The sequence below is a fragment of the Zea mays genome, chromosome 3, assembly GCF_902167145.1.
Source record: "Zea mays cultivar B73 chromosome 3, Zm-B73-REFERENCE-NAM-5.0, whole genome shotgun sequence".
Lineage (NCBI taxonomy): Eukaryota > Viridiplantae > Streptophyta > Magnoliopsida > Poales > Poaceae > Zea > Zea mays.
Genome location: NC_050098.1, coordinates 190,459,958 through 190,531,430, shown reverse-complemented (window position 1 = coordinate 190,531,430; position 71,473 = coordinate 190,459,958). Strand labels below are relative to the sequence as shown.

The 71,473-nt window shown below is 49.3% G+C and overlaps 3 protein-coding genes across 8 annotated transcripts in view; all 3 read left to right on the top strand.

The window, feature by feature from the left end:
• LOC103632687 (A-agglutinin anchorage subunit) overlaps positions 1–1,503 on the top strand; it is a 5,018-nt gene extending 3,515 nt beyond the window's left edge. Inside the window, exons 4-5 of the mRNA XM_020550431.1 lie at positions 1–134; positions 834–1,503. The exon at positions 1–134 is cut by the window's left edge and continues 943 nt beyond it. Of these exons, the coding sequence (XP_020406020.1) occupies positions 1–134; positions 834–1,250 (551 nt within the window). The 3' untranslated portion in view covers positions 1,251–1,503. The remainder of the gene's footprint in view (positions 135–833) is intronic.
• Positions 1,504–57,428: 55,925 nt separating this feature from the next.
• LOC100381972 (probable inactive receptor kinase At5g58300) lies at positions 57,429–64,693 on the top strand. Of its 6 annotated transcripts, XM_020549843.2 has the most exons (5): positions 57,429–57,823; positions 59,122–59,249; positions 59,368–60,099; positions 60,677–62,025; positions 63,769–64,693. In XM_020549843.2, exons 4-5 carry the CDS (start codon positions 60,747–60,749, stop codon positions 64,401–64,403), a joined length of 1,914 nt encoding a protein of 637 aa, XP_020405432.1. In that variant the 5' UTR covers positions 57,429–57,823; positions 59,122–59,249; positions 59,368–60,099; positions 60,677–60,746; the 3' UTR covers positions 64,404–64,693. The 6 variants fall into 6 exon arrangements, with proteins under 6 accessions (XP_020405432.1, XP_020405434.1, XP_020405435.1 ...); XM_020549845.2 differs by lacking the exon at positions 59,122–59,249 and having other exon boundaries at positions 59,919–60,099; XM_020549846.2 differs by lacking the exon at positions 59,368–60,099.
• A 1,296-nt stretch (positions 64,694–65,989) lies between these two features.
• On the top strand, positions 65,990–69,624 carry LOC103651070 (ubiquitin-conjugating enzyme E2-17 kDa-like). The gene is made up of 5 exons (NM_001322016.1): positions 65,990–66,109; positions 66,825–66,903; positions 67,640–67,767; positions 68,497–68,601; positions 69,272–69,624. Exons 2-5 carry the CDS (start codon positions 66,834–66,836, stop codon positions 69,413–69,415), a joined length of 447 nt encoding a protein of 148 aa, NP_001308945.1. The 5' UTR covers positions 65,990–66,109; positions 66,825–66,833; the 3' UTR covers positions 69,416–69,624.
• Positions 69,625–71,473: the final 1,849 nt, after the last annotated feature.

The following is a 71,473-nucleotide window of genomic DNA, read 5'->3' as shown; positions in this document are numbered from 1 at the left end:
ACCAAAGTAGGCTGAGCGAAAGATCTCTCTTGGAAGGTCAAACAACTAGAACCTCACGGTCTGTCACAGCTGCAGACAATGGATTCGGTAGGACGATATCGAGGAAGTCACTTGACATGGCTATCAGGCACATGGTATGTTCACCCCTCACATTTACATTGAATTGAACAAGGTCTTATGTTTTTCTTAGGGTTCTACCTATGTGATAGGGCCATCACATACTGATAGTTTTCTTTCAAGAAAGAGTTTCTACTATTTTTGTCTGAAAAAAGAGAGTTGGTTTCACCTGTATGCATGAAAGATTACAACAACTGTCATGTTTTTGTATGAAAGTAATTTTATAGCCGCAAATTTAAAATACTCCCTCCCTCCTTTTGTATTTGATGTTGGTTAGATGGGGGAGGGAGTAGTAAACTTGAATATTTTAAATAATCAGGTACTCCCTCTGTCCCATTATATAGTTCGTTTTGCCTTATTTTTTTTGTCCATATTCAAATGGATAACAATGAATCTGGAGTTCTAGATACATATATAATACACATACATTAAAGATTAAATATTGTATGAATCCATTAACACTCTAAAATGAATACTATTTTTGGGACGGGGGGAGTATGTTTTAGAAGAACCTAGAGTCACACCTAGTTTTTTTTTTGGGAGAACACAAACAGGTGAATTTGACCTCTTGGATCTTCAGTTGGCAGCATTCTCTCTTGTTATTTTAATTTTCGTAAGTTGGTGCTCCTTTTTGGTGGGTTACTTGTGATTTTATCATTTTATAAGTAGCATAGATTTTCGTTCTGAGAAGAAACTAAATGACTTCTTTATCATAGGACATTCGACAAAATTTGGGTGGCATTCGTGGTACATCTCTATTTCCCCATAGCATCCGATCTACTACTACCAAGGGACGAGCAGCTCGAGCCTCAGATCCAGGCCATTCCGTCTCAAATGGTGACCGATACTTCACAGATAATGGCAGCAGCAATGGGCACATCTCTGGAGATTCTAGTGGTGCTCTTTCACATAACGGTGGGAGCTCAATTGGTTCCCCTGATAGGGAAACCTTTGCGACAAAAGATGTTCTGTGTGAACTGGATATATATGCCAATTCAAGATATGAGGCGATGGTGCTGAAGGAGGACACCAAGAACATGAGTTGGTTGCACAGCGTGGATGACAAGTCGGACCAGAGCCCGGTGTTTGATCATAGGTTCGAGCCGCTCCCTGAGCCATTTGGTCCGCTATGAACTGTTTATATTATCCGTGAAGATTCCACTCGCTTTGTTCGTCACTTGCTATCTCTTTCTGTTTGATCGCCCACCTCCCCCATCTATTTATAAATCTGCTATAACAGATAAAGATCGTGGGGTTTGTTCTTTCTCCTTTAATAGCTGGAGTCTCGATTTCGAGTGACCAATGCTGGAATCCAATGTACGGACCAACATATATACTAAATTCTCATCCTCGGCTATCATTTTTTTATTATGTTTTAAGCTTCAACTCTCTACTGTTGGATGGATGATCTGGATCATAAAGCCACTTTGTTCTCAGCCCCCATACGTTGATTTTTAATTTGGACTGAGCCCGGTCGTGTTGCACAAACATGTTCGAGTTTAAAGACGAGCTGACATGCCTTTGCTGGAAACCGAGTGAACTAGACAAATGGTCAGCCAGTTGACCTATTAACTCCACTTTGTCGCTGCGAATTGTGATAGTGGCTCAACCACTCTAAGCAATCATTCTAATATCCTGAGCTAGAGCAGGTCCCTGCATTTGTAGTTCTTTTATTTGCCCCAGGTAAAGTTTTGCCACGAGCCCCTTCTCATTGAAGTTGACCTATCTGTCGTCAACCTTGGGCTAAAATTCAGACGTTCTTGTTATATTATCATCTGCTTAATTTATTCTCGTACGGGTATGTTTCATTTTTGCTTTGGCTCGCGAGTGTATCCATCTGCATCCAGGCTGCTGAAAATACAGGAGTGACAAAGTTGATAGGGACATAAATTGCTGCTGCCATGAGCCCATACATGATACTGCGGATCTGATATATGGACCACGAGTACACATTCATTCTGTTATGTGTAATGTGTTAGAGAGCCTTAGACCATGAGATGGGACCGCTTGACCCACCACCTTCAACCCTTCAAATATTCAAAAGTTGACAGTAACCTTCCTTCCACCCCTGAATCCTTTGCCACACTCTATCCTTCAATTATGCAAAGGTTGCTCCGCAATTGCCGATATGGATTGGTAAGCCCAAGTACTTGTCACGGAACGTTTCCTAGTTCAACTGCAGCTCCCCCACTACCTCCTGCTTGCACTGGTTACTAAGTAGTATCCGGGCTGAGCAAAATTTTCGAGTTGTCCCTGTTAATCATTTTACTCGAGCAGGCCTCGTTTTTATTTAGCCTTTAGGACTTCCTCTAATTTCACTGTATGTTTTCTGGTTGCCCGGACCATGATGAGTGAATCATCCGCAAAGAGGTGGGAGATGCTTGGGGCTCTATTTCATGTCTTCACTCCTCCAGCCAGTCCATTATTTTTCAGCCTGTTGTAGCAATATCGACTGAAAGTCCTATGTTTATTTTTGATAATTTAGACAACTAATGCATTAACCTCTACTTCAGTGTTGTAATTAAGATGGAATAAAGTTTATACCGAGGTTGAGCAAGGGTGGCACAGGCGGAGATGGTGGAGGTGGGCGCAAGATGATCAAGTGTCCAATTCTTAGAAAATAAGAAACAGAAAAACAAAATGCATGTGCTACTTATAAAATTATAAGCTGGGCTATTTTGTGTTACTGATCAAGACGCAATAGAGTATATGATCGAGTTCAGGATCAATAGTCATACTATTACGAATTACGAATACTATTACGAGAGGAACTCTAGTTAGTGAATATGGTCTAGTGGTGTGCTATTGTGTTGGAACCATATGCATTTTATTTAGGCCTTATTTAGGCCTAAATGGAGTGACGAATCTAGCCGAGAATATCGTTAGGGTCAGTAAGATTAACTTTGCTATATGATAAACTTTAACAGTATTTTGCTAAAAAATTTATAAATTTTATCGGGGTCGGTTGACCCCGACAAAAGCCCCTAAATTCGCAGAGCAAGCGGAAATGATTGTGGAAACATTTAAAAATTATTAACTCTGGTCTAACATATTTAGCAGGCAAAATAATTGAGAGTTAGCATGCTTACAAGGAGACGGAGAAGTGATCCAGGTGTTGCTATGGAGCATGCACCAGATTTGTCGCGTCGAACTAGTGCACAGGACACGACAAGAGGTTTTCATTGCATATTTTTGTCTAAGCGTAGTGGTTTCTCTTGAGCACTTAAGACTGTCTTCAACGGTGTCCGCAGCCCTCCTCCTCCCTAATACTGTACACGATATAGGGGCTACAGTGTGCCCCCTTCCCCTTCACCGGCGTCCTCTTCCTCCTCCCCTCCCTCCCCGATTCTTTCTCTCTCACGCTAAATGGAGGGACACGCTACGCCGCATTCCTCCCCGCAGCCGCTTCCTTCGCCCACACGCGCGCGGGTTCGGAATACTCCGAGGACGGTCTTCGAGGCGAAGCAAGTGTTCGGGGCGAAGAAGCCCGAGCCGAAGCCCGATGCGGCGGATGCCGCGGCCGAGTTCGCCATAGCCGGGTCGCCCTCGCCCGGTAAGACGGCGCCCGGTGGCAGCGAGGAGCCCATGTACCCGCCGGCGAAGCTGGAGCAGTTCTACGATTTCTTCACCTTCTCGCACCTCACGCCGCCGCTGCACTGTGAGTGCTCGCACCAGCTGCCACTCTCTTGGATTTTGATTTTGTTGATGCAGTTTTTTTGTTGATTCAGAATTGGGTAGGTTTGGCAAGTTGCATACGGGAATCTTTTCCTCCCAGTTTCTCTGAATAGAATGTGACTGGTTGCAGATATTAGGAGGTCGTCCCGCCCATTCGTTGATGACAAGAGAGAAGACGACTTCTTCCAGATCGATGTGCGTCTGATACAAAGTCTAAAAACTAGTGTCTGTTAACTAAATTCATTGTGTTGGACGTATTTGGCTGTGAGGCCTGATGCACATTGGCCATACTTAGACAAGTTGCTAATTCTAGGAGCGTTTGTTTGTCTAGACCACTTAGAATCTGGGTTGGTATGCAGGTGCAAGTTTTTAACGCGAAATCGGTGACGATTGTGGCATCCCAAGAAGGATTCTACCCTGCAGGGAAGCGAGCACTCATCAGCCGCTCCCTCGTTGGACTGTTGCAGCAGACAAGCCGTGCATTTGATGGAGTAAGCACTAGATCTTGTATGTATGACCATGTCGCATGAATAGGAACGACTGATTATTAACAAGAAATGCATTTGCAATCTGCAGGCCTACAAGGCTCTGATGAAGGCATTTGTCGAGCACAACAAGGTCAGGTTTATTTTTCACATGCTGAATTTATGTTATCAAATGTTTGCACGTATGGGTGAAAGAATTTGCCATTCTTGCTGCAATGCCTTGCAAAACAGCTGAGGAGAGGCAAATCAGAGACAGAAAGGCTTTCCTACTCCACAGTTTGTTTGTGTGATGTTGCAGTCCTCAAAGCGGTTGCATCTATCCAGCAACTGATTTCGAACCATACAAGTTTACATGAAACAGCGAATGGCACCATCGGTTCAGTTTTGCACACCGAGCAAGTAGGTGATATGAAAATAATGATCACAAAGGACAAAATAGGTGCAAGCTCCAAGCTAGATATTAAATTGGATGGAAGCCAGGCTCCAGGGATGTCTTCTGATGAGCTTGCTCAGAGAAACTTGTTGAAAGGCATCACTGCTGATGAGAGTGCAACAGTACATGTTAGACTCCCTCCATGCAACTTTTATACTAATACTTCCATTAGCATTTTATGAAGTATTGAAGTTATGCTATCCAATTACAGGATACAGCCACTCTTAATGTCAACAGGTTAGTAGTTGGGACTTTGATATTGTACAAATATACTCTTATGTGTATTTCACAATTCTTAACCACGACGTATATGTACATTTGATTGATCTCAAGTATTTTTGTACATAATTTAGAGAACGTACTCATTACGAACACGGTGGTGGAGGCGACTAAGTTACGCCCGCGCACTGTTCATAGATCAAATAAAAATAAAACAAATATTGGATGGTAATTGAGTTAGTTGATGATGAAAGTATAAAATATTGGTGTGGTGGGGTATAGAGGTTTGATATAGGGGGAACCGCTGTAGAGCGTGGAGATATAGGGGGAGAGAGAACACACGTGAGTGGGATATAGGGGGAACCGCTGAACACAGTCTAAAGTGCACACACCTACCCGGGACAATGACTTTTTTTCCAAGTGCATGAGATTCAAATCTGCTCACCACATGTGTCCAGTGTTATGGTTGGATGTAGGGATGATAATGGGTCGGGTTCAGATTGGGTGGCGTAAAACCCGTCTACGATCGCATCCATGAAGTGTACTAAACTCGCCCGCGATTGTACCCATGGGTGCCATTCTAAACCTGCACCCCTAACCCATTAGGTTTCGGGTCACCCGAAGGTTTTACTCGTTATACACTTTTAAATAATAATTCAACTATAAGCAATTAAGCAATAAAGAATAAACCAAATTCCGGGTCGGGTGCCGGTCCCCCGCGGGTAAAATAGAAACTCGCACCCGTATCTGCGAAATTTCGGGTCGGATGCAGGTTGCACTCACGGGTCAAAATCTTCACCCACACCCGCACCGGTCGGGTCGGGTAGCCGTTGGGTTTCAGGTTTGCGGGTTAAATCGTCATCCCTAACTGGATGGTACATCGGACTGGGTTCCTGTCGGAGAGGAAATCTCCCCGGCCGGGTGGCGGATTGCACCCGTCCTAAATCCTAAAAAGAGGAGGGGTCTAAGTGTTTTGCTTGCTACGAGGCTGGTGGATCAACACACGAGAGCACGCGAGAGTTTAGAGTGGTTCGGGCCGCCGGAGCGGAATACCCTACTCCACTGTGTGATGTATTGCTTGGGAGCTTGTATGAACTTATGAGTGTCCGCCTAAAGCTAGGTCTGAGAGCCTCTCCTTGTAACGTCGTATGCCTCCCCTTTTATAGCTGAAGGGGGCATGCACAAAAGGACTGGGCCCCGACATGTGGGCCCAGGGACATAAAGAATATAGTGCTTGGATCCTCTAATGTCTGTTGCCGAGGCAATCTTCTTGTGCCCTGGCGCTCGAGGTCTGTGTATCCTTGGCGTGCAGGGGAAGCTTCTTGCGGAAGAGAAGATGAGTATAGTACACCGCTCGGCACGGGCGCACTGTTTGCCAGCAGACCCAGCAGGCGCGCTGCCTGCTGGATGACCTTGACGCCGTCTGCCAGCGGATGGGACGAGACACATTAAATCCTGAGAGGGCACGTCGCCCGTCAGCGCAGTGGCAGACGACGCGTCTTTTCCTCAATAAATGCAGGGGTTGCACGACTCCTCGTCAGGTTCGGCCCAGTAGCTTATGTCATGGGCCACAAGCAGCGGGTCTCCGCCTGAGCGGGAAGTGGAGGGCAAGGCCCGCACACGTGTCAGCATCGGACCCCTGCACACACCAGGGTCCTTCTCGTTCCGGGACCCTGCTGGAGTTCGGACCTACCCGGAGGCTCCAGACTTGTATGTATATAGGGGTCCGATGTCCTTCTGTGGTGGTCCGGACTTACTGGGGTGTTGTGTCTTTCCTTGCCACGTGGTGCCCTTTGGCCTGCCCATCCGGTGGGGTCAGGCGCGGTCCTCCGCGTGGCTAGGAGACGTCGCATGGGTGCAGTGTCTTCATGCTGTAGGAGAGGGTACCCTGATTTAGGGTACCGACAGTGGCCCCCGGTCCCGCCTTAGGGGAGGATGCGAGCCTGCAGGTGGGACCAGAGTCTAATTGGCGGTTGGACCGCTGCTTCCGTGCGCCTGTTGCTACAATTACTGTCGGCCCGCCTATGACCACGCCAACTGCCGTGCCTATTCCCACGTCTGACTGACCCATGACCGTCGTACTTAACGGCACTGTTGGGCCATGCGTGGGGCTGCCTCGAGTCGCTGCACTGGTTCTAAAAAATTTACCTTTTCAGAATCCCGTGACAATCCCTGAGAAGACGTGGCATTGGCGCAGGCGGCGGTGCAGTTTTTTGCACACAGTAACCGGCGCGCCGGTTACATGGCGTGTGGGCCTGGGCCCCTGAGTTGGACCGCCAGTTGCGGCGGAGCTAAGGGAGCGCACAGCCGTGGGACGGTTGTACGCTTCTTGCGCGACGATTCGCCTCTTTGACCGTTGGGTGCGGTGAAGACGAAGGGGCGCCTAACCGTGGGGCAGTTGCATGCCCTATGTGCGGCGGTTCGCCTTCCTGACCGCTGGTTGCCCCGAAAATGGAGGAGTACGTAACCGCAGGGCAGTTGCACGCTCCTTCTTAGGGTTGGTCTGTATGACATGTGGGGCCTGGCCCCCGTGTCATAAGGTGGGATCTTTGGTGTACGCTGGGGGTGACTTCACCCGTGACGCTTCAGGGGCGTGAGTGGGGGGATCTGCCTTTAAAAAGGGGTCGATCCCCCGGGCAGTAGACATGCCTCGCTCTTCTTGTGACCACCATGCCCTTTCGCCTTCCGGGCCTTCAGATGGGGTGTGCCGGTGTTCTCTGGAGGGATCCGCGTCAAGGTCGTCTCTTCCGGCGACTTCACCGTTGGAGAGCATGCACTCATGGTGGTGTCGCCGATCTTGTCTTCTTCCTGCTGCCGTTGGAGGGGTGCAACCCCATGGGGGTTGGCATCCTTTCACCACTATTTGGCTTCAAGGATTTTCATCATGTAGCCCGGCCGCAACCCCTGACCAGTGGTCATCTACAAGGATGACTACCAGCCTTATGGTGGAGAGAAGCGATCCGGGCTGCGGCCTCCCCCCTGCCCTCAGCTTCAAGGATGTTCATCATCCGCGCTGGGGAGGAGGGCGAGCCGAGTGGGAGCTTCGCCTTCCGCGTGGGCTTGGCGGTCCGCTTCTTCCTCCAGCATTCGGGGGAGAAGGGCGTTCGCCGGCCTCGTGGAGGAGGCAAACTCTGGGTACATGGGCCGGCCGTCTGTGGCGCCGTCAGCTGCCGCGTGTCTGGCTCCCCGGCCTGGGCTGCTCTGGTGCCGCCTCCGGCGCTGCCTCCTGCCGCTGGGGCGGAGCGTGGCTGCACGTCCACCGCATGGGCGACGGTCGCGTCGTCCGTGGGTTGGCCACATCCACGACTTCTCCCGCGCCACCAGTCGCACCGGGAGGTCGTACAACACGTCGTACGTCGTGCAGGTGGTGGCGGCGTTCTTGGATGGTCTTGTCCTCACTCCCGTAGTGAGGACGGGAGCGAAGACCTCTTCGTGCGCACTGGTGCAGCCGCTGGCCATCGGTGCAGAGGTGGTCGCTGCCACTGGTGGGGCTGATGTGGCCGCTTCCGCTGGTGAGGCTGCCCATTGCAGAGGTGGTTGCCTCCGCTGGCGAGACCGTCAGTTCCACCTACCGCCGGACCCCCAGTTCTTTGGCTTTAATGGCCTCGCTGTTACCCCCCGTAGGAGGACGGGGGCGAGGACATATTCGCAGTAGCGCTCACCCGGAGGTGATCGCTGCTGCTGGCGAGCCGCTCGGAGCAGAGGTCGTTGTCGCTGCTGGTGCAAAGGTGGTCGCCGTCGTTGGTGGGGCTGTTGAAAGGGAAATGTACCCTTGGGACATTTCTATAAGATTTTGGTGATTAAGTGCTCCACACAAAAATGCTTTGAGTAATATTTGTGCCAAAGACTTAAGAAGTGCAAATCAAGAGTAAAGGTATGTTTCTAAGACTTAGTACATTGTTTTGGAGACTAATGTATTGTGTCTAAGTGCTAGAAACAGGAAAAGACCAATTTGGAAAAGACTTGGCTGAGCAGCCAAGACTCTGCGCAGTCTGGGAGCATCGGACTGTCCGGTGGTGCACCGGACAGTGTCCGGTGCGCCAGGCTGGCGTCTGTCAACTGGCTGCTCTCGGGACTTCGATGGCGGTGTACGACTATAAATCACCGGACTGTCCGGTGGTGCACCGAACTGTCCGGTGAGCCATTCACAGGCGAAGTCATCGCTCTCGGGAAGCGATCAACGGCGTACGACTATAAATCACCGGACTGTCCGGTGGTGCACCGGACTGTCCGGTGAGCCAACGGTCGGCCGTGCAATCTGCGCGAGACACGTGGCCGAGCCAACGGTCAGAAGGGTGTACCGGACTGTCCGGTGTGCATCGGACAGTGTCCGGTGCGCCAACGGCTCCAAGACTTCAACGGTCGGCTGCGCCAGAATAGGAAGGAAATCCGCACCGGACAGTGTCCGGTGGTGCACCGGACTGTCCGGTGCGCCAGTCGACAGATGGCAAGATTTGCCTTCCTGGAATGCTCTCAACGGCTCCTAGCTGCCTTGGGGCTATAAAAGGGACCCCTAGGCGCATGGAGGAGTACACCAAGCATTCTCTAAGCATTCCTAAGCACCAAGACTCCAATTCCGCGCATTTGATTATTTGTGATAGCAACTAGAGCTCCATTTGAGTAGAGAACTCTTCGGGTTGTGTTGTGAGCTCGAGTTGTGACTTGTGTGCGTGTTGTGCTCTGATTTTGTGTCTTGAGTGCGTTGCTCATCCCATCCTTACTTCTGTGCTTCTTTGTGAACATCAAATTGTAAGGGCGAGAGGCTCCAAGTTGTGGAGATTCCTCGCAAGCGAGATATAGTAAACAAAGCAAAACACCGTGGTATTCAAGTGGGTCTTTGGACCGCTTGAGAGGGGTTGAGTGCAACCCTCGTCCGTTGGGACGCCACAACGTGGAGTAGGCAAGTGTTGGACTTGGCCGAACCACGGGATAAACCACTGTGCCTATCTGTGTTAATCTTCTTGTGGTTATTGTGTTTTGCAAGAACTCCTCTCTAGCCACTTGGCTTTACTGTGCTAACTCCTAATCAAGTTTTGTGGATTAAGTTTCAAGTTTTTACAGGATCACCTATTCACCCCCTCTAGGTGTTCTCAATTGGTATCAGAGCCGTTCTCTTCAAGAAAGGGACTAATCGCCCGAAGGGATGGATCCTAAGGGAAAGGTGGTCAATGATAAGGAGAAGGAGACCATCTTCAACGAGCCGAGGGACGACAAAGCTACTGACTCCGGCTCGAGTCAAAAGAAGAAGGAAGGGAAGAAGAAGAGGCGCATCAAGAAGATCGTCTACTACGACGACAGCGACGAGTCCTCTTCTTCCCAAAAGGACAACGACGACAACGACTACGAGAAAAAGAAGACGGTTAACTCTAATTTTTCTTTCGATTACTCTCGTATTCCTCAAAGTACCAATGCTCATTTACTCTCCATTCCACTTGGTAAACCTCCTCACTTTGATGGAGAGGACTACGGATTTTGGAGTCACAAAATGCGTAGTCACTTGTTCTCTCTCCATCCAAGCATATGGGAGATAGTAGAAAGTGGAATGCAATTTGATAGTACTGATAGTCCCATATTTATCAATGAGCAAATTCACAAAAATGCACAAGCTACTACTGTTCTTCTAGCATCATTGTGCAGGGATGAATACCATAAGGTGAGCGGCTTGGATAACGCCAAGCAGATCTGGGACACCCTCAAGATCTCGCATGAGGGGAACGACGTCACCATGCTCACCAAGATGGAGTTGGTGGAAGGCGAACTAGGAAGGTTCGCAATGATCAGGGGAGAGGAGCCAACCCAAACGTACAACCGGCTCAAGACCCTCGTCAACAAAATAAGGAGCTATGGAAGCACGCGATGGACGGACCACGACGTCGTCCGCCTAATGCTAAGGTCCGTCACTGTCCTTGATCCACATCTTGTAAACAATATTCGTGAGAATCCTAGGTACATCGAGATGACGCCCGAGGAAATACTTGGGAAGTTTGTAAGCGGGCGGATGATGATCAAGGAGGCAAGATACGTTGATGATGCGTTGAATGGCCTAATCCACGAGCCTCAAATCGTTGCTCTCAAAGCAACGAGGAGCAAGGAAGTGCTACCTAGCAAGGTGGCACAAGTTGAGGCGGCGGGGCTCAATGAGGAAGAGATGACCCTCATCATCAAGCGTTTCAAGACGGCGCTAAGGGGTCACAAGGAGCATCCCAACAATAACAAGACGAAGGGGAAGCGCTCATGCTTCAAATGTGGTAAGATTGGTCATTTTATCGCTAATTGTCCCGATAATGATAGTGACCAGGAACAAGAGAAGAAGAGGGAAAAGAAGAAGGCCTACAAGAAGGCTAAGGGCGAGGCACACCTTGGCAAGGAGTGGGACTCGGGTTGTTCGTCATCCGACTCCGACAACGAAGGACTCACCGCCTCGGCCTTCAACAAATCGTCCCTCTTCCCCAACGAGCATCACACTTGCCTCATGGCAAAGGAGAAGAAGGTAAACACTCGAAAGACTACTTATGCTTCTTCTAGTGATGATGAATCTAGCGATGATGAAATAGATTATGCTAGTTTGTTCAAGGGCTTAGAAAGAAATAAGATTGATAAGATTAATGAATTAATCGATGCCTTGAATGACAAGAATAGATTGTTAGAAAAGCAAGAGGATCTTTTGTATGAAGAACATGATAAAGTTGTAGAGGCACAAAAATCTCTTGCTTTAGAAGTCAAAAGGAATGAAATGCTTTCTTGTGAACTATCTACTTGCCATGAGACCATTTCTAGTTTAAAAAGTGTTAATGATGATTTAAATGCTAAACTAGAAGTAGCAAATAGATCTAACTCTTGTGTAGAACATGTTGTAATTTGCAATAGGTGTAAAGATTTTGATGTTGATGCTTGTAGTGAACACCTAGTTTCTATTGCAAAGTTAAATGATGAAGTGGCTAGTCTTAATGCCCAACTTAAGACTAGCAAGAATGAATTTGACAAACTAAAATTTGCAAGGGATGCCTACACTATTGGTAGACACCCCTCAATTAAGGATGGGCTTGGCTTTAAGAGAGAAGCCAAGAACTTAACAAGTCATAAGGCTCCCATTCCCGCCAAGGAGAAAGGGAAGGCTCCTATGTCTAATAGTAGTCAAAAGAATCATGCTTTCATTTATGGTAATAAGAAATATTCTAGAAATGCTCATTATGATAGGAGTTGTAATGCTTATGATTCAAATGCAATGTTTGCTTCAAGTTCTTCCTATGTGCATGGTAGAGATATGCCTAGGAGAAATGTCATTCATCATATGCCTAGGAGAAATGTTGCTAATGTTCCTAGGAAAATTAATGAACCTTCTACAATTTATCATGCTTGCAATGCTTCCTTTGCTATTTGTAGAAAGGATAAGAAGGTGATTGCTAGGAAATTAGGGGCAAAATGCAAGGGAGATAAAACTTGCATTTGGGTCCCTAAGGCTATTGTTACTAACCTTGTAGGACCCAACAAGAGTTGGGTACCTAAGACCCAAGCCTAATTTACCTTGCAGGTTTATGCATCCGGGGGATCAAGCTGGATTATCGATAGCGGATGCACAAACCACATGACGGGGGAGAAGAAGATGTTCACCTCCTACGTCAAGAACAAAGATTCCCAAGACTCAATCATATTCGGTGACGGGAATCAAGGCAAGGTCAAAGGACTAGGAAAGATTGCTATTTCATCCGAGCACTCTATTTCTAATGTGTTCTTAGTTGAGTCACTTGGATATAACTTGTTGTCTGTGAGTCAACTTTGTAATATGGGATACAATTGCTTATTCACAAACGTAGATGTGTCTGTCTTTAGAAGGAGTGATGGTTCATTAGCTTTTAAGGGTGTATTAGATGGCAAACTCTATTTAGTTGATTTTGCAAAAGAGGAGGCCGGTCTAGATGCATGCTTAATTGCTAAGACTAGCATGGGCTGGCTGTGGCATCGCCGCTTAGCACATGTGGGGATGAAGAACCTTCACAAACTTCTAAAGGGAGAACATGTGATAGGTCTAACAAATGTTACTTTCGAAAAAGATAGACCTTGTGCAACTTGTCAAGCAGGTAAGCAAGTGGGAAATGCTCATCACAGCAAGAACGTGATGACCACATCAAGACCCCTGGAGCTGCTTCATATGGACCTCTTCGGACCCGTCGCCTATCTAAGCATAGGAGGAAGTAAGTATGGTCTTGTTATAGTTGATGATTTTTCCCGCTTCACTTGGGTATTCTTTTTGCAGGATAAATCTAAAACCCAAGGGACCCTCAAGCGCTTCCTAAGGAGAGCTCAAAATGAATTTGAGCTCAAGGTGAAGAAGATAAGGAGCGACAACGGGTCCAAGTTCAAGAACCTTCAAGTGGAGGAGTACCTTGAGGAGGAAGGAATCAAGCACGAGTTCTCCGCTCCCTACACACCACAGCAAAACGGTGTGGTAGAGAGGAAGAACAGGACGCTCATAGACATGGCGAGGACAATGCTTGGAGAATTCAAGACGCCCGAGCGGTTTTGGTCGAAAGCCGTGAACACGGCTTGCCACGCCATAAACCGGGTGTACCTTCATCGCCTCCTCAAGAAGACTTCGTATGAGCTTCTAACCGGTAACAAACCCAATGTTTCATACTTTCGTGTATTTGGGAGTAAATGCTACATTCTAGTGAAGAAAGGTAGAAATTCTAAGTTTGCTCCCAAAGCTGTAGAATGGTTTTTGTTAGGTTATGACTCAAATACAAAGGCGTATAGGGTCTTCAACAAATCATCGGGTTTGGTTGAAGTCTCTAGCGACGTTGTATTTGATGAGACTAATGGCTCTCCAAGAGAGCAAGTTGTTGATCTTGATGATGTAGATGAAGAAGACGTTCCAACGGCCGCAATACGCACCATGGCGATTGGAGATGTGCGGCCACAGGAACAAAAAGAGCAAGATCAACCATCTTCCTCAACAATGGTGCATCCCCCAACTCAAGATGATGAACAGGTTCATCAAGAGGAGGCATGTGATCAAGGGGGAGCACAAGATGATCATGTAATGGAGGAAGAAGCACAACCGGCACCTCCAACTCAAGTTCGAGCGACGATTCAAAGGAATCATCCCGTCGACCAAATTTTGGGTGATATTAGCAAGGGAGTAACTACTCGCTCTAGATTAGTTAATTTTTGTGAGCATTACTCTTTTGTCTCTTCTATTGAGCCTTTCAGGGTAGAAGAGGCCTTGCTAGATCCGGACTGGGTGTTGGCCATGCAGGAAGAGCTCAACAACTTCAAGAGAAATGAAGTTTGGACACTGGTGCCTCGTCCCAAGCAAAACATTGTGGGAACCAAGTGGGTGTTCCACAACAAACAAGACGAGCACGGAGTGGTGACAAGGAACAAGGCTAGACTTGTGGCAAAAGGTTATGCCCAAGTCGCAGGTTTGGACTTTGAGGAGACTTTTGCTCCTGTGGCTAGGCTAGAGTCAATTCGCATATTGTTAGCCTATGCTGCTCACCATTCTTTCAGGTTATTCCAAATGGATGTGAAGAGCGCTTTCCTCAACGGGCCAATCAAGGAGGAGGTGTACGTGGAGCAACCCCCTGGCTTTGAGGATGAACGGTACCCCGACCACGTGTGTAAGCTCTCTAAGGCGCTCTATGGACTTAAGCAAGCCCCAAGAGCATGGTATGAATGCCTTAGAGACTTTTAAATTGCTAATGCTTTCAAGGTTGGGAAAGCCGATCCAACTTTATTCACTAAGACTTGTGACGGTGACTTATTTGTGTGCCAAATTTATGTCGATGACATAATATTTGGTTCTACTAATTAAAAGTCTTGTGAAGAGTTTAGCAGGGTGATGACTCAGAAATTCGAGATGTCGATGATGGGCGAGTTGAACTACTTCCTTGGGTTCTAAGTGAAGCAACTCAAGGATGGCACCTTCATCTCACAAATGAAGTACACGCAAGACTTGCTAAAGCGGTTTGGGATGAAGGACACCAAGCCCGCAAAGACTCCAATGGGAACCGACGGACATGTCGACCTCAACAAAGGAGGTAAGTCCGTTGATCAAAAGGCATACCGGTCTATGATAGGGTCTTTACTTTATTTATGTGCTAGTAGACCGGATATTATGCTTAGTGTATGCATGTGTGCTAGATTTCAATCCGATCCAAAGGAGTGTCACTTAGTGGCTGTGAAGCGAATTCTTAGATATTTAGTCGCTACGCCTTGCTTCGGGATCTGGTATCCAAAGGGGTCTACCTTTGACTTGATTGGATATTCAGACTCTGACTATGCTGGATGTAAGGTCAATAGGAAGAGTACATCGGGGACGTGCCAATTCTTAGGAAGGTCCCTGGTGTCGTGGAGTTCTAAGAAACAAACTTCCGTTGCCCTATCCACCGCTGAGGCCGAGTATGTTGCCGCAGGACAGTGTTGCGCGCAACTACTTTGGATGAGGCAAACCCTCAGGGACTTTGGCTACAATCTGAGCAAAGTCCCACTCCTATGTGATAATGAGAGTGCTATCCGCATGGCGGATAATCCTGTTGAACACAGTCGCACAAAGCACATAGACATCCGGCATCACTTTTTGAGAGACCACCAGCAAAAGGGAGATATCGAAGTGTTTTATGTTAGCACCGAGAACCAGCTAGCCGATATCTTTACCAAGCCTCTAGATGAGTCGACCTTTTGCAGGTTGCGTAGTGAGCTAAATGTCTTAGATTCGCGGAACTTGGATTGATTTATAGCATACATGTGTTTATGCCTTTGATCATGTTCCTTTATGCATATTGTTGTTTATTTATGGTGTTCAAGTTGTACAAACACTCCCCAGACCTCAAAAGTCCATGTGTGAATGATGCACATATTTAGGGGGAGATGTGCTACAACTTGACCCTTTGAGACTAACCATGTGCTTGAGTTTTCTTACTTTAGTCTCAAAGGAGGTTTGAAAGGGAAAAAGTGGACTTGGACCATGCAAGACTTCCACTGCACTCCAATGAGAGGGTAACTTATTCCAAGTTCATCTCCATGCTCTTATTGCCTTTTTATTCTTAATTGAAGATTTTGGTAAGGCAATGGGGTTCTAGGGCCAAGATTGATCCCGTTTTGGTGCTTGATGCCAAAGGGGGATAAAATAAGGCCAAAGCAATAAATGGATCAGCTACCACTTGAGAATTTTGAAAATAGTAGAATAGAGCTTTTGGTTTGTCAAAAATCTCTTATTGTCTCTTTTGTCAAAAGTTGGCCTCTTGTGGGGAGAATGGTTGATTATGGGAAAAAGGGGGAGTTTTTGAAATCTTTGATCAATTTCTCTTGGAACAACTCTCTTTATGTCTCAACAAGTGTGTTTGACTTAGAGATAGGAAATTGAGGTTGATTTGCAAAAACAAAACCAAGTGGTGGCAAAGAATGATCCAAATATGCCAAATTTGATTCAAAACAAATCGGTGTTCTTATTTGCATTGATGTTGCACTTCTTTTAGTTGCTTTTTGTTGCGTTGGCATTAATCACCAAAAAGGGGGAGATTGAAAGGGAAATGTACCCTTGGGACATTTCTATAAGATTTTGGTGATTAAGTGCTCCACACAAAAATGCTTTGAGTAATATTTGTGCCAAAGACTTAAGAAGTGCAAATCAAGAGTAAAGGTATGTTTCTAAGACTTAGTACATTGTTTTGGAGACTAATGTATTGTGTCTAAGTGCTAGAAACAGGAAAAGACCAATTTGGAAAAGACTTGGCTGAGCAGCCAAGACTCTGCGCAGTCTGGGAGCACCGGACTGTCCGGTGAGCCATTCACAGGCGAAGTCGTCGCTCTCGGGAAGCGATCAATGGCGTACGGCTATAAATCACCGGACTGTCCGGTGGTGCACCGGACTGTCCGGTGAGCCAACGGTCGGCCGCGCAATCTGCGCGAGACACGTGGCCGAGCCAACGGTCAGAAGGGGGCACCAGACTGTCCGGTGTGCACCGGACAGTGTCCGGTGCGCCAACGGCTCCAAGACTTCAACGGTCGGCTGCGCCAGAATAGGAAGGAAATCTGCACCGGACTGTCCGGTGCGCTAGTCGACAGAAGGCAAGATTTGCCTTCCTGGAATGCTCTCAACGGCTCCTAGCTGCCTTGGGGCTATAAAAGGGACCCCTAGGCGCATGGAGGAGGACACCAAGCATTCTCTAAGCATTCCTAAGCACCAAGACTCCAATTCCGCGCATTTGATTCTTTGTGATAGCAACTAGAGCTCCATTTGAGTAGAGAACTCTTCGGGTTGTGTTGTGAGCTCGAGTTGTGACTTGTGTGCGTGTTGTGCTCTGATTTTGTGGCTTGAGTGTGTTGCTAATCCCATCCTTACTTCCGTGCTTCTTTGTGAACATCAAATTGTAAGGGCGAGAGGCTCCAAGTTGTGGAGATTCCTCGCAAGCGGGATATAGTAAACAAAGCAAAACACCATGGTATTCAAGTGGGTCTTTGGACCGCTTGAGAGGGGTTGAGTGCAACCCTCGTCCGTTGGGACGCCACAACATGGAGTAGGCAAGTGTTGGACTTGGCCGAACCACGGGATAAACCACTGTGCCTATCTGTGTTGATCTTCTTGTGGTTATTGTGTTTTGCAAGAACTCCTCTCTAGCCACTTGGCTTTACTGTGCTAACTCCTAATCAAGCTTTGTGGATTAAGTTTCAAGTTTTTACAGGATCACCTATTCACCCCCCTCTAGGTGCTCTCAGCTGTTCGGCGTCAGCTTCCGACGTGACTCTTGCCGATGCAGCGTAGTTCATTCCTACAGAAATGGAGCTGGGGTCCCGCTTGTAAGGGAATGTAATGACATTTGCTTGAGAGCAAAATGTAAGAACATATGTACGCATGATTTTAGCCTGGGAGCCCAGTTGTGTGTCCGAACCCCCTAGATGGTGGCTTCAAGTACTAAGACACCTGCCACAGTGCGGTGGAGTATGCAGGCTCACGGTACGGGACCAGGCTGAGTGGCTACATGGCTTCCAAACCCCCCAGGAGACAAGTGCCTATTCTTCAAAGCCGGACCTCCAGGTTGTTGGACGCACAGGACTATAGTTTTAAATACTAGGACACCCGTCATGGAGTGGTGGAGTGTGCAGGATTTTAGGTACGAGACCAGGCTAACCGGCCACATAGGCTCTGGACCACCCTATGGAACGAGCATCCGTTCTTTAGAACCGGCCCCCAGGCCTTCCCATGTAAAGTAATAAATATTATCTATTAAGAAGTATTTAACACTTATCTGTGTGACGCCTGTTCCTGTTGTGTGCGATGTTGTTGACTCCTCCTTAGTACCTGGTCCCCCGCCTGGGATGCAGGCTTAACGTGTTGAGGTTGGATACCAGCGTTTCTGAAGAGGTTGTCAACAATCCTCGGGAGGCAACTCGCCGGGACCTATATTTGTTCACAACTTTTAGCTAGGAAGCATTAGTAGTACACCTCATAGGGTTCTCTGTCTGACATTAGTCGCCCTTTGATACATGCTCGGGACCTGCAGGTTTTAGTCCGGGTGGCCAAGTTGCGTGTCCGGACTGTGGGGGACAAATATCCCCTGGGTCCACTAGAAGGATAAAAGACCTCACGAAAGGCCCAAGGGCCCCATAATTCATAAGGTCATCCCCTCGTGGGCCTGGGAGGAACGACCAATGGAACGGATTAACACAAGGCCAGGTCGGCGCAAGCCCAGACGGCCCAACAAATTCGAGCAGTAATCGCAACAGTGACCCGACCTTCCCGCGCAGGGACCCCGTACATCGGAACTGAGCGAGGATGAGTCGACTAAACTATAGGAAGATAGACTCAGTTAGTTCGCTGTTACTTTGGCACACGTTGTTATCGTATCCACATGTAATGCCCCACGGTCAAGTATATAAGGCCTAGGGGGCACCCCTTCAAGACGATCGACATCATTCATTACTTAGCCATCCACCCCACTCTCTACGTTTTCCAGCACTAGAGAACTCCCTTGTAACCCATCGCATAAAGCACTCTCGCCAGGACGTAGGGTGTTACGCATCCCAAAGCGGCCCAAACCTGTACATCATTGTCTACTATTTCTCGTGCGCCCAGCACGAACCATCGAGCTATAGTCGGTAACACCGTCCTACTCCTAAAAGCACCTTGAGGGGTAACCCTGGGTGCGCGGTCGGACCTAAAACACCGATAGCTGGCGCGCCAGGTAGGGGGTGTGTCATCGATCCAAGCTAGCTCAATGGCCGTCACCTTCCAGCACAAGATCATCCTCCGCCCCGGATCCATGTTCTGCTTCGGTACTATCTCATCTGTAGCGGATGAGGAGGGAACTCTGCATCGCATCGCGGATCCGCCAGAGAGAAAGCCTTCCTCAGAAATCTGCGAGAAAATCGAGGCGAAGCAGGAAAAAGTGCAACCTCCAGCGCTCCGAAAAAGACCGCCATCAGCAAACCAAGAACCAAGGGTCCGTCTACTCGTAGAACTCCGCTGTCCACCTCTCCGACAGAAGAATGGACACGGATCACAAGGAGGAAAGAAGCAAATGAGGCCTCGGGTCGTCAAGCTGCTCTTCCTGTGCTTCCGCCCTCTAGGGAAGACAGGTTGAAGATCGTCGCGACAACGACTCCCTTCTACCCCGACGTCCTCTTCATCGGGAGAGCGGAATCGCCCCCCATCTCCGACGACGAACCGACTGCGCCCGAAGAGGAACCTCCTCAGCGGGAATCCCGCCGACGAAGGAACTGACACCGAAATATCCGGCGACATCACAAGGCCGGAGAGCGGGACCCAGCGCAACCCGTATCACGAGACGAGGTCTCGGAGATAGGAGAAACTCTAGAGGAACGTGTCTTCAGGGAAAGAAGGAATTCCCGACGACGCGATCGTCGATGGACTCAAGAACAGGCCGAGCAGGAGACAAGGCAACGTCGGGAAAATCCACTCTTCGGGCGCAACCTGAACCCCGACTTCGCCCGAGCCATGAACACGCCGAGTGAAGTCAGAGGGGTGTTGGCTCGGATAGCCGACGACCTCCCTCGGACTCCCGACGCTGAGGGCTATCGACGGCTGTTCACTCAAGCAGCCAATCATCTTCTACCCCTCGCTCACCCACCGAACGATCTACGACACGCCATCAACAGTCGCCGGGACGCACGGAGCTCCATCAATGCTTCGCGTGAACGACGACACGAGAACGAGATCCGTCGCCGGGAAGAGTACGACCGGGACCATGACATCCCAGCACGGAGTCAGGCTACCAGGACCGAGTCGACCACGGCTTCAACTAGTGGCACCACCCGGGGACGGTCGAGGCACCACGACGACCACTCCCTTCCCCGGGGCAGACAACATCATCAACGACAGGAGGACACATGTGGAGTATCGGCGCTTACTCCACGCCTCAGGGCCATTCAATGGCCCCCTAACTTCAAGGTATCCAACGTCGACAAATATGAACCTAAGCAGGATCCGGGAGGCTGGCTGGCCGTCTACACCACTGCTGCCCGAGCTGCTGGGGCAACCAAGGACATAATGACCGCGTACTTACCTATTGTCCTAGGGCAAGATGCGCTGCAATGGCTGTGACACCTACCCCGACACTGCATCGACGAATGGAGCGACTTCAGTCGGCGCTTCACCGCCAACTTTCAGTCTCTCTCCGACAAACCGGCGCAACAATGGGACCTCAATTCCATCAAGCGCCGAGGGGACAAAACTCTTCGGTCATACCTCAAAAGGTTCCAGACCATGAGAAATCGTATCCCCGAGGTCGCGGAGGCAGCAGTGATTGAGGAATTCTACAGGGGATCCAATGACTCGGCCTTTGTTCGAACCATATTACAGAAGGCGCCGACCACCTCCGAGCAGCTGTTCCGGGAAGCCGACCTCTACATCACCACCGACGAGCGAGCTTAGGACCTCATCGGAGGAGTGAAGCCAGCACCAGCGGCACCGCGACGCGACACGAACCAGCAGCCCGACAAGCGTTGGGAGAAGAGGCCTCGCGAAGAAGTCCACGCCGTCGGACCACCTGCCTCTCGCCCCCGAGGAGGACCTCGTGGAGGCGAACGCACGCTGGACGACATCCTCGACGCCCAGTGCCCGTACCACAAGGACATGCGCCACACCCTTCAGAACTGCAGAGACTTCAAGCACTCCGTCGGGCACGGCCGACCCTTCCAACCTCTACCTCCTCCCCAACCGCGAGGAGGACCAGGAGAACCGTGACAACCCCAACAACAGGAGGAGGGAGGAGGTGGAGCCTTCCCGCGCGTCGACAGAGAGGTCAATGCCATCTTCGGCGGACACGGATCGCAGAAGAACAAGAGACAACAAAAGCTCAACGATCGCCAGATACTGGTGGCAGCTACCAGTCCTCCCGCCCCATACCGATGGTCGGAGCACCCGATCACCTTCACCCGGGCAGATCAATGGCTCAACTTCGACCACCTAGGCAAATACCTGCTCCTCGTCGATCCGGTGATCCGAGAGAGCAGGGTGAAGAAGGTATTAGTGGACGGGGGGAGCAACATCAACGTCACCTTCCCCCGAACACTGCAAGGCTTGGGAGTTCACCTCAAAGAGCTCCACGAGTCGGACACTTCTTTCTTCGGCATCGTGCCGACTGAAGGAGAATGCCCGCTGGGCCACATCTACATGCCGGTCACCTTCGGAACTCCGGAGAACTACAGAACCGAGTTCCTAAGGTTCGAGGTGGCAAACTTCGACTGCGGGTACAACGCCATCATCGGGAGGCCTGGATTGGCAAAGTTAATGGCCATTCCGCATTATACATACATGATATTGAAGATGCCAGGACCGCAAGGGATCATAACTGTGCGCGCTGACTTCCAAGGCTCCGCAGAATGTTTCCGAGTGGCCATTCAGGCGACCCTCACCACCAAACCATCGGTGACTTCTTCTGCGAGGCGAACTCAAAGCCTAAGGAAGACCTCACGGTACCCGCGAACGAAGCCCAGGCTGCGACCTCTATGCGGCCGATTGAAGAAACCAAAAGGATCAACCTTGGGTTCGCTGATGAACGCAAAACCGCCATCATCAGCTCTAGCCTGGATGACAAATAGGAAGGCGCGCTCGTCCAGTTCCTGCAAGATAACCGAGACGTATTTGCATGGCAACCTGCGGATATGCCGGGAGTCCCGAGAGAACTGGCTGAGCACAAATTGAAGGTCTACCCCCAGGCGAGGCCGATTCGGCAAAAAATATGATGTTTCACGCCCGACAAGAGATAAGCCATCCGCGCTGAGCTGGCTCGCTTGGTCGCGGCTGGATTTATTAGAGAGGTGTTACATCCCGAGTGGTTAGCCAACCCTGTTCTTGTACTCAAAAAGAATAAAGTGGATTGGCGCATGTGCGTCGACTATACAGATCTCAACAAACACTGTCCAAAGGATCCCTTCGGGCTTCCTAGGATAGATCAGGTGGTAGATTCCATCGCCGGATGTTCTGTGTTGTCTTTCTTGGATTGCTACTCTGGGTATCATCAGATTAGTCTAGCAAAAGAAGACGAGGAAAAAACAGCGTTCATCACTCCATTCAGAGCTTTCTGCTATACCTCCATGTCGTTCGTCCTCAAAAACGCTGGAGCGACTTATCAGAGGGCTATTCAGACATGCTTAGCCAATCACTGGGGCAAGCGTGTGGAAGCTTACGTGGATGATGTGGTGATCAAGACAGAGAATTCAGAAAATTTCATTGAGGATTTACAGCTGGTCTTCAACAGCCTACGGCGATACAGATGGAAGCTTAATCCCAAAAAATGTGTCTTTGGAGTACCAGCAGGAAAGTTGCTCGGGTTTATTGTCAGTCACCGAGGAATTGAAGCCAATCTAGAAAAGATTGAGGCCATCATGAAGATGGAAGCTCCACGATCACAAAAGAAAGTGCAAAGACTCACCGGATGTATGGCAGCTCTGAGCAGATTTATATCCAGGCTGGGAGAGAAAGGCTTACCGTTTTATAAGTTGCTCAAAAAGGTGGACAAATTTCAGTGGACTTCAAAAGCACAGGAAGCTCTAGATGCGTTGAAAAAGTTCTTGACAACACCACCAGTGCTGAAACCACCGCGTCGAGCCACGTCGACTCAACCTGCTGAAGATCTGCTGTTATATTTCTCTTGCACGACTCACGTGGTGAGCACCGCGTTGGTAGTCGAGCGAGCAGAAGAAGGACATGCATACCCAGTACAACATCCTGTTTATTTCATCAGTGAAGTTCTGGGTCCCTCGAAGAAGAAATACCCTCAAGTTCAGAAGCTATTATATGCAGTACTTCTAACTGCATACAAGCTCCATCACTACTTTGACGACCACAAAGTCATAGTAGTCACTGGATTTCCGATAGGAGATATTCTTCACAACAAATAAGTCATCGGGAGAATAGCCAAGTGGGCCTGCGAGCTGGGTTCTCATGACATTGAATTTCGACCTCGCACTGCCATCAAAACTCAAGCACTGGTTGATTTCGTATCAGAGTGGACCGAACAACAAGTACCGGATAACCCAGAAACCGCAGAAGTATGGCGAATGTATTTCGATGGCTCGTTAAAGCTGCATGGAGTAGGCGCAGGGATCCTCTTTACTGCACCTGGGGGCGAACACCTCAGATATGCCCTTCAGTTGTTATTTCCAGCCTCTAACAATGCAGCAGAATACGAAGCTCTAATTCATGGACTGAACATTGCCATATCACTGGTCATCAAGAGACTGATGGTATATGGAGATTCTCTGGTGGTCATAAGTCAGATAAATAAAGAATGGGATTGTTCGAACGATTCCCTGGGAAAGTACTGCACTGCTATCCGGAAACTAGAAGACAAATTTGAAGGTCTGGAATTTCACGATGTGGAGAGAGATCGAAACATGGCAGCTGATGTATTGTCCAAGCTAGGATCCAATCGAATTCAGGTCCCGCCTGGAGTTTTCGTTCAAGAAATATTACACCCAAGCATTTCACTAGATCGGACAGAGAAATGCAATACTCTGAGCCAACCAGAGTCAGATCCTGAAGACTGGAGGGGGCCGATCATCAAATATATAAAGAACGAGGAGGAATCAGATGACAAGAATGCAGCCGAGCGCATCGCAAGACAGTCAGCTCACTATACACTCATTGGGGAAACACTATACAGAAGGGGTGCATCAGGAGTCCTCATGAAATGCATTCTCTCGGCTACTGGAAAGCAACTTCTAGATGAGGTCCATGCTAGGCAATGTGGAGTACACGCAGCATCCAGGACCCTGGTTGGGAAGGTCTTCAAGTCGGGTTTCTACTGGCCAACAACAAAGAGTGATGCAGCCGAGTTAGTCTAGAGGTGCGAAGCCTGCCAATACTTGTCAAAAAAGCAGCATCTACCAGCACAGCAGCTGCAGACTATACTCGTAACTTGGCCGTTCGTGTGCTGGGGATTGGATATGATTGGACCTTTCAAGAAAGCTCAAGGAGGATACACTCATGTGCTGGTGGCTATCGACAAATTCACTAAATGGATAGAGTTCAAACCCATTGCTTCTCTAACTTCAGCTAAAGCAGTGGAATTCATACAAGACATAATATTCAGATTCGGGATACCGAATAGCATCATAACTGACCTGGGATCCAACTTCACCAGTTCAGAGTTCTTCGATTTCTGCGAGCAAAAGAGCATTCAGATCAAATATGCCTCGGTGGCGCACCCAAGAGCCAACGGGCAAGTAGAAAGAGCCAACAGGATGATATTAGAAGCACTCAGAAAGAAAGAGCCAACGGGATGATTCACAGGAAAGTGGATCAGAGACCTGCCGTATGTGGTTTGGAGCCTGAGAACTCAACCTAGCCGAGCTCTGCATGGAAATATTCCCTTCTTTATGGTTTACGGTTCGAAGGCAATGCTACCTGCTGATCTCAAGTTTGGGGCACCGAGGTTAATCTTTGAAAACATAGCAGAAGCTGAAGCTACTAGGCTGGAGGATGTTGATGTACTCGAAGAAGAGCGACTGAATACGGTTCAATTGGCACGGTATCAGCAAACTCTGAGGCGCTATCATGATAAGGCCATACGACATCGATCCTTCGCAGTGGGAGATCTCGTCCTCTGCCGAATTCTAAAGGGGAGGGACGACACAAATTGTCACCTCTATGGGAAGGGCCATTCATAGTAGCAGAAGTCACTCGGCCGGGATCATATCGTCTCACTCAGATGGATGGCACAGAAATTGGGAACTCATGGAACATAGAACACCTCAGGAAGTTTTACCCCTAGCTACATCCCGGAAGCTATTGGGACGACAATGTATTCTATAAATTGAGAAATATATCATCAATAAAAATACTTCAAAGGCACTCAAGTTGTTCGCTGTCAATAGGCACACTTACTTAACTCGGGGTGACCACTATACCATACTAACAGAGCAATCGACTTAAGTCGGCAATGACTTAAGACGGTGTGACATGCTCGCGCTTACTTAACTCGGGGTGACCACTATACCCTACTAACGGAGCAATCGGCTTAAGTCGGTAATGACTTAAGACGGTGTGACATGCTCACGCTTACTTAACTCGGGGTGACCACTATACCCTACTAACGGAGCAATCGGCTTAAGTCGGCAATGACTTAAGACGGTGTGACATGCTCACGCTTACTTAACTCGGGGTGACCACTATGCCCTACTAACGGAGCAATCAACTTAAGTCGACAATGACTTAAGGTGGTGTGACATGCTCACGCTTACTTAACTCGGGGCGACCACTATGCCCTAATAATGGAGCGGTCGGTCTAAGTTGGCACCAACTTAAATTGGCACGGCACATTCGGCACGTTTGTGATCACTCATCTCAGGGCAACCTCTATACCCCACAACGAAATTTCAAAATCATCACACTGCATTTACTTCTACAATTGTAGACACTGTTGAACTCTAAACAATGGGAAAACAATAGTAGCATTCAGTATTAAAAGGAGTTCTCTAACAAAACATCCGAGCACATTAACCACGTGTTCAAAGCATGCAGTGTTTTCTATTTGGCAATGTTCTTCTCAGGAGCAACTGACGAAGAGGGGCGACTTGAGGAATCAGGAGCGGCGTTCACGTCTGCCACTATGTCGTCAGGAACAACCACACCGGGCCTCCTCATCAAGATCCGTCCTGCACGAATGGCTTTGTCCATAGCTCTGTCGCACTGGGCCCTCAGAGTAGCAGAAGTATCTTCAGCAACCTTGACAGCCAACCGAGCGGTTTCTAGCTCCTAGGCGACGGATTTCTTGGAAGCACGCAGATCCTTGATGACAGCATCTTTGGTCGACACCAACTGCCTGAGGCGAATCACATCATCCAAGGACTCTTGCAGCTTATAACGATGATTATCTAACTCCTCCCTGGTGAAGCGATGACTCCTCTCCAAGATGGTCAATGAATTGTTGGCGTCGCGGTATAGCTTGTCAAGGTTGTCACGAGAAGTGGCGACGGCACGCTTTTCTTCCTGCAGACAAGAATCAGTTTCTCCAAACGTCAAGCAAGCAATAAGAACACAGCAAACAAAGCCAAGATTCACAGGTCACCTTTTCATAGTCGAGCCGAGCATGGAGAGTGGAGTTTAGCATGTTAGCATCATTCAGAGAAGCAGAAACCCGGGCCAGTTCAGTCTGACCTTGAGAATATTTTTCTTCAAGGTCAGAGCACCGACGGGCAAGTTCAGTCTGACCTTGATAATATTTTTCTTCAAGATCAGAGTACTGCCGAGCCATATCTGTCAAGAAATAGTCAAGCAAAGGTGTTCAGATAAAAAGCAGATTAATCAGGTAGCCAAAAAAGGGAGCAAAAGAGCACCGACCGACATTTGCCACCTCCAAATCAGATACACGCCGCTGAAGCAGCACTGGGTTCCAATGCGCCAGAGACAAAGCTCCTTCTGGGACAGAGGCACCCTGCAACTTCAGCCGACTAGACATCTCATCAACCAACGCCTGGCATTAAAAACAGACAAGCATGAGAACAATTATCTGCCTGGGGTAAAGTCAGACCAGAAGAAACCAAAATATCTGGAGGTTGGAGAAGAATGAGGGAACCCCCAAGTCGTGAGAAGTCAATTGATGGCTTGACAAAGGATCACCAACCGGAACAACTCACAACAAATCAGTAGGAACCAATTCAGTGTCATCAGCAGAAGCCAGAACTCTGTCATCAGGTGCGCTGGCCTCTAAAGCGACTCCTTGACCCAAGGCTTGGGCTATCGCCATGCAACCAGAATGTGGAGGAGAAGACCCTACGTGAACATCCATGGAAGTGTGGGAGGGAGAACCCACTCGGACACCCTCGGGGGCTTGGTCACAGCTCGCGCTACCCATCCGAGCCGGATCATCTCTGGCAACACCCTCGGGGGCTGGGTAAGCGCCAGCGCCATCCTTGAGGGCCGAGTCTCCTGCAACAGCCACCTCTAAAGCTGAAGGACCCTCAGTCACTTCCGTGGGAGCAGGGCAATCCAAACCAGCCTCCTGACCCTCAAAACCGCGCTCTAAGGTCGATGAGGCACGGGACGCTGCCTGGGATGACCCCAACCCGGCATCGGGCACATCAGCACAAACATCCATCGCGCCACCATCTGCCGGCTCTGACAACAAATCTTCTGGAACCATGTCTTCAAGAGTTTGATCAAAGTTCGTCAGAGATAATTCTTGCAGACCAATGAGGGCAGACAAAGCAGGAGAAGGAACACCGCTACTTTCCCCACTAGCTATGTAATGCTGGCTGTTCTTCCGAATTAGAGGGATTTCATCCTCTTCTTCATCATCTTCATCAACAACACGGACAGTACACCCATTGGGGTCAACTTCAGCAGGATCACACCCATTGGGATCCACAGCAGTCGGGTCACACCCATTGGGGTCAGCTACAACAAATTCAGGCACTGGCATTTCCTCAGCAACAGGAACAGAAGGACCGACATCTTGATCCAAGCTAGACACTCGACGAAGACGTCTCTTCTTCTTTTTCTTCCCCTCAGCAGGAGAAGTGGGCTGATTGTCTTGGCGAGAACGCTTCGGGCGAACACTGTCAGACCTCTGAGCATCCAAAGCTTTGCCGGCCTCAGGGATGGACGCCACCATCAGTGTTTCAGCAGGAGCGGCATCAGAAGAATTCTCAGCTAACATATCCAGCATGGCACTTATCTCTGCATCACTTGGATTCAAAGGCACCTCAAAATGAACCTGCCTCTCGTCGTCAGGAATTTCTCCGAGTGAAGCAACCAAAACACTAAATTCTTCGGGAGAGGGTCACACTCTAAGGCCCAAACCGCTATCACCAGTAGGAGGATTTGACACGAAACTAGTAAAGGCCTGGGAAGGAGGCAGATTCCAAGCCAAATATGCAACAGGAGCACCAATGTTCGACACCTTGCCTCTGAGTATCATTTCGAGCCGACTCACCAAGTCCACAGCAGGAATTCTTCTGTTGGTCACCCGGGTTGAATCAGCCAAGCCTCGGTACAGATAGGCCGGATATGCTCTGTCTTTCAGCGACTGAATGTTCTTGAAAACAAAGTCAGCGACCACAGCTTCTGCAGTCAGACCCCTTTCTTTCAACAATCCAACTTCAGCTAGCAGAGCTCCTGCCTCGACCACCTTTTGGTATGTGGGGAATTCGATCTAGCTCGAAGTGCGAACATCCGGCTGTCTCCCTGACCGTGGGGGGAGGGAATTCCCATGATTCTCCATGATGAACCATTCCAGGCGCCATCCCTTGATGCTATCCTTGAGTGGGATGTCGAGGTAGTCAGTCTTCCTCCCATGGCGCATCTCCAAGCTCGTGCCCCCACCAGCTGGTGCTGCCCTCCGGCCATCCCAGGCCGACAGTGGTACAAATACTTCCAAAGGCCAAAGTGGGGCAAAACACCAAGAAAGGCTTCGCATAAATGAACAAAAACAGAAACTTGCAGAATGGAATTGGGATTCAGATGGGTCAGATTCAAGCGATAGAAATCAAGGAGACTGCGGAAGTAAGGAGAAATGGGAAGAGCAAGTCCGCGAATAAGAAAAGGAACGTAAATGACAGATTTGTGGGTGTCTTCTGTCGGAACAGTGACCCCACGGCAGATCCGCCACGAACAGAGCTCCTTCGGAGGAAGAACTCCGATAGAAACGAGATGAAGAAGGTCAGATTCAGAGACAACAGACATATGGTTACCTGTAAAAGGCAACTGACTGTTGGGATCGATGGGGGGAATGATTGCCACAGACGAACTCGAAGCTTTCCGCTTGGGCGCCATCTCAACCTTGCTAGCGAATAGAGCGGAAGCAATATTGCAGGAGAGCAGAGAAAGCCTGGATGCAGAAAAGCAGAAACTAGGGCACGGAACATGGAGGCGTGCGACAGTGCAGTACATATGGGGTTTTCCCGGACCAGACGCCATTTCTAAAAAGTGCCCAGTCATCACCCGACGGTTATTTCTAAAACGCAGGTGTGCCATGTCATCACACAGCGGTTATTTCTAAAAGCGATGGCATGCCATGTCATCACCCAGCCGTTATTTCTAAAACGCTGGCGTGCCATGTCATCGCTCGACCGTTATTACCAAAACGGCCGACGCAGCCCAAGTTAACTCAGCTGTTATTTCTAAAAAACGCTGACGTTACCTGACGTGGTCCGTTATCACTCGGCTGTTGCTTCTAAAACGTTGACGTCGTTAGTAGTCGCTCGGCTGTTATTTCTAAAACAGTGACGTGACTCCAGAAGATTCGGTTGTTACCTCTAAAATGCCGACATCGCCAGTTATCACTCGGCCACTGTCGGGGACCATAATTAGGGGTAACCCCAAGACTCCTAAATCTCAGCCGGTAACCCCCATCAGCACAAAGCTGCAAAGGCCTGATGGGCGCGATTAAGGTCAAGGCTCAGTCTACTCAAGGGACATGATCTCTCCTCGCCCGAGCCCAGCCTCGGGCAAAGGCAGCCGACCCCGGAGGATTCACGTCTCGCCCGAGGGCCCCCTCAAGCAACGGAAACACCTTCGGCTCGCCCGAGGCCCAGTCTTCACAGAGAAGCAACCTTGGCCAGATCGCCACGCCAACTGACCGTATTGCAGGAGCATTTAATGCAATGATCGCCTGACACCTTATCCTGACGCGCGCTCTTCAGTCGACAGAGCCGAAGTGACCGTAGTCACTTCGTCGCTCCACTGACCGACCTGACAAGAAGACAGCGCCGCCTGCGTCGCTCCGACTGTTGCGCCACTCGACAGAGTGAGGCTGACAGCAGCTAAGACCAGCTTCGGGCGCCATAGGAAACTCCGCCTCGCCCGACCCCAGGGCTCGGACACAGCCTCGACCTCGGAAGACGAACTCGACCTCAACCTCGGAGGAGCCTCCGCCTCGCCCGACCCAGGGCTCGGACCGACCACGTCACAGGGGGGCATCATTACCCTACCCCTAGCTAGCTCAGGCTACGGGGAACAAGACCGGCGTCCCATCTGGCTCGCCCCGGCAAACAAATAAAGATGGCGCCCCGCGTGCTCCATGACGACGGCGGCTCTCAGCCCCTTACGGAAGCAAGGAGACGTCAGCAAGGATTCGACAGCCCCGACAGCTGTCCTTCCACAGGGCTCCAGTGCTCCTCCGACGGCCACGACATCACATGAACAAGGTGCCAAAACCTCACCGACTGCCACGACGGCATGTACTTAGGGCTCTAGCTCCTCTCTGCTAGCCACGTTAGCACACTACTACACCCCTCATTGTACACCTGGACCCTCTCCTTACGCCTATAAAAGGAAGGTCCAGGGCTCTCGTACGAGAAGGTTGGCTGCGCGGGAGAACGGGCCGGCGCATAAGGCTCTCGCTCTCTCCCACGTGGACGCTTGTAACCCCCTACTGCAAGCGCACCCGACCTGGGCGCAGGGCAACACGAAGGCCGCGGGTTTCCCCTTTGCCTGTTTCTTCCCCCTTCGTGCTCCGTCTCGCGCCGACCCATCTAGGCTGGGACACGCGGCGGCAATTTACTCGTCGGTCCAGGGACCCCCGGGGTCGAAACGCCGACAGTTGGCGCGCCAGGTAGGGGTCTGCTGCGTGTTGACGAACAGCTTCCCGTCAAGTTCCAGATGGGTAGTCTCCAGCAACCTTTCCAGCCCGGGACGATGCTCCGTTTCGGGAGTCTTGAGTTCATATCCCTCGACGGCAGCTATGACATGATACTCCTTCCTCCGCCGCGCGACAGCGACAATGGCGACCGTCAGCCCGCCCGCCGACGGTGGAATCAACGACGTCTTCCCCACGTGGCGGAAGAACAACATCCGGGTTTGTCCCGTCACCTCCCCCGCCGACGGAGGAGGAGGCGGGGCAACCATGGCCAAGCAGGAGGCGGCGCCTCGTCGGCTGTCGAGCGAGTCGACGGCGCCCCAACGGGGGACACGTCGGGCGTCGACCTTGCGTCTGAGACGAATACGAGCGTCGTTTCCCCGCAACACGCCAACCCCAAGCGGACGGACGACGCTAGCACGCTCACGAAGGACTTGCTGGGCGTCGCCATCGTACCTAAGACAACGGTGCAGTCCGCCCCTGACACGACTTCGTCACCGCCCGTCGGCCAAGAGGTACCGACCGATTCCCATCTCGTGCCTTTTGGATTCAGCTTCGATCCACCAAGCGACCTCGCTTCGGTGGAAGCCTTCATAGAGGCATGTAATAACCCTCCGGGGTACCATATGTGGTCGCCCTGGGACAGACTGACGGCCGTCTCGACCTATGGACCCTCGGGTTCCGAGGAAGATGACAAGCCCGACTTTTGTTGGGATTTCTCTGGGCTCGGCAACCCCAGTGCCATGCAGGACTTCATGACCGCATGTGACTACTGCCTCTCCGATTATTCCGATGGTAGCCGCAGCTTCGGCGACGGGGACTGTGGCCCAAGTCGTGAATGTTTCCACGTCGATCTAGGGGGTCCTGGTGAAGGCAACCATCTTGGTATGCCGGAAAGCGGCGATCCCCCTAGGCCTGCGCCTCGCGTTGACATCCTTCGAGAGCTAGCTGTGGTCCCAGTCCCTGCGGGGGGTCAGGACGCACAGCTCGAGCAAATCCGCGAGATGCAGGCCAGGCTCGACGAGGGAGCAGGAACACTTGAGCAGTTCCGGTGGAACATCGGGCAGGGATGGGCAGACCAAGCTCCGACCGGAGAAGCGCGTCATCTACCCCAGGGCATCCAGCACCGCATTGTTGACGACGTCAGGGCAAGGCCGCCACCGGCTTCCAGTGGGGTCGGCCAGAACCTGGCTGCAGCAGCGATACTACTCCGCGCGATGCCGGAACCATCGACCACCGAAGGGCGGCGTATCAAGGGAGAGCTCAAGAATCTCCTGGAGGATGTCGCGGTTCGACGGGCCGAAAGCTCTGCCTCCCGAAGGCAGGGGATACCCCTCGGAGCATCGCGCCGCGACTTCTCGATTCATGCGGGAAGCCTCAGTCCACACCGGGCGCACGCGCAACACGGCGCCTGCGGCCCCGGGTCGCCTCGGCAATGAGCACCACCACCGCAACCGTCGAGCCCACCTCGACGAGAGGGTGCGCCGAGGCTACCACCCCAGGCGTGGGGGACGCTACGACAGCGGGGAGGATTGGAGTCCCTCTCCCGAACCACCCGGTCCGCAGGCTTTCAGCCGGGCCATACGACGGGCGCCGTTCCCGACCCGGTTCCGAACCCCGACTACCATCACAAAGTACTCGAGGGAGACGAGGCCGGAACTGTGGCTCGCGGACTACCGGCTGGCCTGCCAGCTGGGTGGAACGGACGATGACAACCTCATCATCTGCAAACTCCCCCTGTTCCTCTCCGACACCGCTCGAGCTTGGCTAGAGCATCTGCCTCCGGGGCAGATCTCCAACTAGGATGACCTGGTCCAAGCCTTCACCGGCAACTTCTAGGGCACGTACGTGCGCCCTGGGAACTCCTGGGATCTTCGAAGCTGCCGCCAGCAGCCGGGAGAGTCTCTCCGGGACTACATCCGGCGATTCTCGAAGCAGCGCACTGAGCTGCCCAACGTCACCGACTCGAATGTCATCGGCACGTTCCTCGCCGGCACCACCTGCTGCGACCTGGTGAGCAAGCTGGGTCGCAAGACCCCCACCAGGGCGAGCGAGCTGATCGACATCGCCACCAAGTTTGCCTCTGGCCAGGAGGCGGTTGAGGCCATCTTCCGGAAGGAAAAGTAGCCCCAGGGCCACCAGCCGGAAGATGTCCCCGAGGCGTCCACTCAGCGCGGCACTAGGAAGAAGGGCAAGAAGAAGTCGCAAGCGAAACGCGACGCCGCCGACGCGGACCTTGTCGCCGCCGCTGAGTACAAGAACCCTCGGAAACCTCCTGGAGGTGCCAATCTCTTCGACAAGATGCTCAAGGAGCCGTGCCCCTATCATCAGGGGCCCGTCAAGCACACCCTTGAGGAGTGCGTCATGCTTCGGCACCACTTTCACAAGGTCGGGCCACCTGCGGAAGGTGGCAGGGCCCACAACAACGACAAGAAGGAGGATCACAAGGCGGAGGAGTTCCCCGAGGTCCACGACTGCTTCATGATCTACGGTGGGCCAGTGGCGAACGCCTCGGCTCGGCACCGCAAGCAAGAGCGTCGGGAGGTCTGCTCGGTAAAGGTGGCGGCGCCAGTCTACCTAGACTGGTCCGACAAGCCCATCACCTTCGACCAGGGCGACCACCCCGACCGCGTGTTGAGCCCGGGGAAATATCCGCTCGTTGTCGACCCCGTCATTGGCAACGTCAGGCTCACCAAGGTCCTCATGGACAGAGGCAGCAGCCTCAACATCATCTACGCCGAGACCCTCGGGCTCCTGCAGATCGATCTGTACTTGATCCGGACAAGCGCGACGCCTTTTCACGGGATCATTCCCGGGAAACGCGTCCAACCCCTCGGACAACTCGATCTGTCCGTCTGCTTCGGGACTCCCTCCAACTTCCGAAGGGAAACCCTCACGTTCGAGGTGGTCGGGTTCCGAGGAACCTACCACGCAGTGCTGGGGACGCCATGCTACGCCAAGTTCATGGCCGTCCCCAACTACACCTACCTCAAGCTCAAAATGTCGGGCCCCAACAGGGTCATCACCGTCGGCCCCACGTACCGACATGCGTACGAATGCGACGTGGAGTGCGTGGAGTACGCCGAGGCCCTCGCCGAATCCGAGGCCCTCATCGCCGACCTGGAGAGCCTCTCCAAGGAGGCGCCAGACATGAAGTGCCACGCCGGCAACTTCAAGCCAGCTGAGACGGTCAAATCCGTCCCTATCGACCCCAGCAACGACGCCTCCAAGCAGATACGGATCGGCTCCGAGCTCGACCCCAAATAGGAAGCAGTGCTCGTTGACTTTCTCCGCGCGAACGCCGAAGTCTTTGCGTGGAGTCCCTCGGACATGCCTGGCATACCGAGGGATGTCGTCGAGCACTCGCTGGATATCCAAGCTGGAGCCCGACCCATGAAGCAGCCTCTGCGCCGATTCGACGAAGAAAAGCGCAGAGCCATAGGCGAGGAGATCCACAAGCTGATGGCCCCAGGGTTCATCAAAGAGGTATTCCATCCCGAATGGCTTGACAACCCTGTGCTTGTGAGAAAGAAAGGAGGGAAATGGCGGATGTGTGTAGACTACACTGGTCTAAACAAAGCATGTCCGAAGGTTCCCTACCCCCTGCCTCGCATCGATCAAATCGTGGATTCCACTGCTGGGTGCGAAACCCTGTCTTTCCTCGATGCCTACTCAGGGTATCACCAAATCAGGATGAAAGAGTCCGACCAGGTCGAGACTTCTTTCATCACACCTTTTGGCATGTACTGCTACGTTACTATGCCATTTGGTTTGAGGAATGCGGGTGCGACGTACCAAAGGTGCATGAACCACGTGTTCGGCGAACACATTGGTCGAACGGTCGAGGCTTACGTCGATGACTTCGTAGTCAAGACGAGGAAAGCCTCCGACCTCCTCTCCGACCTTGAAACGACATTCTGGTGTCTCAAGGCGAAAGGCATAAAACTCAATCCCGAGAAGTGCGTCTTCGGAGTCCCCCGAGGCATGCTCTTGGGGTTCATCGTCTCCGAGCGGGGCATCGAGGCCAACCCAGAGAAAATCGCGGCCATCACCAACATGTGGCCCATCAAGGACTTGAAAGGTGTACAGAGGGTCATGGGATGCCTTGCGGCTCTGAGCCGCTTCATCTCGCGCCTCGGCGAAAGAGGCCTACCTCTGTACCGCCTCTTAAGAAAGACCGAGTGCTTCACTTGGACCCCCCAAGGCCGAGGAAGCCCTCGGGAACCTGAAGGCGCTCCTTACGAACGCGCGCATCTTGGTGCCCCCCGCTGCCAGAGAAGCCCTCTTGATCTACGTCGCCGCTACCACTCAGGTGGTCAGCGCCACGATCGTGGTTGAGAGACGAGAAGAAGGGCATGCATTGCCCGTCCAGAGGCCGGTCTACTTCATCAATGAGGTACTGTCCGAGACCAAGATCCGCTACCCCCAAATTCAGAAGCTGTTGTACGCGGTGATTCTGACGCGGCGGAAGTTGCGACACTACTTCGAGTCTCATCCGGTGACTGTGGTGTCATCCTTCCCCCTGGGGGAGATGATCCAGTGTCGAGAGGCCTCGGGTAGGATTGCAAAGTGGGTGGTGGAAATCATGGGCGAGACAATCTCGTTTGCCCCTCAGAAGGCCATCAAGTCCCAAGTCTTGGCGGACTTTGTGGCTGAATGGGTCGACACCCAGCTCCCGGCGGCTCCGATCCAACTGGAACTCTGGACCATGTTTTTCAACGGGTCGCTGATGAAAACAGGGGCAGGCGCGGGCCTGCTCTTCATCTCGCCCCTCGGGAAGCACCTCCGCTACGTGCTACGCCTCCATTTCCCGGCGTCCAACAACGTGGCTGAGTACGAGGCTCTGGTCAACAGGTTGCGCATCGCCATCGAGCTAGGGGTCCGACGCCTCGACGCTCGCGGTGACTCGCAGCTTGTCATCGACCAAGTCATGAAGAACTCCCACTGCCGCGATCCGAAGATGGAAGCCTACTGCGACGAGGTTCGGCGCCTGGAAGACAAGTTCTACGGGCTCGAGCTCAACCACGTCGCCCGACGATACAACGAGACTGTGGACGAGCTGGCTAGGATAGCCTCGGGGCGGACAACGGTTCCCCCGGACGTCTTCTCCCGAGACCTACATCAACCCTCAGTCAAGACCGACGACACGCCCGAGCCCGAGAAGGACTCAGCCCGACGCACCCTCGGCTCAACCCGAGGCACCCTCGGCCCCCGAGGGTGAGGCACTGCACATCGAGGAAGAGCGGAATGGGGTCACGCCTAATCGAAACTGGCAGACCCCGTACCTGCAATATTTCCACCGAGGAGAGCTACCCCTCGACAGAGCCGAAGCTCGGCGACTGGCGCGGCGCGCCAAGTCATTCGTCTTGCTGGGTGACGGGAAGGAGCTCTACCACCGCAGCCCCTCCGGCATCCTCCAGCGATGCATATCCATCGCCGAAGGCCAAGAGCTCTTACAAGAAATACACTCGGGGGCTTGCGGTCATCACGCAGCGCCTCGAGCCCTTGTTGGAAACGCTTTCCGACAAGGTTTCTACTGGTCGACCGCGGTGGCCGACACCACTAGAATTGTCCGCGCCTGCCAAGGGTGTCAATTCTACGCAAAGCAGACCCACCTGCCCGCTTAGGCTCTGCAAACAATACCCATCACCTGGCCATTCGCTGTGTGGGGTCTGGACCTCGTCGGTCCCTTGCAGAAGGCACCCGGGGCTACACGCACCTGCTGGTCTCCATCGACAAATTCTCCAAGTGGATCGAGGTCCGACCCCTAAACAGCATCAGGTCCGAACAGGCGGTGGCATTCTTCACCAACATCATCCATCGCTTTGAGGTCCTGAACTCCATCATCACTGACAACGGCACCCAGTTCACCGGCAGAAAGTTCCTGGACTTCTGCGAGGATCACCACATCCGGGTGGACTGGGCCGCCGTAGCTCACCCCATGATGAATGGGCAAGTAGAGCGTGCCAACGGCATGATTCTGCAAGGACTCAAGCCACGAACCTACAACGACCTCAACAAGTTCGGCAAGCGATGGATGAAGGAACTCCCCTCGTTGGTCTGGAGTCTGAGGACAACGCCGAGCCGAGCCACGGGCTTCACACTGTTCTTTCTAGTCTATGGGGTCGAGGCCATCTTGCCCACAGACTTAGAATACGGTTCCCCAAGGACGAGGGCCTACGACGACCGATGCAACCAGACCAATCGAGAAGACTCACTGGACCAGCTGGAAGAGGCTCGGGACATGGCCTTACTACACTGGGCGCGGTATCAGCAGTCCCTGTGACGCTACCATGCCCGAGGGGTTCGGTCCCGAGACCTCCAGGTGGGCGATTTGGTGCTTCGGCTGTGACAAGACGCCCGAGTGCGCCACAAGCTCACACCTCCCTGGGAACGGCCATTCATCATCGCCAAGATTTTGTAGCCCGGAACATACAGGCTGGCCAACAGTCAAGGCGAGGTCTACATCAACGCTTGGAACATCCGACAGCTACGTCGCTTCTACCCTTAAGATGTTTTCAAGCCGTTCATATACCTCGTTTACATATGAAGTCTAACCATCAAGGAAGGGTCAGTCTTGCCTCGGCAAAGCCCGACCCTCCCTCGGGGGCTAGAAGGGGGGAACCCCCTCCGCGTCAAAATTTTCCCCGGAAAAAGGGCTACAACCGCACCAAGGGGGCACACCCTTTCGACTTCGACGCATCCAGCATGGAGGCCCAGGCCCACACGTCATGTAACCGGCGCGCCGGTTACTATGTGCGAGAAACTGCACCGCCACTCGCGCCAGTACCACGCCTTCTCGACTGCGAAACCGGTGCCGCGACTCAAGGCGACCCTGTGCATGACCCAACAGTGCCAACCGAGCACATCAGTCACGGGTCAGTCAGCCGCGGGAGAAGGCGCGACGGTCGATACGGCCAGAAATGGGCCGATAGTAATGGCGGTAGCAGGCGGGCGGAAGCAGCAGTCAAGTCGTCAGCAAGCTCATGCCCCCTCCTGGGACAGCGAGAGAGCCCTCTCCCACGGAGTGAAGACGACGCGCCCGTGATCCGTTCCTCGAACGGCTCACGCACGCACAACGGCTGCCCCGCGAACCACTCGTCTCGTCGCATTAACTCTGCGGCAGGACAGGCGGCACCTTTGGCAGGCGAAGCAGGCGACGCTTCACCTCCGCCGTGATGACCGCGTCAAAAAAGGTGTGCCACGTCATTCGATTTCGTATCCTTTTCCACTTCCTCTTTCCCTCTCTTGCCACAGGGACCGGGAAAGGGGATACTCCGAAAGGGATCCTTCTCCGCGAAGGAAGCGAGCACCGAGCCCCCCTACTGATCAGAGGTTCGAAAGTTGGCCCCTCGGAAGGGTTCCACAGCTGCCTCAGAGCACTCGGGCTCCGCGCCCACTACTGGTCAGAGGTTCGAAGGCTGGTCCCTCGGAAGGGTTCAACGGCCGCCTCAGGCTACTCGGGCTCCGCGCCCAGTACTGATCAGGGGTTCGTAGGCTGGCCCCCGAAGGGTTCGACAGCCGCCTCAGAGCACGCAGAGCGAGGGATGACCCTGGGTACGTTCGATACATAACCAAGGCTCGGGCTACGCTCCCGAGGTACCCTAGGACATTTCCGAGACCGACGGGAACGATTTTGTAATGGAATCCCATCAGAGGGAGGCATCGAGCCCTCAGACCCCGTCAAAAGGGGACCGGGTCCGGCGAATCACCCGCAGGTACTTTTGGAGCGCGCCTCCGGGCCACTAGCCGACCCCTAACGAATGCGGCACGGGCGTCCACTCGGATTACCCATTAGCAACACACTGGAGACACCATGTTCGGTGCCCTCCGAGGGCAACATGGCGCTTCCCCCCTCCTCCTTGCGGAAAGGCGACGCAGGGGCGTATGAAAAAAGTCGAGTCTGTCCTTGACCGTCCTCTCGCCCTGTGTGCAGGCTCAGGGGCTGCTCTCGCAAACCCGGCTCCGGCCAAACCGTTGACAGCGTCAACATACCAGCTCGATAACTTGCGACTCGACTATGCACTCGGGCTACAGCCAGTTCGCATGAGGGAACAACCAGACCGGCCGAAGCATCACGAAACGCGCTAAGACCTCGAAGGAGTCAAACCACTCCTCCGAGGCCTCGGGGGCTACACCCGGCGGGTGCGCTCGCGCGCAACCACCGGAATGAAACGCAACCGAGAAAGGCCGGTCCCCTTGCAAAAAAGTGCGACAAAAGCCTCCAAGCGAGTATCAACACTCCCTTCGAGGCTCGGGGGCTACTATCGGGGACCATAATTAGGGGTACCCCCAAGACTCCTAAATCTCAGCTGGTAACCCCCATCAGCACAAAGCTGCAAAGGCCTGATGGGCGCGATTAAGGTCAAGGCCCAGTCCACTCAAGGGACACGATCTCGCCTCGCCCGAGCCCAGCCTCGGGCAAAGGCAGCCGACCCCGGAGGATTCACGTCTCGCCCGAGGGCCCCCTCAAGCAACGGACACACCTTCGGCTCGCCCGAGGCCTAGTCTTTGCAGAGAAGCAACCTTGGCCAGATCGCCACGCCAACCGACCGTATCGTAGGAGCATTTAATGCAAGGATCGCCTGACACCTTATCCTGACGCGCGCTCTTCAGTCGACAGAGCAGAAGTGACCGCAATCACTTCACCGCTCCACTGACCGACCTGACAAGAAGACAGCGCCGCCTGCGTCGCTCCGACTGCTGCGCCACTCGACAGAGTGAGGCTGACAGCAGCTAAGACCAACTTCGGGCGCCATAGGAAACTCCGCCTCGCCCGACCCCAGGGCTCGGACACAGCCTCGGCCTCGGAAGACGGTCTCTGCCTCGCCCGACCCCAGGGCTCGGACACAGCCTCGGCCTTGGAAGACGGTCTCCGCCTCGCTCGACCTAGGGCTCGGACTCAACCTTGACCTCGAGAGACGGACTCCGCCTCGCCCGACCCTAGGGCTCAGACTCAGCCTCGACCTCGGAAGACGAACTCGACCTCGACCTCGGAGGAGCCTCTGCCTCGCCCGACCCAGGGCTCGGACCGACCACGTCACAGGAGGGGCCATCATTACCCTACCCCTAGATAGCTCAGGCTACGGGGAACAAGACCGGCGTCCCATATGGCTCGCCCCGGCAAACAAATAATGATGGCGCCCCGCGTGCTCCATGACGACGACGGCTCTCAGCCCCTTACGGAAGCAAGGAGACGTCAGCAAGGATTCGACAGCCCCGACAGCTGTCCTTCCACAGGGCTCCAGTGCTCCTCCGACGGCCACGACATCACATGAACAGGGTGACAAAACCTCTCCGACTGCCACGACGGCATGTACTTAGGGCTCTAGCTCCTCTCTGCTAGACACGTTAGCACACTGCTACACCCCCCATTGTACACCTAGACCCTCTCCTTACGCCTATAAAAGGAAGGTCCAGGGCTCTCGTACGAGAAGGTTGGCCGCGCGGGAGAACGGGCTGGCGCATAAGGCTCTCGCTCTCTCCCACGCGGACGCTTGTAACCCCCTACTGCAAGCGCACCCGACCTGGGCGCAGGGCAACACGAAGGTCGCGGGTTTCCCCTTTGCCTGTTTCTTCCCCCCTTCGTGCTCCGTCTCGCGCCGACCCATCTGGGCTGGGACACGCGGCGACAATTTACTCGTCGGTCCAGGGACCCCCCGGGGTCGAAACGCCGACAGCCACTATTTCCAAAGCGGTCGACGTGATCCGTTATCACTCGGCTGTTACTTCTAAAACGTTGACGTCGCCAGCAGTCACTCGACTGTTATTCCTAAAACAGTGACGTGGCTCCAGAAGATTCGGCTGTTACCTCTAAAACGCCGACATCGCCAGTAACTGCTCGGCCGTTATTTCTAAAACACCGACATGGCCCGCTATCGCTCGGTTATCACTCCTAAAAGCCCCAACATCGCTGATAATCACTTGGCCACCACTACTAAGGCGCTGGCATCGTGAAGAAGGCAGTCTCGAGCACGGCTCAATGATTCTAAGTCGCTACTCAAGCATTACGTTCAGAAACAGCCTCTGCAGGAGGCATTAACACGATCGACGATCAGCAAGAAGGCGAAATGATACACACAAGATAGAGCGAAATCATTCTTCATTATACGGGAAACACTACCGAACTTACAAATCAACTCATTATGAGCTGATGCTTTCCCTACTACTACATTACATTTCACTAACTATACTACTAGCTACTACTACATTATTTCGCTAATACTATTTCTACTACTAATCTACACTAACATCTAAAACCAGTGGCGTCTAGCCACTGGCCCTGTTGCTGCCCTTGCTGCTGCCCTTGCCGCCGCCTCCGCCGTCGCCGCTGCCACCCTTGTTGTTGTCGTCATCGCCCATGCCGCTGTCGCCGCCGCCGCCGTCGCCTCCGCCATCGTCGCCGTCACCGCCGTCGCCGTCGTTGCCCTCCTCGGACGAGTCGGAGGAATTCTCCTCGTCCGAGGAGTAAACCGACTCATCCGAGCCCTCGAGCCCGGCGCGCTCGACGACCCGAATGTAAGTCCATACCTCCGCGGCGATCCCCTGGGAGTCGTCTGAATCATCAGACGACGCCGGAGGAGAGGCAGGAGCCGGAGAACCCTCGAACTCGGAGGAGAACTCCTCGTCCGAGTACTCCGAGTCGCCGAAGTCCTCCGAGGGAGGAGTCGGCTCGCGCTTGCGCTTATCGCCAGAGTGATGCGAAGAGCCACCACCTTTCTTGCTCTTGCCCATGGCGGAGTGGAAGGGAGGAGAGGATATGAAACAGCAAGCAGCAGCAAGAAATGTGAAAATGCCGGAGAAGCAAGAACACTATTTATAGAAGAAGAAGACAACCGCTCACCTCCTACCACGACCACCGAACAGTCGCAAAAATTCAATATGCAATTCAAACCGTCTGAAGACACGTCAGGCGACTGACGTCGTTTCACGTAACACGACACCCATTGGGACTCCAGTCAACTGCGCGGGCGGTATGATTACACCCGCGGTCACATCAAGTTACTACTCAGAAGCAGTCTGCTAAACGCTCAGCGTACCAAGTCGTCCCTTGCCTACACCCATTGGGGGGGACGCCCAAAAATTATCAGTATATTTTCCAAAACTGTCACATCCGTACAGTATACGCAATGAATACTCCAAGACAGAAGAGAGATATTAGCAAGGATCAAAGGAAAGCCAAATATAGCCGATAAGGTACAAGTCTAATCGACAGAAGCATCAAAGCACGAAGTGACATGAAGACTAGTCAAGGGCCATCTATCGAACGTCCAATCAGTCGCAGATCAAATAAATTGCAAGACCTGGCAAGATATGGGCAGATCGCGTACTCAGCCTCAAAGACAAAAATGTGTGCTAACCTCTAAAGCATAGTGTTAATAATATAATGCAGATCTCCGAAGGCACTCGACAAAAGGAAAGGATGATTCCCAGAAAAAGACACGAAATGAAGACCTTCGGGTGGATTATTTTCAAAAATCCACTCGAAGCTCGGGGGGCTACACCCATTGGGTGCACCTTTGGTGCACCCAATGAATCATCATCCCCGAAGAAGCAAAATGCTGACCTCTAAAGCACAAGGCAAAATTAAGACAAGGCTGACCTCTAAAAAAGCACAAGTGGAAGATGAAAGTGGTTTATGATAATACTTGAAGTGAAGATCTTCGAGTGGATTGTTTGCAAAAATCCACTCGAAGCTCGGGGGCTACACCCGCACCCAATGAAGTTCGAAGTCCAATAGTGCAAAATGCTGACCTCCGAAGCATGAACCTGAGACAGAACGCCAAATTTCGAGGAGTAATAGCAGAAGAAGACAGTAAAAAGAAAACGTGTTAACCGGATCACTCAGAATTCAGAAGCAGTGGCCCGGCAGACTTACTTCCAAAGCATTCCCTGTTAAAATCAAATACTGCAAGCTAGACCTAGGATCTTTGGGCCGTTTATTTCAAAATCAGCACAAAGATCGGGGGCTTGTGGGGGACAGATATCCCCCGGGTCCACTAGAAGGATAAAAGACCTCACGAAAGGCCCAAGGGCCCCATAATTCGTAAGGTCATCCCCTCGTGGGCCTGGGAGGAACGACCAGTGGAACAGATTAACACAAGGCCGGTCGGCGCAAGCCTAGATGGCCCAACAAATTCGAGCAGTAATCGCAACAGTGACCCAACCTTCCCGCGCAGGGGCCCCGTACATCGGAACTGAGCGAGGATGAGTCGGCTGAACTATAGGAAGATAGACTCAGTTAGTTCGCTGTTACTTTGGCACACGTTGTTATCGTATCCACATGTAATGCCCCACGGTCAAGTATATAAGGCCTAGGGGGCACTCTTCAAGACGATCGACATCATTCATTACTTAGCCATCCACCTCGCTCTCTACGTTTTCCAGCACTAGAGAACTCCCTTGTAATTTATCGCATAAAGCACTCTCGCCAGGACGTAGGGTGTTACACATCCCAAAGCGGCCCGAACCTGTACATCATTGTCTACTATTTCTCGTGCGCCCAGCACGAACCATCGAGCTATAGTCGGTAACACCGTCCAACTCCTAAAAGCACCTTGAGGGGTAACCCTGGGTGCACGGTCGGACCTAAAACACCGATACGGACCCCCTTGGGTCGCGGTTCTAGATACTAGGACACCTGTCGCAGGGTGGTGGAGCGTGCAGGCTCACGGTACGGGACCAGGCTGAGCGGTTGCACGGGCTCCGGACCACCCCAGGAGACTAATGTCCATTCTCTAGCTCCGGTCCCGAGGTTGTCGAACCCGCAGGACTTATAACTCTAGATACTAAGTTCCCGTCATGGGGTGGTGCAGCATGTAGGCCCACGGTACAGGACCTGGCTGAGCAGCTACAGGGGCTTCAGACTACCCTATGGAACGGGGTCCTATTTTCTAGAGCCGGCCCCCAGGCTGTCGGACCTCCCCACTTTCGTGTCAGGGGCCCTAAACTGCAAGCCTGGCTGTTCAATTCGGATGTCGCCATGTCAGACAGATGGAAACCGTACGGGTGGGTTAGCTGAAAGGTATTATCTAAAAGACTGCAAGGTGGGACCATTGAGCAGCAAGATGGAACTATCACAAGAGCACGACTGAGGGGGTAGTTTCTTCTTCGTAACTTGTCGTGCATGTGTGCAGACCAATAGTCCGGGTTCATGGGGGCAGACCCCACCGGGTTATCATACACGTATGCATCATTTAGTTACAAAAAAGGAAACAGACTCGACCCCTTAGTCTTGCTCTATGGATAGAACTTACAGAGATATTTGGCACCGGGGTAAGGTACTCCTCCAGTCGTAGCTAGATGGTTGCCCCTAGGTCGGTGCACTCCCGTTACCTTGAAGGGTCCTTCCCAGCTGGGGAAGAGTTGTGAAGCACCTCTTGGTATGGCACTTGTCGCGGGGCTAAGCCCCGACCTAGGGTTCCTGTCTACATTTGACATGGGAGCCCTTGTCTCTGGTTGTGATCACTTCTGCATGTACCTATCTGCAGCTCGGATCCGTGGGGGCCCGGAAGGGCCTCCGGAGGAAGGCGTGCTTCAGCTTCATAGACCGGGGGACACGGAGTTCCCCCGAGGTCCGTCTAGTTGTCTTCACCGGAGTAGGAGCCTCTGACGAAGATATCCTTCAGGTCCCCCTCGGGCGACTGATACCCGAGGTCCCGTTCAGCCGCGGCCACCTCGCCGTCGTCCACCTTTTCCTTGCCGGGCCGGCGGCGAGGCAGGGAGCCATCTTTGGAGGACTGCTCGTGCCGCTCGTTGACGCGTTTTGCGAGGTCAATGATCTCGCGACACTCCGCGGCGCTGTGGCGACCATGCGGGTGCACAGGGCATGAACCACTGCTACCCTTCTACGGTCGCGGGCGTTTGTTGCGGTCGCCCTGGCCTCCGGTCGCTGCCGCGACCACCAGAGTGGTAGACACGGCTTCTGGTAGTCGCGGTCCTTCTTCTTTTTCTTCTTCCTATCCCGGAGGATGGCCCCCGAGCCACCCGACTGGGCAGCTCCAGTTTGTGGGGCCGAGTGCCATGCACGGCCCTCGGCGGCTCTGGCGCATTTGTCGACCAGAGCGAAGAGCGTGGGGACAGTTTCCACGTCATGTGTGGCCAACTTCTCCAATATTTTTCATCACGTACTCCCTGTCGGAAGGCCGTGATGATAGAAGCATCAGAAATACGAGGTATCATACCTCGTACCTTGGTGAAGCGGGAGATGAACTTCCGGAGGGTTTCCCCGGGCTCCTGCCTCACTGCATGGAGGTGGGCCTCCACACCGTGCTGCTGGTAAGCACTAGCGAAGTTTGCCACGAATCGCGCATAGAGTTCTTCCCAGGAGTAGACTGATCCCAGGGTGAGGTTCATGAGCCAGGTCCGGGCAGGTCCAGACAAGGCCACATGAAAGTATGTTGCCATCACAGTGGTGTTTCCACCTGCTGTCGTGATGGCGGTAACGTACACCTGCAGGAACTCTGACGGGTTTGATGTTCCGTCGTATTTTTCCAGCAGGTGCGGCCGGAACTTGGGTGGCCAGGACGCCGCACGGAGATGATCCGCTAGTGCGGCGCAGCCTACGCCGGCCAAGGGGACACCCGTTGGGGACCGGGTGCCCATTGGTGTCTGTGGTGCTACCGCAGCGAAGTCCTGATCGAGGTCGCGACCATCGATGTTTTGGCGGCGCTCGCGCGCCCTTTCCAAGGAGACCCGGGTGTCTTCTCTCATACGCCTACGGTAGAGTTCCGCCCGGAGGTCGTCGGTCTGTGCACCCCTTACGGAGGGCGAGCGCACAGACGCTGTCGCCTCACGTTGGCACCGGGATGACCGAGGCCTCGACCTGGTCGAAGTAGAATGCGCCATGCCGAGCAGCCGGTCGACGTCGTCGCGCCACTACTTCATGGCCCTCGGTGATGCCGTGGAGCTAGGGGGTGGCGTAGCAACTCTCTGGCCGCAGACAGCGCCGTAGGCGCTGCCCTCGACGGAGTCCGGGACGCCTGCGCTGGCGTGTGCTGCTGCACGACGTGTACGACAGCAGTCCCAAAGTCCGGGCGGCCAGGCACTCGTGGCGTGGAGGACGCAACCTCTTGCTCCATCACAAAATCCTCTGAAGTTTCGGCGCGGTGCTCGATGATCCGCACCATCATGCTGAGCGAGAAAACAAGCAAAAACTCGAAGCCTAGGCCCCTACCTGGCGCGCCAAATGTCGGAGAGGAAATCTCCCCGGCCGAGTGGCGGATTGCACCCGCCCTAAATCCTAAAGAGAGGAGGGGCCTAAGCGTTTTGCTTGCTACAAGGCTGGTGGATCAACGCATGAGAGCACGCGAGGGTTTAGAGTGGTTCGGGCCACCGGAGCGTAATACCCTACTCCACTGTGTGATGTATTGCTTGAGAGCTTGTATGAACTTATGAGTGTCCGCTTAAAGCTAGGTCTGAGAGCCTCTCCTTGTAACGTCGTATGCCTCCCCTTTTATAACTGAAGGGGGGCATGCACAAAAGGACTAGGCCCCGACATGTGGGCCCAGGGACATAAAGAATATAGTGCTTGGATCCTCTAATGTCTGTTGCCGAGGCAATCTTCTTGTGCCCTGGCGCTCGAGGTCTGCGTATCCTTGCCGTGCAGGGGAAGCTTCTTGCGGAAGAAAAGATGAGTATAGTGCGCCGCTCGGCACGGGCGCACTGTTTGCCACCAGACCCAGCAGGCGCGCTGCCTGCTGGATGACCTTGACGCCGCCTGCCGGCGGATGGGACAAAACGCATTAAATAGTGAGAGAGCACGTCGTCCGTCAGCGCAGTGGCAGGCGGCGAATACTTTCCTCAATAAATGCAGGGGCTGCACGACTTCTCGTAGGTTCGGCCCGATAGCTTATGTCATGGGCCACAAGTAGCGGGTCTCCGCCTGAGCGGGAAGTGGAGGGCAAGGCCCGCACACGTGTCAGCACCGGACCCCTGCACACACCAGGGTCCTTCTCGTTCCGGGACCCTGCTGGAGTTCGGACCTACCCGGAGGCTCCGGACTTGTATGTATATAGGGGTCTGGTGTCCTTCTGTGGTGGTCCGGACTTACTGGGGTGTGGTGTCTTTCCTTGCCACGTGGTGCCCTTTGGCCTGCCCATCTGGTGGGGTCAGGCGCGGTCATCCGCGTGGCTAGGCGACGTCGCATGGGTGCGATGTCTTCATGCTGTAGGAGAGGGTATCCCTGATTTAGGGTACCGACAGTTCCAAATATCATGTTTTTAGGGGTTTCGAGCGTAGCACTCATTAGAAATGTTTGGTGTGTGGCACCGAGAGTGAACAGTGCCCAATTGCTAGATTTTGAAGCCATTTCGAACGTGATGGTCAAACACTTAGAATCCATAAGTTGATTGGTGGGAGGAGGCACAACGACATATTCTAGAGGCTCAACTCAAAAAGGAAAAAGTATGGAACTATAACCACATGATGACTTTGACAATGAACCAAACAACCCTAAATCCCTAATAGACACCGAAGCTATGGCATATTGTAGCAAGCATTTGGTTGTGAACCAAATGCCCTTAATGTGACACGTTTAAGTTTTGTTATAAGTTAAAGTATCTCAAGTTTGGTCAAGTTCATAGAGCAAATTATTATTATTTATGACATAAAATGTATTTCATGAAAATAAATTTCATGATAAAAATAATAATACTTATTTGTTGTCGCAAACTTTTAATATTAACTCGATCAAACTTAAAATAGTTTAGATATAGAAAAAGGTAAAAAATATTTATGGGATGAAAGTTGTAATAAGAAGAATGAAACAAAGATCACTCTCATATTCTCAAATTAAATCTTTGAAAGAAATGCATTGCCTCTATTCTAAAACAACTACAAATTTCACTTTTGAGATGTCAACTTTAAAATATTATTTGAATTCATAAAAATATATATAGTTATTTGGGATACTCCTTCTGTTCTTTTTATATGTTGTATTATATTTATCCTAAGCCGTTTTTAAAATTTGATTGCCAATTTTAAAAATGTATAGCTTAACAATACAGTATTAGTGTTTTAGATTAAACATAGAAAATACTTTTATAATATACATACTTTAGAAAAACTCGATCTGTGGGGTGGGGGTAAGACAACCCTCAAACATTATATATTAAGAAGAAAATCTTCTCACGCAGGTCGGTCTTAGACCTGTGCTTTAGTGTGGAACAGACGAGAAGATTTTTTTAACCACAACCTAAAATTCGCTCCACAAAGAGTCGAACCTAGAACCTGAGGGATGCTACTCAGACCACATAACCAACTCGGCTAGAAGTCCTTTCACAAAATATATACTTTACATTATGTAAATGTAAAACTAAATAGAATTTTTAAAAACTGTTGGACAAAGTTAGAAATATTTGAATCAGGCCAACCATAATATAAGAGGTACAAAAACAAAGGTAGTATTCCCAAAATAACTACATATCTTGTTATTCGAAAGTCAAAATATTTTTAAGGTTTGGCTCCTCAAAAGTAAGATTTGCAGGTATTTTAGGATGAATAGAGTAGTTTTCTTTCAAAGATTTAACTTGAGAATCTAGGCTTATAGGTATGCGATCCTTTTTTAGAAAGTATTATTTTTAGATATTTGCCAAAAAATCAGCATAGACATTGGGCATTGCTTCTTAATTATGTCTCGTATAAACATAGGTTACTCCCCTCCATCTCTAAACAATCAATTCATTCAATCTATACAAGTCAAACTATCATAAGTTTGACTAACTTGGTAGAAAAGAGTAACACCTTCTGTGACATAAAATAAATATATTATAAAAATACATTTTATAGTATATATGATACTACTAATTTAATATCATAAATTTATCATTAACTTATAATAACTTATAACAACCCTATAATTATTTATGAATAGAAAAATATATTATAAAATGATAGATGGCATTTTTGTGAATCAAACAAGGAAACTAGGGTAGCTGAACTAGTGGAGACTTGGAGTAGACAAGAGAGGACCAGCGGGGCCGTGTCCCTCTAATTAAGGAAAAACTTTATATATATATATATATATATATATATATATATATATATATATATATATATATATATATATATATATATATATATATATATATATATATATATATATATATATATATATATATATATATATATATATATATATATATAGGGAAGAGGTAATGGAAGCCCTGGGCTTCCGTTAGTGGGCGAAGCCCCAGCCAGGAGGCCGATCGGGTCGCGTTTGGCCCACTGGACGCCAGCTTGCGTCAGCCATGCATAGGATAGCCACGTATCCCGGCTAAGACGCGATATGCGATATACGCATGCATAAATATATGTACAAATGTGCATAACTCATGTATAAATGGAATCTTTTATGCCACGAATCACGGGAACGAATATTTGCATGTGCTTGCCGGTTACGACTGCATCACGTTGTGATACATGATAGCGTAAACCATGCAAACATTTAAAATCTCCCACCGGTTTTAAGATAAGGAAAGACGTGCTCTTCGTGCGCGTAAATAAAGGCGCAGTTACAGGAGGAAAAAAATACGCACGCATAAATCATGCATAGAAGGGATCTTTTGTACCTTGAGTCACGGAAACGAATATTACCATGTGCACACCGTTTACGACTGCATAACGATGTGTAACATGATAGCATAAACCATGCATTATATAAATTTTGACCGGTTTGATATAAGGAAAGACGTGCTGCATAATCGCGTAAATAAAGGGATAATTACGGTTCGAGGAGCATTAGTAGAAGGAAATAAATTTTAATTTACAGCCGCAGTTCGCGGGTTCTGCTCGGGCGGATTCCAGCGTAAAACGTGAGCTAAAACATCGTAAATGAGTACGAAATTTAGCGTAAATCATATATCTGTTTTGTAACAGCAAACGAAGCCCAAAATTACGGCGTAAAAATCGCGTGCACCCAATCTTACGTGGGTTCTGGCTAGGGCAGATTCCGGCGTAAAACGTGAGCTAAAACATCGTAAATGAATACGAAATTTAGCGTAAATCCTATATTAGCTAAAACAGCGTAGATTGATCACGTTCGATCGTGCACGGATTTTGGCTTGTCAAATTTCAGCGTAAAACGTGAACCAAACAGCGTAAATGGGTACAAATTTTATCGTACATCATCAATCTATTTCGTAACAACGAATGTAGCCTAAATTACGACGTCAAAATCGCGCTCCGATCGTGCTCGGGTTCTAGGTCAGGTGGATTTAAGCGTAAGACGTGATCCGAAACAGCGTAAATCAATGATCTGTTTTAAAACGACGAATGTGGCACTTGCTTTTTAGTGAAAGCGTAAAATACAATAAGAAAGAACCCAAGACAAAATCTTTTTTTGCCGACCTATACATGCGACATGGGGGTGAATTAATAACCGAACGAACCCAAGACAAGAAAGAAAACGATGAAGCCATTTGCTGTTCCTGAATCTTGATCCGTCACGCTCACGCCCGGCCATGGAACTGAGGTCAGAAGAGTAGCCACTAGATAATACAGAGGGCACGGCGGTCAGAAGAACAATAACTTGGACTTGGAGATGCATCTGAAGGGGAGCACGGTGCCGTTGGGCCAGAAGAAGCAGAGCTGGCACGCCAGGCGCGTCCACTGGTCGACGCCGACGATCCCCGCGACCTTCCATCGCGTCTGGGCCTCCCCATCCACCCGGAACGGCACCACACCGTCGCGGAGCGCGGCCTCCTTGGCGGCGCTGCCGGCGTCGCCCAGCGGGGCGCCCTGCGCGCGCCACGTACGCCAACGGGAGGACGCCCCTGGCGAGCACGCGGAACGGGTAGGCGCGGAGCACCGCCAGCCCGCCCGCACCGCCACGTACGGCACGCGGGGCTGCAGCAGCAGCACCACCACAAGGACGGCCACGGCGCCCAGCAACACCACGACCGCCAGCACCATGAACAGCACCACCGCCGCCCACTCCGCCGCGCCCCGACCGGTGCCTCCTGAAGCTGTACCGCCGCAGACGCTGAGGCTCCTCCTCGCGCCCCCTCCACGACCGCCAATCCGCCGGCTGGAGAGCGCCGCGGCGGCCGGGGCTCTCCTGCTCACGGGCGCCTGCTCGCACGCCCGAGGGAACCGCCGCCGCCGCTAAAACCTAATCTCTGGCGGCGTGGGGGTGTTTTTATAGTGACGGCGTGGGCAGGATCGTGGGCCCGATTCACGTAATATGCGCAGACTATATTTGCATAAACTGATACACACATCAGCATAACTCGTATTATAATTTAGCGTAAGCACAGGTAGGTACAATAAGCCAAAAATGGTTCGTGCGGTCTGCACACCTGGTCAGGGCTTCCTGTAGTTAAATAGAGCCCAGGGCTCTAAATACTATCTATATATATATGGCTAAAATAAAAACTAGTTTGTAATAAATTTAATTTATTATGTACTTAACACTATTGTTATGATTAGAGACTATTATATATTATATGCATATATATATATATATATTATTTATTAATATTATAACTATAGTTATATATCGAACTAGTCATTCTAATCCTAGCTACGTCTGCCGAACGTTGTCGAATCATTGTTCGTTTGGTTTGTAGCTACAACAGTCTAAATAGTTGGTTTTATTGCGAAGGACACGCCAGCTCATCTCTTCTACAGGCTGAGGCAAATCCGTCACCCGCTAAGACTGTCTTCAACGGCGTCCGCTTGCCTCCCCCTCCCCTATCAGGGGCTACAGTGCGCCCCTTCCCCTTCACCGGCATCCTCATCATCCTCCTCTCCCTTCCCGATTATTTCTCTCTCCCGCTAAATGGATGGGCACGCTACGCCGCAAACCTCCCCCGCAGTCGCTTCCTTCGCCCACACGCCCGCGCGCTCGGAATACTCCGAGGAGGGTGCTCCAGGCGAACCAAGGGTGACGGTACCGCCGCCGGAGAAGGTACCCGTCGATCCGCCCTCTCCCGCGATTCGTTTGTCTTGCTCCGGGCGGCGAGCAGCAGTGGGGGTCCTCCACGCGGATCCGCCTTCCAGCTTCGCGGACCGCCGACCCGGCCGATCCGTGCGAAGACGCCGCCGCCGTTCGTCTCTGTCCGCCGGCACGTCGCCTGCGAGGTGTAGGTCAAAGGGAGGTCATCGATTCGGCGATAGATCTACGCTGAGCCGATCTGCTTCATTCGAGCTTCAAGGTCCAAGGTACGATTCGTGACTTCTCCGATTTCTACACCTTGAATTGAATCCGTATCCCAAATAAACGTACCTTGCATTAGCACTAGGGTTTAGATTTAGTAAACTTGTTTGACAGGTACGGTTTATGTGTTCTTACACTTCTTTGAGAGTTAGGGTTTAGGTTATCTCGGATCTCCGATTCACCTATTGTTAATGTAGAACAACCAAGTTGGATATTATGGTATAGTTACACATCAACCTATAGTGAATCACGTTTTGCTAAGTCATCCGTGCTAATCATGTAGAACATTTAAGCTACTTTTACTATGCTATATAGGAAACAACATTCAGACTGTTGTGTCATTTGCATATCCCTGCTCCTCGTGAGCTCAATTTTGTGTAGCCACCTTTTTCTGGCATGTCAATTAATTTGCCATAATGTGGTTTGTATGTTCTTTGGTCAAGGTTGGTGGTACACAATTGCATGTTAATCTTCCTATTCGAACAACTACGTAGCAATGCCGTTCCATTCCCCAACATAACCCCTAGGTCCTTCCATATCCATATCTTTGAATTCGACTCAGTAACTCTGTCTATGAATTGGACTCAGTCAACCTACAATTTCGAGTAGTATTTCCTTACATGACTAACCATTGCATGCAACTAACGAATACCTTTACTTATTATGCAGCTTCGAATAATTATTTCATTATTTGACGTCCACTTCAACTAATTGAGGTTCTAAATCCTTTTTCGCTATAGTTCATTGTTTTTAATCAATTGCATAAGTCTACTTTCCATGTATGCTGTCTGTTTACTAATGTTTTTTGTGTAAGATTAGTTTATTATATGCAACCAACAGATGTACCAAGGCACGGTCAAAGTGTTTATATAATGTGTATAAATAGTTTAGCATTTTAGGCCCAACAATTAGTGGTGTTTGGTAACTGCCATGAACACTTTAATTTCACTAATTAGTAACAACAGTGGGCCTAATTTTTTCATGTATGCACCTTGTCTAGCCAAGGAGATACTGCTTGAGGATAGGAATCAAGATGAGCAGCCATGATGCCAAAGTGCTGCAAAACTTGGTCCTCAATCTTGCATCCTCAGTGGAAACTGGTGCATTCAATATTAGAAGCTTTCTAGAAGAGGTTTTCCTGCATTTGGCTGATGAGCATTACCTTCTTAATGCACTACTTGCAATTCGAAAGGAGGTCGACCTGATGGAGCAGGATGCACTAGAGAGCAAAGCAAGGTCAGACCCAGAGAAGGAGAGGATGGACGAAGAAATTAAACTTGTGGAGCCTGTCAACCCAGTGCCTAAACAATTTCCTTTCACCCCCCTTCCTCACCAGAATTGTATGAGGCCAGTGACAATGACTCGTACGACTCAGACAGGTCCACTAGGTATAGCATTTGGAACCTGTAATTGTGGTACCTAGACCATGGTCTTAGTGGTAGTAATGCATCGAAATAAATAGGAACTTCTGTGTTATGTCTGTGATGCATGGGTAACCGATGTAGGAATGCTTGAACCTTATGTTCCTTTTGTATGAACCTTATGTGGAATGCTTCATCCTTATGTTCCTTTTGTATGAACCTTATGTGGAATGCATGAAAGTTTCTACTTTTTAGTACAAGTTTGTTATCTGTTGTCCAAATTAATTTATTCGTGTATTTCATTCCCAGAATGGCTGACAACAACAGAAACACACCTATTCGACCTACTGGTGCCAGCCCCAATACAGGTAACCAGATTTCCCCCCACCCTGTGGGATCCTCAGTTGTGGCAGGGCCAAGGTTTAGACCTAACCCATCCTTCTACATTTACTAGTCCTATATCCCAGATGAGCAATCCTACCTGGTCCTAGGGAGCTAATGACACATCTTCATATCCCTTTCGGAATCCATGGAACCCATTTTTTGGTATGATGAATCCTGGGGGTCCTCCACCACAAACATCATTCGGTCAACCCCAGTTGGTACCACCCACTCCATGTCCCCAGGTTTATACCCATGTCACCAACCAGACTGACCCTATCAATTTTGAATCAGAAGCAGAGCACAGTGTCCAGTAAGTTAACAGCCCTACCAAACCTTCAGACACACCTGGGACAGTTAGGAGGACAAAGGAACAGAACTTCAAACCTGATGAATACCTTTTGCTTTGCAAAACTTGGCTAGAGATTAGTAGTGACCCAGTCATTAGCACAGGGCAGAGGAAGGAGGGGTTATGGGCTAGAATTGAGAAAAGGTACAATGAACTTAGAGGTGAGTTTACAATGAGACTTAATAGGGCTTTGAGCAGCAGATGGGACAAAATAAGAGCTGAAACATGCAAATTTGCTAGATTCTACGCTAGAGTCCTAAGGGAAAACCAGAGTGGCCTAACAGATAACGACAAGGTATAATAACATTCCTTCGTACTACTTAATGTATGGTGACGATTTATGTGTACTTACTGTTATTCATGATCTGACAATTATTATAAATCTTGTGTAGACTTCAAAAGCTGCAACTCTATATGCTACCTCACAGAAAAATCCTTTTCATTTCATGCATTGCTGGACGCACCTAAAAATGAACCGAAATGGGATGCCATGGTTCATGGAAGCCCCTGGAGAGGCAATGCGGGGATGGACCCTGTTGGTAGTCGTACACCTTCAGGTTCTGTTAATGATCTTGAATATCAGGAAGGTGGTTCAAAAGGTAAGAGGCCATTAGGACGTGACTCCACGAAAGCATCAAGGAAGAAGGCAATGTCCAGTTCATCCCAGTCTACTGACTACCTTTCAAGAATCCATGACATTCAAATAGCAAGATTGAAGCAAAGTGAAGAAAAATCAGAGCTAAAACAACAGAATATTGAGTTCTTGAAGGAAGTTGAACTCAAAAAGTTGGAGGTTCAATCCAAGGAAATAGAAATGCAGCAAACAAAAATGATGATTGAAGAAAGGATCCGAAAGGACGCAGAGCTGAATAAACTCCATGCTATGGATATGGATGCTTTACCAGAAGATTTGAGAGTTGTATACATCGCGAGGAGAAAAGGTTTAATCGACTATTTCATCAACAATCCAGTGTGATGAGTATTATTGTATTTCATAATATGTTGCGAACCAAGTTTCGGCGTATCGTGGTCCGGTGTGTTCGGCCATCTGTCATTTGAGTTTGTTCAACATTTGCTTCATTGTTTGAGAACATTAGCTTCGTATTGTGAACATTGTTTATTTTCAGAATATTATTTTTCAGAATAAGGTTTATTCATACATGAGAACACGATTGGCAACATGTGCACTTTATTTGTACCAGATTCATTACATGACAAACTAACCATTAGTACATAAGTGTCGACCTTGATAGAAGACAATACTTGCATTCGTGGTACTACACAAATAGTAAACTACAGAAATGGAACACACATCAAGTTACCACATAGTTTGGAGAAAGAGCTTCAACCCATTGACCCTCGACGTGCCCACAGGTGTTCTATCAGGTTGTGTTGCAACGACAAGTATGTGGCCTGACTAGTTATGTCCTGATCGGGATCGTTGGGTAATTCAGATCAGATATGATTGTTTAGCCACTCGTTGCGGACCTCTGGAATATTATTACAAACTTCTGGGGGCAGTGGGCCCAATGAAATCCACGTTTGCTGCGCCATCTCCTTCGTCCTCGACAATCATGTTGTGCATAATAATGCAAGCAGTCATCATCTCAGCGAGGTGATTACGATCCCAACCCCCTGTCGGTGTTTACACTAAGTATGTGAGCAATGTCGTCGTGGTTAGGGATACAGAGGTATCGTTCGCTAAAGGAAGAGATGATTGCGCGACAGAAACAGATAAGACAGTCCCTAGCCGTAGTCTGTCCAATCTGTATGTACTCATCGACCGCATCGGTTGGTAACCCGTACGCAAGGATACGCAAAGCAGCACATACTTTTTGCAATGGACCGAGCCCTGCTAAACCTGTTGCATCACATCGAATAGTGAAATAATCGTCTTCTCGCTGAACGACACGAAGGATACGTAGGAACAAAGGATGATGCATTCGAAACCTAAAAACCAAAACAAAGCAAAAAAATAAGAAATCGAACCTCGAAATCAAAGTAAAAGCATTACTTAGGAAATGTACCTTCGACGGAAAACATGTGGTGGATACACTGGATTAGGTCCGAAGTAGTGGTGCTTGATGAGATTTTCTCCAGCAGCGTGGTCCCTATGGATAACTCGGCGAGGCAATGAAGAGCGCCTACGCTGCGTGCTCGTGTCTCCTAGTCCAAGGTGGTCAACATGTTGACAAAGCAACAAGTTATCGATCTCATCGTCAGAATCATCGGATGACGAAGACAACACTAGGCTTTTCAATGAGTCCATGACGAGCTGAACTAAGAGTACGTACTACGTACTTTTGATTGAATGGAGGATGGTACAAAAGAGAGGAGTGTGTAGATGAGTGGAGCATGCCCGCAGGGGGTACCTTATTTATAGATGGCTTCGGTGTGTCAAGGAAGCCAGGAGGTCGTGGCTTGTCGTGGAAGCCAGTCGTGTGGTGGAAGCCACTCGTGTCGTGTACTAGAAGAATGTGAATTTCTAATTTTTTAAAAAACATAAAATTCGAACGTTTTATTACTAACGTATTAATACTAATTACGAAGTTTGCTAATTAATTGTGGACTAAGTTACGGCCGCGTACTGTGCATACAACAAATAAAAATAAAACTAATATTTGATGGTAGTTGAGTTAGTTGATGATGAAAGTATATAATATTTGTGTGGTGGGGTATAGAGGTTTGATATAGGGGGAACCGCTGTAGAGCGTTGAGATATATGGGGAGAGAGAATGCTGATGTGGCACGTGAGTGGGATATATGGGGAGAAATTTAGGGGAAACCGCTGAACACAGAAGGCTGCCCGCAGCGGTATCCGCACGCCAGCCCCCTCCTCTTGCACGCAGCGCTACCCCCTGCACATCGGCTCTCTTCTCTCTCCCTTCATAGGTAGTGTTTTACTGTTCATTCTTGTAGCGGTGGATTCACGAGTAATTGTTAGTAGATGAAAAATTGATAATAGATTAAAAAAATATATAGGAAATGATATTTTATGGTTGTAGTGGGGTATATCCGTATATGAATAGTATTTAGGAAAACCGCCGCGGGAGATGAAAAATTAGGGGATAAACTGTTGATGATATGACGAAAAAAATGAAAAAGTAGAGGATAAATTGTTGATAGTGAGATGAAAAAATAGGAGAAATTTAGAGGTAACCGGATAGTCTAATTTCCAAAACAAAATACCCCACACGGCCACACACAACAGAGGCGACGTGCAGGCGGCATCACACTGGTTCACACTCAGTACAGCTCTCACCGCCCTGTTCGCGTCCGCTCCACCACGCCCCAGTGCCCCACACACCCCGAACACTCCGCGGACAGAGGAAGCGCAGGCACGAGAACAGCTCAGTCGCGGCGAGTCCCGGCCTCCCGGGTCTCCAGCGAGGAGAGAGTGGCGACTGGTGGCGCGGGCTCCCTCCGAAGTTCTCCGCGGCGCCTCGGCGCAATGCTGGCTTTCCCCCTGGGCGGTTCGGCCTGAGTTGCATCACGGTTCTCGAATCGGCCTCTCCTTCGCATGGTTCCGGCCAGAGCTTGCATCTTGCCGCGCAAAACGCAAGGAGGGAGAGTGGGAGGGTGTCGTTTTGGGTTTCGCCAAAAGGTTTGGGACCTTCTCTGTTCTTGAGGCAGCGCTTTCCTTTTCTGCACTCGTTTCTTTCCGGGCCTGAGAAATTGGTGCCAAGATTGGGATTTCAGCTGGGTTTAGCCCCGCTCTCCATTTTTGGTAGAAAATTTAGCAATGGATGTATGGGCTATTGTAGGTTACTGCAATGCAGTTTGTGTGTCCGCTCCTCCTGCACAAAAATCACAGTTCGGAATCTGATAAAACGCTAGCATGGTTGCTGGGCTCGATTTTTCTTAAGAGGAGGACAAATTGACCTTTTTTCAAAAATAAAAAAAAATTCTGAAGAGTTAGGTAATTTGAAGTACATTCGGGCGGCCCGGCCCGGCCCAAGCCCGAAAAGGCCCGTATTGTTTGAATTTCGGGCCGGCCCGGCCCGTTTGAATTTTGGGCCGTGCCGGGCCGGCCCATGGGCCTAGCCCTCGGCCCACGGCCCGGCCCGTAATTGCTTAAACGTGCCGGGCTCATTTCGGGCGGCCCGAAATTATAAAAGCCCGAAATTCATATTACGGCCCGAAATTCAATTTTTGGCCCGAAATTCACATTAGAGCCCTAAATTCAAAAAAATAATAAAACAAATAAAAGATAAGACAAATAAATTTGAACAAAATCAAACTTAATATTTGTATTAAAGTTACCACAGCTATGCAATGACTACCTCGTTTATAAATCATTATGTTAGAAGGAAAAAGAGTATAATCAGCTCTATACAAAGTTCGTAAGTTCAGTTTATTGTTTAATGTTCATAACAAAGCAAAATTACATCACACACTCTGATTCAAAGCTACAAAAAACATCTAACTAGCATTATCTCTAGCTTTGTGTTCTTTATCAAGTATATGAAAGTGTGGAATGAAGTGTGGTTTTAATAAATATATGGGCCTTTTCGTGCCTCTATATGGGCCATTTCGTGCCTGCCTTAAATGGGCCGTGCTCGTGCCCGCCCATGGGCCGTGGCCTCGGCCCAAACCCGGCCCGATATAACGGGCCGTGCCGGCCCGGCACTAAATTATTTCGGGTCGTGCCGTGCCTGGGCCGTGCTTTTTTTCCGTGCTTCGGGCCGGCCCACCAGGCCCGGCCCAAATGTACACCTATACTTCCACTCATCAAAGAACCGCTTGGTCCGATCTAAAAAAAACCTCTGGACCAGTACTTGGTACTTCTCTCTGGAATCCTTGTTGCTTTGTCGTTTGTGGATGTGTTGGCAATTCCTTTTTTTCATATGGAAAATTAATTATGCTATTATTATATTAACGTTGTTTGTGTGGTTGGGACAGTCATATCTTCACTTTACTGGGTGCACAATCGGTTGCGCGGTGTGATGGATTCGAGTAGGACCGTGCCAGCCTATAGCCCATCCAGCCCATGAGAACAAAGGCATTAATTCACCTCAGCCCCACCAAAGGTCCAAAGCGCTCGTCTTTTCTCATCTCCCCTTTGGTTTCTTGCATTGCATCAGAGAGCTTTAGCTTTTATGTGCTAGCCTTGTCTGTGCTGTGCCATCACTTTTGGTGCTTCTTCAGAGCGCAACGGCATGACTGCTGCATCAGGCGTATGTGGAAGGTTAGGTGAGGTGTAATATGTAATGCAGTACTATATGCTGTCACTGGTACATGAGGGAGATCACCTCCAAGTAAAGGAATCTAGCAGTTTTCCCTTTGGGAGACTTCGGCAAAACAGTTCTTGGCATTATCTGCTACTGTTTTCTTATGAAGATGGTTAGTTAGTACTAATCCTAATTATATTGCTCGGGGACAGTTTTTTATTTTACAGTTAATATGTTAAAATAATGAGTTATGTGCTTTATTAAAAGGAGGCTGGTGACCGATGAATGATGGCTACTTTCTGATGTGGTATGGGTGGTTTGCTTTTGTCATATGCTCCTGATCCCAACCCCAACTGCCCCATTTAGGGCTTGTTCGGTTATTCCCAAAACACATGGATTGGATGGGATTGGAAAAAAATGAGAAGAGATTTGACTTGTTTGGGTTTCAAACCCATCCAATCCCACTCAATCCACATGGATTGAGAGCTAACCGAACAAGCCCTTAAAAAGGATGATAAACTGTGGCAGGTCAGTTTGATGGTTTCTCTTAGGTTGAGACTAGAGGAAAAGACAATGATGGTCATTTGTGTTTCCTTTTGGAGAGGCTCTCACTACTGGCAGTTGAGAAATATGAAGCGCCCTGCATTTGACCATGCTAGCTCCAGCTGCCAAAGTGAATTATTCTGGGTTATGCAAAGTCATAGTGTTGGTAGGTACAGCTTGAGTGGCTCCCAATGCCACCCTGAAACTCTCAAATAATTTGTCATGTTGTATAAGCTGCACTGTTTCTTATTTAGTGTTCTAAAGTTTTTTTGTAGGTTTAGGGTGTCATGATTCTGTTTAGGCCATATGAGTACTATTTTGTAATAGAATATCTACTAGTATTTCTTTCTGGCTAAGGATTCTGTCTTTGAAATGAACTAAGATTTGACCTCGATTTTGAAAAATAGGGAGACATGCTACTCGTTGATTGTTAACACAAGTAAATGTCTCACTCCCCACCTATCTATATTTGTAATAGCTTTGTATTTTTGGGATCCAAATATTTGATGTACTATTTTCTGCAATATTGCCAACATGTGCAAGATGTGTTCCTCACACTTTTTGTCAAATTTCTCAGGTTCTATTAATCATCTTTTTTTTTCTTAATAGGAAGTTAGTGATGAAAGTATATCAGAGGACAATAGCTTATGCATCATGCTTACTATCCTTATTTCCTTATAAACTATGATTTTATTGTTATGCTCTATTTTCACTAACTTTTGTTTCTATTTCTGTACTGCTAGAGGATTGAAGTTACGGTGGAAAAGCGTGTATAGTAGGGCTCAACCAATTCTCTTCAAGCAAGTCTCAGCCATGCAACATCTTACAGTGATAGCCTTCGTGGCTGCTTCTCTCATTGCAAGCATTCCACATGCCAAAAGTGCTGATCTGAACTCTGACAAACAGGCTCTTCTCGCATTTGCTGCATCACTGCCTCGTGGCAGGAAGCTCAACTGGAGCTCCACCACACCTGTCTGCACTTCTTGGGTGGGGGTGACATGCACGCCAGATAAGAGCCGTGTACATACACTGCGCCTACCTGCTGTAGGACTTTTTGGTCCAATACCATCAGACACCCTTGGGAAGCTTGATGCCCTGGAGGTATTGAGCCTTAGGTCAAATCGCCTTACTGTCGACCTCCCTCCTGAGGTAGGATCTATTCCTGCCCTCCATTCCCTCTACCTTCAGCATAATAACCTGTCTGGAATCATACCAACTTCCCTCTCTTCCAGCTTAACATTCTTAGACCTGTCATACAACACTTTTGATGGAGAAATTCCATTGAAGGTGCAAAATCTTACTCAACTTACTGCATTGCTTCTCCAGAATAACTCACTTTCTGGACCTATTCCTGACCTCCAACTTCCCAAATTGAGACATTTGAATTTGAGCAACAATAACCTCAGTGGGCCAATACCACCTTCTTTGCAGAGGTTTCCATTAAGTTCCTTCTTAGGGAATGCTTTTCTGTGTGGCTTTCCTTTGGAACCATGTTTTGGAACTGCACCTATTCCTTCTCCAGTATCACCACCATCACCCAATAAGATCAAGAAGAGCTTCTGGAAAAAGATCAGAACTGGTGTGATAATTGCAATTGCTGCTATTGGAGGGGTATTGTTGCTTATTTTGATTCTCATGCTCGTGATATGTATTTTCAAGAGAAAGGGACACACTGAACCTACCACAGCTTCGTCCAAAGGAAAAGCTATTGCAGGTGGAAGGGCAGAAAATCCTAAGGAAGACTACAGCAGTGGTGTTCAGGAAGCAGAGAGGAATAAATTGGTTTTCTTCGGGGGTAGTTCATATAATTTTGACTTGGAGGATTTGTTGAGAGCTTCTGCTGAAGTCCTTGGAAAAGGAAGTTATGGAACCACCTACAAAGCTGTTCTTGAGGATGGAACCACAGTTGTTGTCAAAAGATTGAAGGAAGTGGTGGTTAGCAAGAAGGACTTTGAACAGCAGATGGAGATAATTGGCAGGGTTGGCCAGCATCAAAATGTCATTCCATTGCGGGCTTATTATTACTCCAAGGATGAGAAATTGTTGGTGTTTGATTATGTCCCATCTGGTAGCCTTGCTGTTGTTTTGCATGGTAGGCTCATTATTTTGCCTATTTCTTGATTTTTAACTGTTCAACTTGTTCCTCAATATTGAAGCTAGAAAATAGACTAAGGTCACATTTGAATGCACTAGAGCTAATAGTTAGCTCCTAAAATTAGCTGAAGGCATTCAAACAATCTAGCTAATAGTTCAGCTATGGGCTACTTCTAGCAAATTAGCTAATATTTTGCTAGCTAATTCCACTAGCAATTTTTTAGCCAACTAACTATTAGCTCTAGTGCATTCAAACACCCCTAATACTCACAATTCAAGGTTATTAAACATTTAGCCATAAATCATGAATTAAAACCAGAATGAATACTACTAGTGGGTTTGGGACAGTGAAACTTTGGTAGGTATAGTAGTTTGTTTATCATCATCCAAGTTTTCCTAATCACATTGTTTCCCAAGAAACAAATAATACTAAATATTGGAAGGGAAGTTGTATTGCCATAACAAGGGTACATAGAGGGAACATATAAATAGAGGGGACCTGGGCCCACAAGTCATACACACAAAGTCTAACACCCCCGCAGTCGAAACTCTAGCCACGATAGATGTTGAGACTGTACCAAAACTATGAGAACACCATCGAGGGGAGGCCCTTGGTGAAGTTGCCAGCGAACTAGGAGGTGGTTGTGACGTGGAGGATGCAGACATCGTCGATAACGACACACCCGCGGACGAAGTGGAGGTCGCTCTCCACATGTTTTGTGCGCTGATGCTGCACGTGATTGGTGGAGAGGTAGACCACGCTGGTATTGTCACAATATATGAGAGTGGTCCGGGCGAGAGGGGTGTGAAGCTCCTGGAGTTGGCGGAGCCAGGACTCTTCGACCACGCCATTGGCTACGGTGCGGTGCTCAGCATCAGCGCTGGAGCGGGAGACGACGGGCTGCCGCTTCGAGTACCAAGAGACCAGGTTGTCGCCCAGGAACACGACGCAGTACGAGGTGGACCGACGTGTGTCGGGACAACCCGCCCAGTCAGCGACGGTGTAGACGACCAACTCGAAGTCCGAAGAGTGCCAAAGAAGAATGTCGTGGTTGAGGGTATCACAGAGGTAACGAAGGATCCACTTCGTAGATGTGAGGTGTGGCTTCCGCGGGGTGTACACGTGGAGGCACACCTATTGGACGACGTAGACGATGTCGGGCCTAGTGAAGGTGAGTACTAGAATACCCCGGCGTGGCTTCGATACCATATTGAAAGGGAAGAAGTAAGTTTTGCTGTCATAACAAAGGGTACATATAGGGAACATATACATAGAGGGGACCTAGGCCCACAAGTCATATACACAAAGTCTAACACTAAACATCATTACACTTCTGTTTGAATTGTGCCCGGCAACCTTCATCATCAGAAGAAATGGACTAAAGTGGTGTTCTGTAATCTGTGCTAGAGTTGCCACCAAACCTGTATCAAATCTATGTGTTAGCTCTTTATTTGATCATGTGAGAGCTGTTTTTTCTTTGCCTAATAGAAGAATCGAGTAAACTTATCACCATTTATCGTAGCTGCCCACCTTGTCCTTTTCCTTTGAGAACTATCAATTGGAAGATGCATGCCATTAGCATTCACTGTAAGTGTATCAAAAAGATTCATTTTAGCATTTTGTTTTGAATGTGTTAATTTATTCCAGAAGCTGTCATTCTTTGTTGACAATACTTTGTGTAGTTTTTGATGGCTTGTGAAATGAAATGACACTGTTGCATTTCACTGCAACTACTTCCAGGGAATAAAGCTGATGGAAGGGCTCCATTGAACTGGGAGACAAGGGTCAAGATATCTCTGGACGTAGCCCGTGGAATCGCACATCTTCATGCTGAGGGAGGAGGGAAGTTCATCCATGGCAACATCAAAGCGTCGAACGTCCTTCTATCGCAGAACCTCGACGGTCGCGTCTCCGAGTTCGGCTTGGCACAGATCATGACCACTCCACAGACGTCCCTGCCACAGCTTGTCGGATACCGAGCACCAGAAGTCCTCGAGACGAAAAAAACGATCCAGAAGTCCGACGTCTACAGCTTTGGTGTCTTGCTCCTTGAAATGCTAACCGGAAAAGCCCCTCTCAGGTCTCCCGGTCGCAAGGATTCCGTAGAGCACCTCCCAAAATGGGTGCGGTCTGTGGTTCGCGAGGAGTGGACCGCGGAGATCTTCGACGTGGACCTGCTGAGGCACCCCAACGTCGAGGACGAGATGGTACAGATGCTCCAGATCGCGATGGCGTGTGTGGCCGCCGACCCCGAGCAGCGGCCTAGGATGGACGAGGTGATCAGGAGGATCACGGAGATCCGGAATTCTTACTCTTCTTCTTCTGGGACAAGGACGCCCCTGGAGGACAGGCCAGAGACCGCGCAAGCACCGTGATAGTAGTTTAGCAAGAGATGTTAGCTAGGTTGCATAGTGAATTGGTTATAGAGCTTCGGCAAAGTTGATAGCCACCTGCATAGCGCAGTTTCCGTCGGTTCCATATCGTTTCCAGTAAATCTGTTGTGCATTTTCTTTTTTCCGTCGGTTCCAGTAAATCTGATTGACAGTCCATGCCATTGTATTGCTAAGTTAAATCAGTATCTCTTCTGATTTTCATAGGATAGTGTCGTTCTGTAATTTGACATAATCTCCTGAGGCCGTGATTAATGATTTGAATTTCCCTTCTATTTGTGCCAGCTAATGGTAGTAACTAGCTGTTTGCTTGCTGTGCCGTCATATCCTATGCAATCCATGCCATTGTCCTACCTTTACTGGTAGTAGTCTGTAGTCAGCGACCTGAGTGGGTGACTCGCAGAGGTCACATCTGTTAACCGGTTTGATAGTTTTCAACGGTCCAACCACTACGGCACTACCACTAGGGTACATCAAGATGTGGTTTTGCCCGTCCGCAACAAATGGGGGCTACACGCCTGTACGCAGAAACGGACGTGCAAAAACGATTGGTCGCGGCGGGCGCAGCGCAACTATTGCCAAACCACGCTGCTCCCACGGGCCACGGCTGACCCTCGACAACCATACGCCTGCCGGCTGCCGCAGTGCCGCCTGCTGCCGGCCGTGTCCGGCAACTAGCCAACTAGTGGTTGGCACAGCCACAGGCTGCTGGCTGAGCACAGGGTCGAGACCCAGCCGCGTCACCTGGGACGGCAGGGCCCATGAGTCATGCTCCCCGCGTGCGCGTGCCGCGTGATTGCTGTTGCAGCGTCGCAGAGAAGGCTGTACAGCTGTAGCACTAGCAGTGCGCGCCTTCACGGCAACGCCGGGCATCCAGCAGGCAGCAGGCCCGTGTCCGTGGCGTGCTAGTTGGGGTTGGCGGCAGTCGTGATGGCATTCATGTCATGCGCGGGGACGCAATTTCGCGTGGCGGTCGTCGGACGCCTTGCGCACGCCGGCGAGCCGCCGCCCTGCGTGTGCCTTTTCTCGTAGCGTAAGGAGCAGTAGCTATCTTGGGCCTAAACTTTATTCTAGTTATATCGAAGGTTTGGACGCTAATCAAAAGGGCTAAGTATAATTTAATTATAAAATTAACTGTATAAACTATAGTTAATTCGTGAGATACTTGATCCTTCGTGTCGCCTCACATACTTGCTCGCCCTATTCATGGTTACCGGACAACATGCATGAGTGGATGACTGACTGTAGTGTCTAGTTGCGGCGCAATACATCCATACCAACCATCAGGATTTGACCGGACTAAGAGACAGTAAATTACAATAAAATGTTAGGTTAAATGAAAATATCGGTCATGACATAACATTATATTTTAATTACTTTATAATGCACAGACCATTATTACTGAGAGCTTGCTTGTTTCAGCGTGCAGATGTCAGATAATGAACTGTACAATCCGATGCTCAAATAAACATCAAAATTACCATAGCATCACTCGTAAGCGTAACACGGAAATTCTTGCAGAAGGCATATGTTTTGTATTCCGGAATTACCCCCGGCCTACCTTGCATATTCTTCAGTTATCGGTTCACGACGCACCCACCGAGGCCAAAGGCCACCACCATTCCTTCCCCAACTCTGCAGGCTGCTCGTCGCCCTCCCTCCACGCCGGACGCGCCCCGATCCAGATCCAGGTATCCATCGGCCGCAGCTCCTCCTCCGTCCCTTATCCCTTAGCCGTTCTCGTCGTCCCCGTTCCCCGCGCACCATCGTCGATTGGGATCCATCCAGGACTGGATTCGATCCTTTTTTTTTGTTTGGTTAGGAAGCCTAGATTGCTTCGGCGACGCATCGTTTTGCTCTGTTCTGTAGAATTCTCTGCTTTGGGCGATCGGTGCTCCCTTACATCCAGTTTGCTGTGGATTTGTTTGTTGTGTGGTGGCATGCTAATACCTGTTTAACCTTTGCTGTTTTGTGGTGCTGTTCAAGTTCTGCTCCTGGGTTTAGCGCTAGCGGGGTGCTGATCTGATGTCCAAAGATCGTGGTGCACGTATTTTGTTGGCACTATCATAATTGAAAAAGCTAACTTTAGATTTTGAGTTGGCATCCTTATCGGTCCAATTGATACCCGATTGATGTTTTATATGCTTTTAGCAGACGAAGTCATTCAAGATTCGGTATATTTGTGGATCCACCGTGTAGATTTTAATGTTAGCCTATGGATTACTTAGGATGTGCAAGTACCTCAGTAGCCAAATGAATGCCTACTCCTTTGCTTTATTCTGTTTACTCATGCTTCCAGAGTCCCAGCTTATTTTATCTGAGTAGCATTTGTTTAAGATTTGTTTGAACTATTGTATTTGTCATTTACGACGAACTAGTCACAATATACAAATGTGGTCAATGCAGGGGCGTAACATGGCATCAAAACGTATCCTCAAGGAATTAAAGGACCTGCAAAAGGACCCTCCAACGTCATGCAGTGCAGGTATGAGCTTGATTTACTAATTGACTTATGAATGATGCCACATGGTTTGTATCTGAGTATTGATGCATTTTGTTACATTTCTGGATACTAATTAAACTGTACTGTTACAGGGTAGAAGCTCATGGTACAAAATACTTATTGTGCTATAGAATTTTGTCATGAACGTATACACGAGTATTTTTTTTTCTGTTATAGATCTCTGTACTTTGAGTGAACCTAAATATAACTGGAGGTATTCATGGGTTTGGTTCTCACAGGAATTCATTTTGAGATGTTTCGTTGAAAAATCAGTTATGAATATATATACTGTAGTTTGTTAGAAGGACAGGCCTGATGCAGTGGTGACAAGCCTTTCCACTGAGCCAAAGGTCTTGGGGTTGATGCAGCCTCTCTGCAAAAATGCAGGGGTAAAGCTTGCCTCGGTTATTTCTTCCCCAGAGCCCACTCATGTGGGAGCCGCCAGCACTGGATATGGCATTTTTACCGTAGTTTGTCAGCTGGGAATGCTATTTGTTGTAATCACAGATTTATCTATGCATACAAGTTTTTTTTTGTCATTCTTGCTCTGCGATACCGTGGAATGGTTGTTGATATCTCATGTTGTAATAGCTGACATTGGTGTTTGATTTTCAAAAAGAAGCATTCCAGAATAGAGCATCTTACTTTCATTATTTAATTAGAATTCTAATTTGATGAGTCCTGAGCAATGGTTTTATGTTTGCTCTTTTTTACTTAGGTCCTGCTGGTGAGGATATGTTCCACTGGCAGGCAACCATCATGGGTCCTCCTGATAGTCCATATGCTGGAGGTGTTTTCTTAGTGAACATTCATTTCCCCCCGGACTACCCTTTCAAGCCTCCAAAGGTTAGCATCACTTTATTATAGAGTTAAATTTTCTTTTCTTTTTTTGTTTTCTTTATTGGAAGATGAAAAGTGTTGTTCTGTCAGTCTACGAATAGGTTTCTAGCTGAGTTGGTTAGGTGGCTCTATTAGTACTCCTGAAGTCTTGGGTTTGACTCTTCATGAGAGTGAGTTTAGGCTGGAGGTAAAAAAATAATCCCCGTCTGTCCCATAAAGCACAAGTCTAAGGCCCAACACAGGCTGCGGTTGTTCTCACCTGGGATACGGTGCCGCTGTGTATAGGTGAGGCGGGGGTTTTCTCGCCTGCACAAGGTCTTCTTAGCAAAAATGCCTGGGGGCTTTCTCAGCCCCTATGAGTTGATTTTTTTTGTTCTGTCAATCTCTTTTGTAATGTGTTATTGTAAAGGGAGGTTCATGCTATTAACTTGCACACTTCATAAATGCACCGGTCTAAGTTCTTGTACATATGATCATCCCCCAAATTTTGACATGCAGAATGAACTTACCCTTCTATTTCTATGGTCTAAAAACTGGTATCTTATTATTTTAGCAGTTTCTTTCATCATTGTTATGTTGCTTATTTTTTCGAATATCACCAATATACTTCTTGGTGGCACTGAACTTAAGTTTAATTTTAGATAGGTTCAATTTTTGGGTTTTTCTTTTTGTATAAAGTTCTCTGTATGTTTTCTTCTGTTTGTGTTCACTACCTTTGAACTATTTCTTTTTTAGGTATCTTTTAAGACGAAGGTCTTCCATCCAAACATCAATAGTAATGGAAGCATATGTCTCGACATTCTTAAGGAGCAGTGGAGCCCTGCTTTGACAATCTCTAAGGTGCGGACCAATTTAGTACTACTTTACTAGTATCACTTATGCACAGTAAATGATTAGCTTAAATGCATGCCCTCATGATTATCTTATTGATGTGTTAGCCCCTATACTTTTCATATTGTTGTTGTCGAATGGTAATTTATATGATATAGCTTCCTGTAATTTGAAATGTCAGTATTTGCCTCCTTGTAATAGTCTCTATATGTAGAATATTCAATGCTATATTGCTGTTTATTCTAATGATTAATAATAAAACCTATATATACAACTTGTCTTTGTTTATGATGTCAGCATGTTATGGGCTTAAATGGCAGATTATGAATTGCCAGCCATTCTTTTGGTTCAAAATTTACGTCCAAAAAATGCCAGAGATATTTTTATATGTGGTTAGGTTGTGGAGTCTTGTTTTTATGCATCTTTCGACTACAGGACTGTCAGACAATAGTACTACCTCTGTTCAAACATTTGTCGTCTGCTAATTCATTTTTGAACTAAAACGCGACAAATAAAAGAGAACAGAGCGAGTATGATTCTCTCCTCATGCTCACCTAATCTACAACTGCCAATCTGCCATTCATGATCAGTCCGATTATTATATGTAGTATTCCATCCTCGAAATACTTGCATACTAATGTGTAGCTACACCACTAACTACCATTTTTTTATGTTCTAGGTTTTGCTTTCTATCTGCTCGCTGCTTACTGATCCCAACCCAGACGATCCTCTTGTCCCTGAGATTGCTCACATGTACAAGACGGATCGGCCTAAGTACGAGGCAACAGCCCGCAGCTGGACCCAGAAATATGCCATGGGATGAAAATGAAATGAAGTCGAAACTCCATATTCGGCATTACTGCTTAAATGCAGACGATTGTGGTGTTGCCCCATGAAACTGTCTGTGGGGACGTATGTTCTTCCATTCCTTGTCGCCCGTGTGCATTCTGATCCATCTAAGGATCGAATGCTAGTCCAACATCAACCTACCATTGCCGTCGATAATGAGATGACTTGTGCTTTCTGTTATAACTATGCTAGTGTTGATGTTATTTGGTAAATGATTCTCATTGAGGGCTTGTTCAGGCCTCAGGGACTGGAGTCTGGAGGGGATGAGAGCGATTTTGACTTGTAGTTGTAGAGGAGCTCTGCTGCCCATGGCCTGCTCTAGGGCCCTGCGGGCTGCGGCAGCCAACCGAGGGCATGGTAGTGGGGAAATACCCAGGGAAGAATCATTCTTTTAATCATCCAGATCTATCAATTTGCGAATTCAATAAAAAACGGACTGATCTTCGGAATACACCATTATCTTTCGAAGTGCGTAGTCAATACTATGTTATATTATATTCAAAGAAACAAGTAAAAGAGTAAAGGCTTCTCCCTTCAATACCACACTTCCAATCTAAATTCCAAGGGGTTATGTGGATGGGGGATTTGGAGATTCTTGAAAGAATGTTTTGGCTTCTTCCTATTACGCTTCAACACAGAAGAAGATTGTTAAAAGGTGCTGGAAGGAGGATATATTTTTCCAATTGTTTCAATTGTTTCTTGATTGAGTAAAAAAGGGATATATGAAGTTCGTTCTCTTCCTCTGTGCATCTCCCTTATGGGTAAATCCCCATAATAAAGGGACAACTTTCGTGTAGTTTGTGATTTGATGTTACTGTTTAGATTTTCTCTCTGAGAAAGATTTCTTTTAATGGATCTCCTCTTGTTCCTGTGGCCCTCAATTGCTTCTCTTCTGGTCTATCCAATCCAACTCACATGTCGGCGTCTTAGCAACTGAAAACTGTGGCCATGTTTGCTTGATACCTTGAGTACCTCAGCCAGCATGCGACTACGGGAACTATGCACGCATCACAACCCGGGTGTCCGAATGGGAAATCTGCTCGCGTCCGAAATGCTTCAACATATACCTGGCGCTGCCTCACGTAGGGGTTGTTTGCTTTTTGCCCTCCCAGCGTGTGCTCGGCTGCTCGGTGCTCGCCCATGCATCAATCGGGATGTAATCCAAACAGGCTCCTACAGTCCATCTATCTGGGTTGAGAGTCAGCCACCCACAACACTTAAGCCACATGAGACTCTCCAACAAGACATTGTAAAGGTTCCTATACCCTATAGAGAAGATTTTTTTTGAAGTTTTCAAGGATGTTTACTAAATTTCCCTAAATATAAAGGACACTTCTTTATCCCCTCTCTCTCTCTCTCTCTCTATATATATATATATATATATATATATATATATATATATATATATATATATATATATATATATATATATATATATATATATATATATATATATATATATATATATATATATATATATAATCTCACCTCTTTAATCTGTTTTCATATTTTAGATAACGGATTAAATAAAACTAAAACATGTATATTGAAAACATGAAAATACATACATTCAAAAATATGGAGCAATATACGTCCATGACATATAGAGGACATTGTTGGAGAGAAATGAAATACAGAGGATCTAATATTTTAGAGAAGTATGTGAATAACAAATATAGAAGAGAAATAGAGGATACCGTTGGAAACAGCTTAAATCTCTATGATCACTATGGCATAGAGTCTGTGAGCTCAAACGAACACTTTAGAAGGCTTTACATAGTATTCACTTAGGATACTCTATTATTATTAATGGATTGTCCAGTATGTTTTTTCTAGTTCAGAGAGGCACTTTAAAGGTCTAGAGAATGTTATATTCCTGCACACTGGTGTGAGCATCTAGGCCTTTGATTGGTGTTTTAGTAATCATTGATATGATGCATGGAGTAACGGTTTCATGGAAAAAATGTAAACGCGGGATGATTCACGTAAAGAAAATGCTTTCATGGAGGATTCTATGAAGTACCTATGTTTA

Bases quoted from the DNA above. Each gene is read 5' to 3' on its own strand.
- LOC100381972 (XM_020549842.2), top strand. From the start codon at position 60,618: ATGATTTTATTGTTATGCTCTATTTTCACTAACTTTTGTTTCTATTTC. The intron at 62,026-63,768 runs GTAGGCTCATTA...AACTACTTCCAG, and splicing joins CCTTGCTGTTGTTTTGCATG to GGAATAAAGCTGATGGAAGG.
- LOC103651070 (NM_001322016.1), top strand. From the start codon at position 66,834: ATGGCATCAAAACGTATCCTCAAGGAATTAAAGGACCTGCAAAAGGAC. The intron at 67,768-68,496 runs GTTAGCATCACT...TTTCTTTTTTAG, and splicing joins ACCCTTTCAAGCCTCCAAAG to GTATCTTTTAAGACGAAGGT. The intron at 68,602-69,271 runs GTGCGGACCAAT...TTTATGTTCTAG, and splicing joins CTGCTTTGACAATCTCTAAG to GTTTTGCTTTCTATCTGCTC.